The sequence below is a fragment of the Ovis aries genome, chromosome 7 (genome assembly GCF_016772045.2).
Source record: "Ovis aries strain OAR_USU_Benz2616 breed Rambouillet chromosome 7, ARS-UI_Ramb_v3.0, whole genome shotgun sequence".
Taxonomy (NCBI): Eukaryota; Metazoa; Chordata; class Mammalia; order Artiodactyla; family Bovidae; genus Ovis; species Ovis aries.
In genome coordinates, this window is record NC_056060.1 from 97,341,409 (window position 1) to 97,413,497 (window position 72,089).

Sequence of the window (72,089 nt, forward strand, 5' to 3'; positions counted from 1 at the left end):
CTGTCATCTCAAGAGTCTATGAGCCTAAAATTCAAAGAGTCTTGCCGATGAAAGATGATAATAAAACAACATCGGAGCCAACACAATTCAGATATCCACAGATCGACCTGATCCGGATGAAATCACTTAAATGTGTAAGATGGGTAAACTGTTTACGAATTCAGGGTCACACATGATTTATTCCCCCCGCCACGGCTCCATGGTGGTCTCTCTCGCTATTCACCAAACACCAAGTGCTACTGCATGTCAAGGACCAGTGTAGCCATTCGATGTGAAGTCAATGCTGTATTCATTTTTACATAAATAAACAAAGGCTCAGCGAGAACAACACAAAAGCTGTGCAAATCGTAAGGAGCCAGCAAGCCATTCAAGTCCAAATAAATTTCCTTTAAAAGCCTATTTATTGCATATCCTTTAAAATTTTCTTTAGTAAAGAAGACCTGCTGAAGTCAGTCTCTCGGGTTTACTTTTTAAACCTAAAATGTCCTATAAGTGCCCGTGTTGTTTGCAGATTTTCTGGGTCAACAATTCTAGGTCAAACAGCTGGTTTTTTTTTTTTTTTTCTTAAAACTGTAATGCATCAGTATTCTTCTGGTTTTCATCCTGCTGTTGAAGAGACTGTCATCAATGGGATTTTCTGTAGCTCTTCCTTTTTGTGTGATAGTCTTTGTTTTGAGTCTTCAGAAGTTTCACTATATTGTATAGGCATGAACTTCTGTTCTTTTCTTCCGTGGGATTAACATCATACTTCTGAGACATCAATGCTTCAATTATCACCTCATCCATGTTCCCAATTTTCCCATTCTGAAAATCTGACTTTAAGTATTGTAAACTTTCTCAAGATATCCTTCATGACTCTTAAACTCTTTTTCCTATCCTCTAGTCTTCCCGTGTTGAAGTCTGGATAGATTCTTTGGTCACTAGTATCTTCTTAATCTGTACATGACCTTCTTCTGTTAATGCGAGATGCCCAAGGCACAGTGAATCCAAACAAACGGAAACTTGGGAGTTTGGAGCAGAGAAAGGTTTGTTGCAGGGCCATGCGAGAAGGCAAGTGGCTCATGTTCCAAAAGCCCTGAGCTCTCTGAAGGGTTTTGGCAAAGCACCTTTAACAGCCAGGTGAGCGAGGGGCGTCACGGGCTCTGCGATCCGCTTGTGCACGTCTCTGACCAGCTGGCGAGGCAGTAGCAGGGCGGTGTTACAGGGGTTCATGTTATCAGTCCTTATGCTCCTGGAGGCCTGATGCTATGTGCTCTTGGCCATCAAGTAGTTAGCATCTTCCATTCATTGGAGAGTGTATTAGAGAGGGGGAGGTTTATTACATCTGCAAAGCAACTCAGGAAATGTGCATCAAATACTATTATCTAGGTACTCTAGAAAGGAGATAAAGCAGAGGATACAAGGGAAGATTCCAGGGGGTCCTGCTGGGTTACAATTCTCCATTCACTGAGTTTTCCACTCAACAGTTTTATTTATTTTTTAATATAAATTTACTTATTTTAATTGGAGGTTAATTACTTTACAATATTGTATTGGTTTTGCCATACATCAACAAGAATCTGCCTCTCAAACCTCCTTTGTAATTTTTAAAAGATTTTTGGTACTTTATTACTTTATATGTATTCAACTTAAATATATGTATTTGGATTTTAAAATGCTATGATTTTACAGATCTCATGTACAATTATTTCCTATATTTGAAGATTTTGAAACTTGAAATACTATTATTTTTTATTTTTTTTACTTCTATTGATTATAACTGACAGCAGCTTGTTTCCTTATGTGTTTGGCAAATTTTTATAATAGGTTCATAACTTATTGAACTTAAATTATGAAGGTATGTAGGGTTCATTGGGGATGCTCTTCTCCAAGAATGGTGATACTTTCTTCTGCCAAAGGTGAAATAATGTTTATTGACCTAGACCACATTAACTCCTCAAGTCAAGTCAAGTGAAGTCGCTCAGTCATGTCTGACTCTCTGCAACCCCATGGACTGTAGCCTGCCAGGCTCCACTTTCCATGGGATTCTCCAGGCAAGAATACTGGAGTGGGTTGCCATTTCCTTCTCCAGGGGATCTTCCCAATCCAGGGATCGAACCCAGATTTCCCACATTGTAGGCAGATGCTTTTACCGTCTGAGCCCCCAGGGAGTCTCCACCTCAATTTAATCTGGATGTATCAGCGCTTTAGCTGCTCTCATATCTGCAACACTCATTCGCTCCTGGTCACCAAGGTGATGTCTCTCTGCCCCACAGCCCAGGGCGTTCATTTGCTGTCTTCTCCTCTTAGAAGTGCTTTCGCCTTTCTTGTTCTTAGACTCACCTTCCTGAGACATTGTTGACTCTCTCACCCTCCATATTTGGTCAGCTGCCAAAATTTTATCACTATTTCCTTCTCAGTCGGTTTTTTTGTCTTTTCCTCCATAGAATCTGTGTTCCCCTTGCTATCCATATTGTCTTTCATAATACTCTGAATATTCTCAATGGATAAATCTTTTACTTAATTTTCTTAAGCCACTTATCACTCCTTTATCATCCCTGACACAGCACTAACAAATCATACTCTCCAAAGCACTTGTTTGTGAATTTATTGCTTAAAAATGAAATATTGCTAGCTTCAGCCGATTCTTATTGGAGTACAGCCTCACTGTTTCATTTACATGTTTTCTGTGACTGCTTTCACATTACAACAGAGCTGAGTTGTTACAATAAACATTGCATGGTCCTCAAATCTTAAAATATTTATTGTACTTTAGGAAAAGATTTTCTGGTTACAGAAAAACATCTATTTCTGCTTTATTGATTATGTCAAAGCCTTTGACTGTGTGGATCACAAGAAACTGTGGAAGATTCTGAACGAGATGGGAATACTAGACCACCTGACTTGCCTCCTGAGAAATCTGTATGCAGGTCAGGAAGCAATAGTTAGAACTGGATATGGAACAACAGACTGGTTCCAAATAGGAAAAGGAGTATGTCAAGGCTGTATATTGTCACCTTGTTTGTTTAACTTATATGAAGAGTACATCATGAGAAACACTGGGCTGGAAGAAGCACAAGCTGGAATCAAGATTGCCAGGAGAAATATCAGTAACCTCCGATATGCAGATGACACCAGCCTTATGGCAGAAAGTGAAGAGGAACTAAAAAGCCTCTTGATGAAAGTGAAAGTGGAGAGTGAAAAGTTAGCTTAAAGCTCAACATTCAGAAAACAAAGATCATGGCATCCAGTCCCACCACTTCATGGGAATTAGGCAGAGGAACAGTGGCAGATTTTATTTGGGGGGTCTCCAAAATCACTACAGATGGTGATTGCAGTCACGAAACTGAAAGATGCTTACTCCTCACCAAGAAAGTTATGACTGACCTAGACAGCATATTAAAAAGTAGAGACATTACTTTACCAACAAAGGTCCATCTAGTCAAAGCTATGGTTTTTCCATTGGTCATGTATGGATGTGAGAGTTGGACTGTGAAGAAAACTGAGTGCTGAAGAATTGATGCTTTTGAACTGTGGTGTTGGAGAAGACTCTTGAGAGTCCCTTGGACTGCAAGGAGATCCAACCAGTCCATCCTTAAGGAAATCAGCCCTGAATGTTCATTGGAAGGACTGGTGCTTAAGCTGAAACTCCAATACTTTGGCCACCTGATGCAAAGAGCTGACTCTTTGGAAAAGATCCTGGTGCTGGGAAAGATTGAAGGTGGGAGGAGAAGGGGATGACAGAGGATGAGATTGTTGGATGGCATCACTGACTCAATGGACATGAGTTTGGGTAAATTCTAGGAGTTGGTGATGGATAGGGAGGCCTGGTGTGCTGCAGTCCATGGGGTCACAAAGAGTCGGACACAACTGAGTGACTGAAATGAACTGAACTGAACTACAGAATGAAGCCCAAATACTTATCTTATTAATCAAGGATCCCAAGTACTTTTTCATTTTTCTCTCTCAACATTCTCCTAAAAGACCCAACAGCTTAGTAAAAAGCTTGTTTTAACTAAGCACATATGCTTTCTCACCCATGTTTTATCCTATCCATTTATCTAATATTCATATGTCCTCAAGGGCCCCATTTACCTACATTCCCTCCCGCAATGGTTTCTCCCAAGCATCTAAGCCCATCGCTTTATTATCTGAAGTTCACAAATTATTATCTCAGAGTATTCGTCTATACTGGTACTTTCTTTCTGATGCACTGGCCCCATTTCTCCAACAAGATGCCAAGTTATAACCTCATACCCTTTGAATGTTCAGCACCTAGGACAGTGCCTCAAACTTGGCAAAGTGGCTAGAAGAGGCAGAATTGGATTTAAAGTTATCTCTATCATATACTGGTTTGAACAAGATTCTTAGTCTAACTTCTTACTCTGTAAAATATGTATTACAAAAAAGTCACATTGCTTTGCTTCTTCCCCTCTCATCACATTACCTTTACTCATTCAGTGCCTGTCATCCCAGGTAGTAAGTTCAGTGAAGGAGGCTCCACAATGGACTTATTCACTGAAGTATCCTCAACTCTCCACGCAGAACCTGGAAACATTTGTTCAGCCCACCTTAAGAGGTTTACAACAAAAATCTGCCCTCATCAATTTTTTTTTCCCCTTTCGCTTTCCTTATATTATGTAATAGAAACTGAGTGACCATGGTGACTTCATACTGATTAGGATGCCCAGAAACACTGATACACAATTGATTTGTTAAGAAACAAGTTAATACAAATAAAAGGCAAAGAAAGTTGGATGCATTACATTTGTAATGTACTTACTTCAGAGTCTACAGAAGAGAAAGTAATCTTGTTTATAAAGGAAATCTTTTTAAAGTGTCCTAACTCTGGAAGTCAAGACTACATATTTGTCATCAAAACTAACTAGATTTTCATTAATTCTTAAAATATAAGGGGAAAAAAGGTGTTTATAAACCCAAAGTGATGCCTACGGCTTTCCAATCAAGTTTCCTTGGACTATGTCCCTGTAGTCATTTTTTTCTCATGCTCTATTCTTTTTTTTTTTCCCCCCCTTTGTGATGTATTCTTAAATAACAGAAAAAAAATGAGAAGGTATTCCACTTTTGCTTTATCTTTGTTCCTAGCAGACATTTGAGTACCAGATGCAAGTTATAAAATTAAGTGTGAAGGCATCTATGCTCACCAATATACAACAATAACAAAAAAACAAGCTATTCTAAAACAGAAATTAAGAAAGCAATCCCATTTACAATAGCATCATAAAGAATAAAATACTTTGGAATCAATTTAACTAAGGAGTTGAAAAATCTATGTGAGACTGATGAAATAAGACACAAATAACATAAACCTACCTTATGCTTATGGATAAGAAGAATTAATGTTGCTAAAATGCCCATACTGTCCAAAGCATTCTATAGACTCAATGAAATCTCTATCAAAGTTTCAATAGTATTTTTCACTGAAATTAAAAAAATAATAATCCTAGAATTCATATGAAACCACAAAAATTGTGAAAAGCCAAAATAATCTTGAGAAAGAAGAACAAGACTGACACTTTCTGGTTTCAAATTACGTTACAAATGTATAGTTATAAAAAACAGTATGTACACATTAAAAAACAGACCCATGGAATAAAATAGAAAGCCCAGTAACAAACCTATACATATGCTAACTGACATTCAACAAGGGTGCCAGTACTACAGAATGGGCAAAAGATAGTCTCCTCAGCAAACAATGTTGAGAAAATTGGATATTCACATGTGAAATAATGAACTTGGATCTTTATCTTACACAATACACAAAAGTCAACTCAAAAAGGATCACAGACCTAAACATAAGGCCTTAAATTGTTGCTGGCTAAAATCTTGGGTTTCCCTGCCCACCGAAGATGAAAAAAAAATATGGAGACAGAGTTTGGAGGAAATGGAAAAGCAATTTAAGTCACAGTCAGCGGAAAGGGGAACACTACTGTGTTCGTGCCTCAAGAACCGCACCCCATTCACGAGGAGTCTAGGGGCCTAGACAAGGTGAGGGCTCACGGTCAGGAGTCGGTGATGAGGAGCAAAGGTGTTAGGATCTCGCTTTCATCTGCTTGCATTGCTGCAAGGACAGTCACAGACTGGCGTCAGTGACCCAGTAATTGAGCCTGGCAGTTTGTTGGCTCTGCAGCCTTCTTTCTAATATTAAAGAGAAGACCTATAAAGGAGAGAGTATTGCAAGGGTAAACACAAGATATTTAGAATAGGTTCAAAGCAATACAGGAGTAAAGTATAACTCCTGCAGAGCTAGGGGGCAGAAAAGCAAACTTAGTTACAGACACTCAGAGTTAGGGGGAGTTAAAGCAAAACAAAACTAGAATATTCAGGCCTGTTCTCTTTTCTTCTTTGTTCTCGGGAAAGAGAAAGAAAGAAAAAAAATTCCTCCCTTTTCCCCCCTTTTCATTGCAGCAGAACCATAAAATCCCTAGAACAGAACAGCAAAAAATTTTCTTGACATTAGTCTTGTCAAAATTTGTTCAATATTACACCAAATGCACAGGTAATAAAAACACAGTCAAGTGGGACTATATCAAACTAAAAGTTTCTGCACAGCAAAGGAAACAATCAATCAGATGAAAAAACTAGGTATGGAATAGTAGAAAATATTTGCAAGCCATATATCTGGTAAGAGATTAATACGTGAAAAACTAATACAACTCAATAGCAAAAATAAGTAAATTAATATAACCCAATTTTTAAATGGGCAGATACCTGAATTAAAATTTTTCCAAGGAATATACACAAATGGTCAACAAATATAAGAAAATGTGTTCAACATCACTACACATCGGAGAAAAGCAAATTAAAACCACAGTGAGATATCAATTTATACCTGTTAGGAGGGCTATTATTTAAAGTAAATAACACAAACAAAAAATAAACAGTGATGTCAAGGATGTGGAGAACAGAAAACACTGATATGTTGTTGGTGGAAATGTAAATTGGTACCTGAAAAATCAATAACCTCAGATATGCAGATGATACCACCCTTATGGCAGAAAATGAAGAGGAACTAAAGAGCCTCTTGATGGAAGTGAAAAAGGCAAGTGAAAAAGCTGGCTTAAAACTCAACATTCAAAAGACTAAGGTCATGACATCTGGTCCCATCACTTCATGGCAAATAGATGGGGAAACAATGGAAACAGTGACAGACTTTATTTTCTTGGGCTCCAAAATCACTGCAGATGGTGACTACAGCCATTAAATTAAAACACACTTGCTCCTTGGAAGAAAAGCTATGACCAACCTAGACAGCATGTGTCTCAGCATAAAAGGCAGAGACATTATTTAGACAACAAATCTCTGAATAGTCAAGGCTATGGTTTTACCAGTAGTCATTTATGAATGTGAGAGTTGGACCATTCTTAGGCTGAGCCCCGAAGAATCGATGCTTTTGAACTGTGGTGTTGGAGAAGACTCTTGAGAGTCCCTTGGACAGCAAGGAGATCCAACCAGTTCTTGCTAAAGGAAATCAGTTCTAAATATTCATTGGAAGGACTGATGCTGAAGCTGAAGCTCCAATACTTTGGCCACCTGATGGGGAGAGCTGACTCATTGGAAAAGACCCTGATGCTGGGAAAGACTGAAAGTAAGAGAAGAAGGGGACAACAGAGGATGAGATGGTTGGATGGCATCACCATCAGTGGACATCTCCGGGAGTTGGTGATGGATGGGGAAGCCTGGCATGCTGTAGTCCATAGGGTCACAAAGAGTCAACAGGATTGAGCAAATGAATTGAACTGAACTGACACCCACTTTGGAAAACAAGGGTTCTTCCAAGATTTTTTAATGGATCTACTATGTGATCCAATAATTCCACCTCTGGGTATTTTTTCAAAGGAATTAAAGTCAAGATCTTGAAAAGATTCTTGTACTCCTACATCTGCTGAAGCAATTTTCACAGTAACCAAGATAAGGAAGCACCCCAAATGCCCATCCACAGATGAATAAATAAATAAAAGCTGGTATATACATACAATGGAATATTATTCAGTCTTACTAAAGAAGGGAATCCTACCATTTGCAACATATGGATGAACCTGGAGGATGTTAAGCTAAATTAAACAAGCAGCACAGAAAGACAAATACTGCATAATCTCACTAACCTGTGGAATCTAAAACTGTCTAACTCATAGAGGCAGCAAGTAAAGTTACTAGTCGCCGAGGAGAGGAGTGAACGGGAAATACTGATCAAGTACAAATTTTCAGTTCAGTTCAGTTCAGTCCCTCAGTCGTGTCCAACTCTTTGCGACCCCATGAACCACAGCCCACCAGGCCTCCTTGTCCATCACCAACTCCCAGAGTCCACCCAAACTCATGTAAATTGAGTCGGTGATGCCATCCAACCATCACATCCTCTGTCGTCCTCTTCTCCTCCTGCCCTCAATCTTCCCCAGCATCAGAGTCTTTTCAAATGAGTCAGCTCTTCGCATCAGGTGGCCAAAGTATTGGAGTTTCAGCTTCAGCAACAGTCCTTCCAATGAACACCCAGGACTGGTCTCCTTTAGGATGGACTGGTTGGATCTCCTTGCAGTCCAAGGGACTCTCAAGAGTCTTCTCCAACACCACACTTCAAAAGCATCAATTCTTCAGTGCTCAGCTTTCTTTATAGTCCAACTCTCACATCCATACCTGACTACTGGAAAAGCCTTGAACTTTCAGTTACACAAGGTGAATAATTTCTGAAACTCTAATCTATAGCATGTTGATTATAGGTAACAACACTGTACTCTATATTTGAAATTTGCCAAGAGGGTAGATGCTGAGTGCTCTTACCACACACACACAAAAGTTATTATGTGAGGTGATGGATATTTTAATTAACTTGTTTGTAGTGATTATTTCTGGCTTCCCTGGTAGCCCAGCTGGTAAAGAATTTGCCTGCAATGTGGGAGACCTGTGTTCGATCCTTGGGTTGGGAAGATCCCCTGGAAAACAGAATGGCTACTCACTCCAGGACTGTGGGCTGGAGAATTCCATGGACTACAGTCCATGGGGTCACAGAGTCAGACACGACTGACCGACTTTCATATACATATGTCAAATCATGAGGTTACACACCTTAAATATAGAAAAGCAAGCAAAGAAACAAGTAAATAATAGACAGGACTTTAGAAGTGGCTGCTTAAGAGGTTCAAGTTAACATTAAAGAAATATTATACCAGAGGTCAAAAACCAAAGACTTCTTCCTGATCTGAAAACCTAATGAGCAGTTACATAACAATGGGTTAAGTCATTTAATATCTCTGATTTCTTCACCTAAAAATGCCAAGTGGATTGTTTTGTATGATCTCTGATGTTTCTTCTGAAAGTACATTAATTGCTTAGTCCTGTCAGACTCTTTGCAACCCCCTGGACTGTAGCCTGCCAGGCTCCTTTGTCCAAGGGATTCACCAGGCAAGAATAATGGAATGGGTTGCCATTTCCTTTTCTAGGGGATCACACACTAGGGTCTCCTGTATTGCAGGCAGATTCTTTACTAATATTTCTTCTGGCACCAGACAAATCCATGAGTCTTTACAAACGCCCTAGGCAATTTAGATTCAAGAGTCATATTAGCCTTATTTTTCTTTCAAAACACTGTACCTCTTTTTTCCTTCACCAAGAAGTCAGGGAACATTTTTCAGTAGAGAAAATCCAAAAGTGCAAAGGTTTGCTTCCAGACAGATTTATTGAAGATGGAGAATCCCAAATACACAGTGGCATCAAGAAAATCAATGCAAGACAATTCTAAGAGTTTTAAGAAGCAATCTTTTCCTCCTGTATTTAGGTAGGAGGAATTTGTGGAAAAAAAAAAATCTGTTCTAGTAACTTTGAGCAATGAAGTAAATTCCCCTTCAGGTTATTTTTTTTCCTAATTTTATATATGTTTTTACATTCAACCAATCTCCTACAGTCATTTTATCCAATGATAAATTCTTTCCCTCTTTTGTCTCATTTCAAATTCCCAAAATTTCATTGCACTGGGGCCACAGTTGCCTTTTTCATCCCTCTTCCTGATTTGAAGCTTTGGTGGCAGTTCTTGTGCGTTAAAGTAAACCAAGGAGAATTATTCATAACTGCCTATAGCTGCCTCCCTCCTCCCCTTTCCCCCCTCTTCACATGATGATATTGGAGCTGGGACAGAGAGGAAGTCAGGTGAAGCAGAAAATAATTTATTATACTTTATAATTCCTCACGGAACATTTTATCTCAGCTTTCCTCCCACACACATTGTATCCACACCACTGCCCTGTGGGTCACTTCAGGCACCTGGAGCCGAGTCAGACAAAACATATATTACCCATAAATTATCTCCATAAACCATGTGAATCAGATAGCACAAAGGCAGAGCGCACATCCAATGGAAAGGCTCAGCCCTGTGATTAATGAATTGGAGAAACCAGAGGAAATCAAGTGAACAATATTAATGAACCTCTGACCCACCCCTAAGATGTGTGAAGAAGGAGTGTGCAGGCTATGAAAGAAAGCGTGAAGCAAGATGTGTACAGGAAGAGAAGGCATTGAAGAATCCAAGACTCAGCAAGGTACAGACAATTAGAAGCAAAATTAATTGCATCTTTGAAGCTATAAATTATAAAGGTTCTAACCCAAATATCCACACATTATCAAGTACAACTTGATAATGAAAACCAGACAAACAACAATAATTCAAAATTCAATTGATTGTTGCCTCTATCAGCTGGCACAGGAAGTCCAATGCATGCAAAGCTCCCTCTGTCTATAGACCCAGACATGTCAGTATTCCAGAGGATATTTTAAGTGTTTTCACAAATAAATCTATGCCAAGATTGACTAGGTTACTGCTTCATCACGTCCAGTCATGATCCTCTTGTCTCACCTGCTACTTGTCTGCCCCACCACTTCCGCCAGTAGCCATCATCACCCCACCAGTTACCACTACCCTCTAGCATTCTTCCACACCACCCAACAGGACTTGGCATTTTCCTGCCAATGACTGTCACTGGTCCCGGGGCTTGCAGTCTCCTGAAGTTGTGTATCCATCACTGATTCATTGGTTCATTCAACTAATGTTTGGACCTACTGTGTCCCAACTGTGATCCTGGTACTTGGAATACAGTGGCAAACGAGTCAGATTGCTCTTAAATTTAGGTAAGGTAAGCAGACTGAAAGAGATGGGAATACCAGTCCGCCTGACCTGCCTTTTGAGAAATCTATCTATATGCAGATCAGGAAGCAGCAGCTAGAACTGGACATGGAACAACAGACTGGTTCCAGATAGGAAAAGGAGTATGTCAAGGCTGTATATTGTCACCCTGCTTATTTAACTTCTATGCAGAGTACATCATGAGAAATACCGGGCTGGAAGACGCACAAGCTGGAATCAAGATTGGCCTTGAGAAGTATCAATAACATCAGATATGCAGATGACACCACCTTTATGACAAAAAGTGAAAAGGAACTAAAAAGCCTGTTGATGAAAGTGAAAGTGGAGAGTGAAAAAGTTGGCTTAAAGCTCAACATTCAGAAAACGAAGATCATGGCATCTGATCCCATCACTTCATGGGAAATAAATGGGAAACAGTGGAAACAGTGTCAGACTTTATTTTGGGGGGTTCCAAAATCACTGCAGATGGTGACTGCAGCCATGAAATTAAAAGACACTTACTCCTTGAAAGGAAAGTTATGACCAACCTAGATAGCATATTCAAAAGCAGAGACATTACTTTGCCAACAAAGGTCCATCTAGTCAAGGCTATGGTTTTACCAGTGGTCATGTATGGATGTGAGAGTTGGACTGTAAAGAAAGCTGAGTGCCAAAGAATTGATGCTTTTGAAGTGTGGTGTTGGAGAAGACTCTTGAGAGTCCCTTGGACTGCAAGGAGATTCAACCAGTCCATTCTAAAGGAGATCAGTCCTGGGTGTTCTTTGGAAGGACTGATGCTAAAGCTGAAATTCTAATACTTCGGCCACCTCACGCGAAGAGTTGACTCATTGGAAAAGATCCTGATGCTGGGAGGGATTAGGGGCAGAAGGAGAAGGGGACGACAGAGTATGAGCTGGCTGGATGGCATCGCCAACTCGATGCCCATGAGTTTGGTTAAACTTTGGGAGCTGGTGATGGACCCGGAGGCCTGGCGTGCTGCGATTCATGGGGTTGCACAGAGTCGGACTGAGTGACTGAACTAACTGAACTGACTGAAGCAGACTTTAAAAGTAAACAAAAACTAAACAAGATAATTTGAGCAATAGTGAAGTCTGATAAAGTAAAATATGATAATGTGATGTCCTTACATGGCTGAGCATGGCAACATAGAAAGAACTTGGGTCCTGACACCAAGGAACACTGAACCAGCCCTCCCTCTGTGACCTCCTTCCTTTGAGGTTCAACACGACTCTTTCCACTTTAGTCCCTGCGTCCCTTCTCATCAGCACAAAATACAACAGAGGGAGTTAAAGGACGGGGCCGTCACCTTTAAAGACACATCCTCAAAGTTGCGTGTATCACTCATCCTTTTATTCTACTGTAAATATCACTTATCCTTATAGTCTATGTACAAAATTTAATTACTTGACCACACACAACTCAGTAGTTATACGAGTAAAGTGCAATGTAGTCTGTATTCTAGTAGGTCACATGCCTAACCAAGAATTTGAAGTTCAAGTACTCCAGAGGAAATGGGTTAATAGATTGGAACAAACAGCCCTGTGATAGTTCCATAGGCAAATTTATTATTCACCTTTGACAAATGAGGAAACTGCAAGAGGGAGAGAAATGACTTGCTAATATGTGGTAGAGCCAGGACTTGCACCTAAGAAATCCAAGTCTCTCTGGTGTATTGAGATAAATACATTAAAATAAATGAAATAAAGAAAGCAAAGGGAAGAGGCTAAGTGCATTAGTAAAAAGGAGAGGGATACCAGTGATAACCTCCATAATTTGAACAGCTTTAATTTAGAAGAAATATGTTAAGAAAGAAAAGTCTAATTCCTGGGAGTGAAAGTTTCTTACCTTTCTTCTTTGAAGACTCACCTGCCTCATGAGGGAGACCACAGATGTGGACAAGACCAATTCTGACAGTAAAGACAGGATGCAATCTTCAAAGTCACTTGGGGACAGAAAGAGAGTGGTATGTGGGCAGTGGCAATTTAGTGCCACTAATTAACCAATGCGTCTCAGCATTAAAAATAAGAAAACTAACTCTTGGCTGGCCCATGAGCTACGAGGATCTCACCCACATTCTTGATGTACTAAACAGCAAACAGAGGAGCAAATGGACGTAAGCAGGCAGGAGTTTGCCTTCAAAAACACTCACCCAGCAATAATTCTAAATGCTCACAACCATTAATAATGTTTCCAAATTATGTAAATATTTTGTGGAAATAGAGGGCTCAGGAAGCTACTGATTCGGGAGTGTTTATGTTTTCGTCCTTTGATCATTGCAAGGCTTGGCATTTTCAAGAATGCAAGCTCATCAAGATGTTAAATGAAGGATACTGGACTGCGTCTCCCACAGGTCCAGGGTGAGGCGGGGGAGGTAAGTGCGGGGAACATAGGTTCAGCGAGGTGGTTTGAGAACAAAGGCTCTGGGGACAAGGCACACGAAAGGCAGTCACGATATAACCTCTCATTTCTTTAGTCACTGCACAAGTCTTGCTTATAGCTACAAAATTAAGCAAGTGTTTTCAGTGATTTCTTCTGGAAGCTAACAAGTGCCTGATGGCTGAGCTGATGGGACCCAAATAACGGTCAAGAATCCAAGGGAGCCCTGAATAAGTGAACTCAGGAATTCACCCAGATTCACAGGAAGTCATGGTCTTGTAACTTTTGCATAATTTTCAACCAAAGGTTTCTAAACCTCTGAGGAATAAAATACCCAAGTGACTTGTAGATTGCATCAGAAAGCAAAGCACAAGATCTATACTGATAAAGGACTCAGGCACTCTGACATTTGGGCACAGGGTGAGAGAGTTAAACAAGTAGCTGCTAGACACTGCATTAAAAATGAAGAGAAGCTGCAAGAAGAAGAAGGTTAAGAAGGAAGGAAGCTAAAGTTGTCTACCACGAATATGCCAAGCTGTGTGCATCCTATATTTTCTCTCATTTAATTCTCACAACTGCTCTGAACCAGGTTGCATCCTAATGAAGAAACGTTGAAACTGAAACTCAGAGAAGATAAGCTTCTTTCCAAGGGGCACCTTGCTTTGAAGGGAGGCACTGCATAAAGAAGAGTATATTTTGGTTTCTGACTCAAGGTTCCAACAGAGCCTTGGGAACTCTCACCCTCCAAAGCCCATGGCCAACACCAGAGGTGAGACATTCATTTCAGACGGCCAAGTCTCCACAATGGTGTGGTAAATCAGAACAATAGCATCCAGGTCACTCATAAATCCTCCTGCTTCCAGCCAACTCAAGAAAATCCAATCTTCTGGCACTAAAAATTTGAAGAAGTGTTCAAGCTCAATTAAGACTTACCAGATTGGCTTGCCCTGGTTCTTTTGAAAAGGAATAAAATGTCGAGGTAAACTAAAGTGCTTAGAGCTGTGGCAGCGTTGTGGCATCAAATCGTCCTTGGAGTTCTTTGAGAATACACAAGTCCAGACCTTCCCTTCTTGAAATTCTGATTCATTAGGTTTGAGATCAGACCCAGATAATATGCCTTTATAAAAGCTTCTCGTGGGATGCCTCATACATTTCATTGTGAGTCTAATCTTTGCGACCCTATGGACTGTAGCCTATCAGGCTCCTCTGTCCATGGGATTTCCCAGGCAAGAGTGCTGGAGTGGATTGCCATTTCCTTCTCCAGGGGGTCTTTCCCTACCCAGGAATCGAACCTGGGTCTCCCGCATTGCAGGCAGATGCTTTACCATCTGAGCCACGAGGGAAGTCCCAGTGAAAGCAACACATTTGAGCCCTACTGCATTAACACAAACTAAGGGGCAGGAAGAGGCATCCAAATTAATGGGGAATCTGTCTAAAATATTAATAATGATAATAAATTGGGATTGATCAGAATGGGGGCTAGAACATACAATTTCCTCTCCAACTACCAATAGACCAAAGAAAGCTTTGAGAATAACCTCTCTGTATGTGTTAACTCCCAGATAAGTGTGTGCATGCTCAGTCATTTCGGTCATGTTCAACTTTGCGACCCCATGGACTGTAGCCTGCCAGACTCCTCTGTCTACGGGATTCTCCAGGCAAGAATACTGGAGTGGGTTGCCATGCCCTCCTCCAGGGGATCTTCCCAACCACCAAGGTACTGAACTTGTGTTTCTTATGTCTCCTGCACTGGCAGATGGATTCCTTCCCACTAGGGCCACCTGGGAAGCAGAGAAGTAGATGCTGATGTTCCTTTTATGACTGTCAGAAGAGACAACGTTGGCAAATGCAGCTTCCTCCCTTGCTCATGGCTGCTGCTCCTGTTGGTAGATCAGACAGTGACTACTTCATCTGTGGTTCTTCACTCGGAGAAGCCCCTGGAGTTTATGGCTGCACAAAGACACCCCCTCCCCAAACTTGTAGTCAATGACGCTTCATGATCAACTGGCTGACTCTCCACTCACGTTGCCCAGCTCCATTTATGCATGCCCTCAAACAGGAAAGCCACCAAATTATCACACACTTCTTACACGGTGATTTGGTGCCAAACCTTCCACATGGATATTCCAAGACTCTATCAGAACATATAAGGGAAACATCAACAGAAAAAAGTTATCATTATCATGATCATTAAACCGATTGTTATGGAACAGTGGGCAATTTAGGTGCTTTATTACCTTGTTTAATCATCACAGCCTATGAAGTAAGGCGATGTGCAGAAAGGAGCAGGTGCCAGCTTTGCCAGGGAGGTGGTGTGTGTCAGTCACCCAGCTGTGGCTGACTCTTTGCCTCCCCATGGACTGCCAGCCACCAGGCTCCTCTGTCCATGGAATTCTCCAGACAAAAATACTGGAGTGGGTTTGCCATTCCCTTCTCCAAGAGCTCTTCCCAACCCAGGGGTCAAACCTCAGTCTCTTGCCCTGCAGACAGATTCTTTGTCATCTGAGTCAACAGGGAGGTGGAGAGACCCTAATCTTATTCCAGGGGATGGGGGAAGCTGAGGCTTTCCTTAAAAACCCCGGCTTATTTGCCTTTATTCATTAGTGGCACCAACTTCATGCCAAAGTGTCACTTTATGACTGGGGAATTGAGCCTTCTCTCCCCATTTGTCATTTCATTTCATCCTGCATTTTGCATGAGATATTACTGTCTAAGAATCCAACTATAGTACCTTTAAAGAATTCTCAGACGTCATTAGCATGTAAGTAAAGGACTATCCTATAATCCTGCATCTTCGTTCAGTCAACAATTTCTGGTTAGAGAGTAAGGAGAAGCACCTTCTCAGAGCTTTCCCTTGATTATTGTAAATGTAAATTATTCATGATGGAGTAAATAATCTTAAACACACTTAGCACAGCCGTGGAAATGACAAATGCACCAGGTACACTCCGTAAGACGATTTTTCTACACACTCCCAGTAAGCTCTGAGAATTTGCTACTTCAGAAGCTCTTATAGAGGAGAAACCACAGGAGGCTAAAGATCATACAATAAAAGAGCCAGCTGGTTCTCCTTTGAGGCAATGGATACATTTCCAATATTTGCTCTACCCTGTGTCTATCAATGTATGATGTGGAGGAAAGCCCAGCTTGTCATATCGGAGGAGAAACTGAGCCACGGACAGTTCACTTCAAGGATGCCTGCCTTCTGTACAAATCTAGATGCCTGCGCTCTCTATGCTCCACCCCATCCTTAGGAGAACTTGCATCTTCAGGATAGACATCAAGAAGAAAGAAAGATGAGGAAGAGGAGGGTTGCAGTTGTTAAGTCATTCAGTTATGGCTGACTCTTTGTGACCTCATGGACTGCAGGCTTCCCGGTCCTTCACTGTCTCCTGGCGTCTGCTCAAGCTCATGTCCATAGTTGATGATGGCATCCAACCACCTCATCCTCTGTTGCTCCCTTCTCCTCCTGCCCTCAATCTTTCCCTGCATCAGGGTCTTTTGCAAGAGAAGGGTGGATGGGGGAAAAGAAAGAGATGGAAGGGAATAAAAAGAGAAGGAGGAGGAGAAAGAAGAAGGGAGATGAACAGACTTTTTCAAGTGCTCGTCACTGAAACCCAGACAGCCTCTCTTCAGTTTGGATCATTATCTGGGAATATACAATTATTTAGTTAAAAACTGTTGGGCAAACTATGGAGGAAAGCAAATGACTCTATACTTTAAGTGTTAAGAAAGACGACTGTTGTAGGGGAAGTTGACAGTATCAACAAGTCAAAGCATTTTTCTGACAATACATTGAAGGGCCAATTACTCCCTGATATGACACTACCGATTTGAACTTGTCAGTTTGATGGCAAGACATTTTTTCACAGTTTGCATTTTTGCTTTCTTGACAGATGAAATCTGGTCCCAGAGTTTCTGTAAACAAGGGAACACATGATCTGAGCGCCGTCTCCCTCCCAGTAATGCAACACTTGTTTGATTGCTTTTTTTTTCTTCTTATTTTAAAGGATGAGCTTTCTGAAAGAACATCCTTCAAAAATGACTGACTATATACACTGAAAAGAGTTGTTAACAACTGGACATTTTTCTTACAGGGGATGAAATAAAACATAAACATCACATAACTAGGCTTGCCATTTTTACTTTCTAACTACATCTTTTCAGCTTCGATATACGTGAAAGGGGAGTTGAAAGTTTGGCGAATATTGTATTTTAGTTACATAAACATATACATAGATGCATATATGTGTTTCTATACAGGCATATTTTATATAAATGTATATATGTATGTATGCATATATGTATGTATACGTGTGTGTATATACATGTATGCCTGAATATGTCTGTGTGTGAGAAGTAATAAATAAATAATAATAAAGTAATAAATAAGTATTTATTATTTAGAGTGTCTTTTAAAGGAGAAATATATCTGTTTAGGGAATCAGAATTATGGTCCTCCCCATCTTTATTGATTTTTAATCTCATATATATTATAAATACTGTTGTTGTTCAGTCGCTCAGTTGTGTACAAATCTTTGGAGCCCCACGAACTGTAGCCCACCAGGCTCCTCTGTCCAGGGGATTTCCCAGGAACCCACTGGAGTGGGTTGCCATTTCCTTCTCCAGGGGATCTCCTCGACCCAGGGATCGAGGCTGCCTCTCCTGCTTGGCAGATGATGGTTTCTGTGTATAGAAAGAGATCGGTTGTGAGGAATTGGCTCATGCAATTGTGGAGGCTGACAAGACCCAAGATCCACAGGTTGAGGCAGCAACCGGGAGACCCAGAAGGACCAATGACGTGGTTCCAATCTAAGTCTGAAAGTCGAAGAACCAGAGGACCCAACCGTATACACTTTCAGCCCAAAGCCTGGCAGCCTGCAAAGTCATGATGTTCCAGTTCAGTCACCCTTTACCCTTTCTCCCTCTCTCTCTCTCTCTCTCTCTCTCACACACACACACACAAACACACCACCTAGCAAAGGTAGCTCTTTTTCTTTGCATGCTTTTTAGCACCAACTACATTAGCTACTTTACTGAACCCTCTTTATTCATGATCTTGTTTAGTCCTCATAGCAACTGTGATTTAGGAGCTTATTTGCCGGGGTCCAGCCCAGGTGGATCCAGGGTGATTCAAAGGTGGGGACGGAGTCGGCGTCCTGGAAAAAACTTATTTAATTACAGATATAGAGGGAGATTAGAAACAGATAGTGTAGTAGGAGAATTAGTGGAGAAAAGAGGCTGAATAACTGGTTTACATAGGATATCGATCACCACCTACGTAGGCCACGGGCGTCTTTCCATTTTCCCAAAGGAGAGGAGGCACTGAGGCCTCCCCAGTCCAATCTCAAAAACCCAGGCAAAATTAGCAGGCTTGGTGAGTACCCACATTTCAGATGGGAATTCAGCCAGGAAAGTGGGGAGCAAGAAAGAAATGACACGGGGGAATCAGTCTTTCCAGAAACTGATCTGATCTCTTTATTTTCCAGGTTTGTTTATATACCTTTTTGTTATACATAGGGATGAATACAGAGTCACATGGGGGTCAGCAGACCTGACCCTTGTCACAATCAGGTGCTTCATATAAAATTATACAAAGGTCTTATGAGTTTCATCATCTTTTGGCCATGAGGTCTGCTGACATTTTATGGCTCTTTCTGGTCAGTTAACCAGAAAACTTATTTTTCCAGGGGTGATTTTTTCTTAAATCAATCAGGCGCCACCCTCCAAATAAAGTTGCATTCCTATAGGGTGAGGGTGTAGTGAGTTACAATCAAGAAAGGAATTTACTTAACCTAAGGTTTAACATGATTAATCTTAAAGGTTAATACTTATTTTTCTTATATGCTCGTTATATTCATTATAAGGGCAGGAATATGGAGATTTAGCAGCAAATATTGGCTTAACAAATTTAAACCCTTCACCAATGTTCCCCTTAAGATCTATTTTGTTTTAAGATAGAGATAAAGTTACATTTTTGCATAGCAAGGACACAGTGATTTATAGTGATTTATAACAAAGTACAGTGATCTATAACAAAAGAGAAGATTCATTAACTCAAAAAGTCTAGTATTGCTAACATCAAAAACTACTATATTTCCTTTTCTATATTTCAAATACATTGATTAATATATTCCCAGGTGCCTAAGGATATGGAGGCCTGATGGCAATCATTGACTCATCAATGAAAAAAGCCCTATGCTAATACTCCAAACTCTCTGCGCTGTTTATGGCTGAGAGGCTGTCACACAAGCTAGTCGGTCAGCAGAGAGGTTTGACCTGAGACATCCTTGTCACACCCAGGGCAGGGAATTAGCAGTAATTATTGGAAGAACAAATGAAAAAACCCTTCACCAATATAATTCCTAATCAACCTACTAATACTATACTAATGATCTTCTAACTTCTCAAAAGAGTCTGTATTTAGAAAGTTTTAAAACATCCCGTGCCTCTCACAGTTGGGAGGCTGTAAACAATCACATGCGGCCGGAGGAGCCTGATCAGGCAGGCCAGAGAACCTTCAGAGTTCGTAAGTTGAAACACTCTTGTCACGCCCAGGAATTTTTATTAACTGGAGCAGCAAGTTAACTCCTTCTCTGAGAGAACTGGTTATGGGGGAGAGCCCCCCGTAAAGTACTCTGGTTTGGGGGTAGATGCTGGGGAACAGAGGGTTTCCTGAGGCTTGATCACACCTTCGCGTATGCCAAGCTTCCTTCCTCATGACCTTTGCCATGGGTGGAGCTCCTCACGCTGGCTCCCAACACTTATTATTCCCTCTTTGGGCTTTCTTGGGGGCTAAAATGGTAAAGAATTGCCTGCAATTCAGAAGAGCTGGGTTCAATCCCTAGATTGGGAAGACCCCCTGGGGAAGGGTATGGATACCCACTCCAGTATTCTTGCCTGGAGAATCCCATGGACAGAGGAGGCTGGTGGGCTACAGTTCATGGGGTCACAAAGAGTCAGACATGACTGAGCAACTAACACCATTCCCTCTTTAAAAATGAAGAAATTGCGGTCCAGGAGGTTCATCTGAGGTCACAAGTGGTAAATTCAGAAACAGCACCCAGTCACACTTTCTCCAGAATGCTTTTCCCAGGAAGTCAATTCATTGATTAACTTCACTCCATGCAAGTTTATTGAACACTTAGTTCAGTTGCTCAGTCATGTCCAACTCTTTGGAACCCCATGAACCACAGCACACCAGGCCTCCCTGTCCATCACCAACTCCCAGAGTTTACTCAAACTCATGTGCATTGAGTCAGTGATGCCATCCAGCCATCTCATCCTCTGTCGTCCCCTTCTCCTCCCGCCTTCAGTCTTTTCCAGTATCTGTGCTGGGAAAGAGCATTCACTATGCTGCCATTTGAGGTCCAGTGTTGGGTGTGCAGTGGAGAATGGAAGAAGTAATGCCCTGACCATCACAGAGCTTACACTGAACTACATGCATCTTTACAGCAGCAGTCCCCATCTGTTTAAGCGCCAGTTTCCTGGAACACTATTTTTCCACAGACAGGGGGAGGAGAGGATGGTTTGGGGAAGATTCAAGAGCATTACATTTAATGTACCCCTACGAGAATCCCTGCAGGCTCAGATCGTAGAGAATCTGCCTGTAGTGCAGGAGACCCGGGTTCAACCCCTGGGTTGGGAAGATCCCCTGGAAAAGGGAATGGCAGCTAAGGATCTGTGTGGCCCTCTACAAGTTAAAAACTATTCTGGGGCAAAAGAGAGAATCTTACTCTTTTTATGTATACAGCACAGATGTTGCTGGTGCAGGAGGGCCGAGAGGAGCTACTCCATGTTCAAGGTCAGCAGGGGCGGCAGTGAGGAGATATCCCTCATCCAAGGTAAGCAGCAGTGGCTGTGCTTTGCTGGAGCAGCTGTGAAGAGATAACCCCACGTCCAAGGTAAGAGAAACCCAAGTAAGATGGTAGGTGTTGCAAGAGGGCATCAGAGGGCAGACACACTGAAACCATAATCACAGAAAACAAGTCAGTCTAATCACACAGCCTTGACTAACTCAATGAAACTAAGCCATGCCCTGTTGGGCCACCCCAGATGGGTGGGTCATGGTAGAGAGGTCTGACAGAATGTGGTCCACTGGAGAAGGGAATGGCAAACCACTTCAGTATTCTTGCCTTGAGAACCCCATGAACAGTATGAAAAGGCAAAATGATAGGATGCCAAAAGAGGAACTCCCCAGGTTGTTAGGTGCCCAATATGCTACTGGAGATCAGTGGAGAAATAACTCCAGAAAAAAAGAAGGGATGGTGCCAAAGCAAAAACAATACCCAGCTGTGGATGTGACTAGTGATAGAAGCAAGATCTGATGCTGTAAAGAGCAATATTGCATAGGAACCTGGAATGTTAGGTTCATGAATCAAGGCAAATTGGAAGTAGTCAAACAGGAGATGGCAAGAGTGAACATCGACGTTCTAGGAATCAGCGAACTAAAATGGACTGGAATGGGTGAATTTAACTCAGATGACCATTATATATCTACTACTGCAGGCAGGAATCCCTCAGAAGAAATGGAGTAGCCATCATGGTCAACAAAAGAGTCCAAAATGCAGTACTTGGATGCAATCTCAAAAACGACAGAATGATCTCTGTTCGTCTCCAAGGCAAACCATTCAATATCACAGTAATCCAAGTCTATGCCCCAACCAGTAATGCTGAAGAAGCTGAAGTTGAATGGTTCTATGAAGACCTACAAGACCTTGTAGAACTAACACCCAAAAAAGGTGTCCTTTTCATTATAGGGGGCTGGAATGCAAAAGTAGGAAGTCAAGAAACACCTGGAGTAACAGGCAAATTTGGCCTTGGAATATGGAATGAAGCAGGACAAAGGTTAATAGAGTTTTGCCAAGAGAACTCGCTGATCATAGCAAACACCTCCTTCCAACAACACAAGAGAAGACTCTACACGTGGACATCATGAGATGGTCGACACTGAAATCAGATTGATTATATTCTTTGTAGCCAAAGATGGAGAAGCTCTATACAGTCAGCAAAAACAAGACCGGGAGCTGACTGTGGCTCAGATCATGAACTCTTTATTACAAAATTCAGACTGAAATTGAAGAAAGTAGGGAAAACCGCTAGACCATTCAGGTATGACCTAAATCAAATCCCTTATGATTCTACAGTGGAAGTGAGAAACAGATTTAAGGGCCTACATCTGATAGATAGAGTGCCTGATGAACTATGGACAGAGGTTCCTGACATTGTACAGGAGACAGGGATCAAGACCAACCCCAAGGCAAAGAAATGCCTAAAAGCAAAATGGCTGCCTGGGAGGCCTTACAAATAGCTGTGAAAAGAAGAGACATGAAAAACAAAGGAGAAAAGGAAAGATATAAGTGTCTGCATGCAGAGTTCTAGAGAATAGCAAGAAGAGATAAGAAAGCCTTCTTCAGCAATCAATGCAAAGAAATAGAGGAAAACAACAGAATGGGAAAGACTAGAGATCTCTTCAAGCAAATTAGAGATACTAAGGGAACATTTCATGCAAAGATGGGCTTGATAAAGGACAGAAATGGTCTGGACCTACAGAAGCAGAAGATATTAAGAAGAGGTGGCAAGAATACACAGAAGAACTGTACAAAAAGAGCTTCATGACCCAGATAATCACGATGGTGTGATCACTCACCTAGAGCCAGACATCCTGGAATGTGAAGGCAACTGGGCTTTAAAAAGCATCACTATGAACAAAGCTAGTGGAGGTGATGGAATTCCAGTTGAACTATTTCAAATCCTGAAAGATGATGCTGTGAAAGTGCTGCACTCAATATGCCAGCAAATTTGGAAAACTCAGCAGTGGCCACAGGACTGGAAAAGGTCAGCTTTCATTCCAAACCCAAAGAAAGGCAATGCCAAAGAATGCTCAAACTACCGCACAATTGCACTCATCTCACACGCTAGTAAAGTAATGCTCAAAATTCTCCAAGCCAGGCTTCAGCAATAAGTGAACCGTGAACTTCCAGATGTTCAAGCTGGTTTTCGAAAAGGCAGAGGAACCAGAGATCAAATTGCCAACATGTGCTGGATCATGGAAAAAGCAAGAGAGTTCCAGAAAAACATCTATTTCTGCTTTATTGACTATGCCAAAGCCTTTGATTGTGTGGATCACAATAAACTGTGGAAAATTCTGAAAGAGATGGGAATACCAGACCACCTGACCTGCCTCTTGAGAAATCTGTATGCAGGTCAGGAAGCAACAGTTAGAACTGGACAACAGACTGGTTCCAAATAAGAAAAGGAGTACGTCAAGGCTGTATATTGTCACCCTGCTTATTTAACTTATATGCAGAGTACATCATGAGAAATGCTGGACTGGAAGAAGCACAAGCTGGAATCAAGATTGCAATGAGAAATAACAATAACCTCAGATATGCAGATGACACCACCCCTATGGCAGAAAGTGAAAAGGAACTAAACAGCCTCTTGATGAAAGTGAAAGGGGAGAGTGAAAAAGTTGGCTTAAAGCTCAACATTCAGAAAACTAAGATCATGGCATCTGGTCACATCACTTCATGGCAAATAGATGGGGAAACAGTGGAAACAGTGTCAGACTTTATTTTGGGGGGCTCCAAAATCACTGCAGATGGTGATTGCAGCCATGAACTTTAAAGATGCTTTCTCCTTGGAAGGAAAGTTATGACCAACCTAGAGAGTGTATTCAAAAGCAGAGACATTACTTTGCCAACAAAGGTGCATCTAGTCAGGGCTATGGTTTTTCCTGTGGTCATGTATGGATGTGAGAGTTGGACTGTGAAGAAAGCTGAGCATCGAAGAATTGATGCTTTTGAACTGTGGTGTTGGAGAAGACTCTTGAGAGTCCCTTGGACTGCAAGGAGATTCAACCAGTCCATTCTGAAGGAGATCAGCCCTGGATGCTGTTTGGAAGGACTGATGCCAAAGCTGAAACTCCAGTACTTTGGCCACCTCATGTGAAGAGTTGACTCATTGGAAAAGACTCTGATGCTGGGAGGGATTGGGGGCAGGAGGAGAAGGGAACGACAGAGGATGAGATGGCTGGATGGCATCACCGACTCGATGGACATGAGTTTGAGTGAACTTCGGGAGCTGGTGATGGACAGGGAGGCCTGGCTTGCTGCATTTCATGGGGTCGCAGAGTTGGACACGACTGAGCGAATGAACTGAACTGAACAGATATTGCACAGTACATAAACAGATGGATAGCATATTTATGGAGACAGGTGATTAGGAAAAAATGTCAACAAAACTCCTTAGAGGATGATAATGAAAAGCAGGTTGAGAAATGCTGCTCTAATATGACATGCATCTACTAAGCAAATAATTACACAAATAAATATGATGACAAACTGTCTCATATACTATTAAGCAAAAGGAAAACGTATCATAAAAGTGAATTTCTTCAAAAAGAGTGATCTCATATTCAGAAGGTCAGAGAAATCATTTCTGTGTAAACGACACTTAAGCTGAAAACTGAAGAGTTTCCCAGGGTAACAGCAACGCGTGTGAAAGGCTTTGGAGGTGCGGATTAGTCAGAGTTCTCCAGAGTAACAAAGCTAATAAGATTAACAGGATGTGTGTGTGTGTGTGTGTGTGTGTGTGTGTGTGTGTGTGTGTGTGTGTGTGTAGACAGAGAGAGAGAGAACAAAGATTCTAAGGAACTGGATCACTGAATTGTGAAGCCAAAATTTTTCAGGCATGCCAGCAGGCAACAGACCCAGGGAAGAGTCAGTGTTGCAGCTCAGACCTGAAGGCAGTGTTGGCAGAACTCTTTCTTGCTTAAGGGAATTCACACTTTGGTCTCTTTAAGGCCTTCTACTGGTTGAATGGAGAAGACTGTTGAGAGTCCCTTGGACTGCAAGGAGATCCAACCAGTCCATTCTGAAGGAGATCAGCCTGGGATTTCTTTGGAGGGAATGATGCTAAAGCTGAAACTCCAGTACTTTGGCCACCTGATGCGAAGAGTTGACTCATTGGAAAAGACTCTGATGCTGGGAGGGATTGGGGGCAGGAGGAGAAGGGGACGACCGAGGATGAGATGGCTGGATGGCATCACTGACTCGATGGATGTGAGTCTGAGTGAACTCCGGGAGTTGGTGATGGACAGGGAGGCCTGGCGTGCTGCGATTCATGGGGTCAGAGAGTCGGACACGACTGAGCGACTGAACTGAACTGAACTGAACTGATTGAATGAGGCCCACTCACACGATGAAGTGTAACCGCTTTTACTCAAAGTCCACTGATTGATACCTTAATCTCATCAAAATCTATCCGATGCAGAATAATACTTGACATAATATCTAGGCACCGTAATCCAGCCAAGTGGGCGCATAAAGTAATCATTACACTCTGTCTCAGTATTTTGAAGGATGGAAAGAAAGCAGTTTGGTTGAAGGAGGAGCTAGGAGGGGCATGGTGCAGGATGAAGCCTCAAAGGCAGCAGCAGCAGACTGAGAGGTCTCTGCAGTCGTCATGAGGGTCGGAACCAGAGCCTACATGTGATGGAAAACCGCTGGAGGCTTCCATGGAAGGGGGTGAGCTGATGTACTTTGTCGTCACTGTAACTTAGAACCACTGATGGGACAGATGAATGGAGAAAGAAGTTGTGGTACATATACAGATGAGGGAATATTACTCAGCCATAAAATGGAATGAATTTGAATCAGCTGAAGTGAGGTAGGTAAACGTAGAGCCTGTTACACAGAGTGAAATAAGTCAGAAACCAAACACCCGAGTAGCATCAGTTCAGTTCAGTTCAGTTCAGTCGTTCAGTCGTGTCCGACTCTTTGCGACCCCATGGACTGCAGCACGCCAGGCCTCCCTGTCCATCACCAACTCCCAGAGTTCACTCAAACTCATGTCCATCAAGTCGGTGCTGCCATCCAGCCATCTCATCCTCTGTTGTCCCGTTCTCCTTCTGTGCCCAATCCCTCCCAGCATCAGAGTCTTTTCCAGTGAGTCAACTCTTCACATGAGGTGGCCAAAGTATTGGAGTTTCAGCCTCAGCATCAGTCCTTCCAATGAACACCCAAGACTGATCTCCTTTAGAATGGACTGGTTGAATCTCCTTGCAGTCCAAGGGACTCTCAAGAGTCTCCTCCAACACCATAGTTCAAAAGCATCAATTCTTTGGCACTCAGCTTTCTTCATAGTCCAACTCTAACATCCATACATGACCACTGGAAAAACCATAGCCTTGACCAGGCGGACCTTTGTTGGCAAAGTAATGTCTCTGCTTTTGAATATGCTATCCAGGTTGGTCATAACTTTCCTTCCAAGGAGTATGTGTCTTTTAATTTCATGGCTGCAGTCACCATCTGCAGTGATTTTGGAGCCCCAAAAAAATAAAGTCTGACACTGTTTCCACTGTTTCCCATCTATTTGCCATGAAGTGATGTGACCAGATGCCATCATCTTCGTTTTCTGAATGTTGAGCTTTAAGCCAACTTTTTCACTCTCCCCTTTCACTTTCATCAAGAGGCTGTTTAGTTCCTTTTCACTTTCTGCCATAAGGGTGGTGGTGTCATCTGGATATCTGAGATTATTGATATTTCTCCCAGAAAACTTGATTTCAGCTCCAGCCCAGTGTTTCTCATAATCCCTTAAATAACCCTATATGCCATGTTACTATTTACTTTATATATCACATCTAATAATTGTCTGCTTCCCTAAACGAAAACAAAGCAGCAGTTTAAATACAAAAAAAAAAAAAAAAAAGCAGCACTGATGCTAAGTAATGATAGCAGATGTGAGAGAGCAGGCTGGGCCTCCAGGACAGACTTTGTGATGATTTGGACTAGAATAATAGACTTGTGGGGAGAAATGCTTGGGTCCCATATACACTTAGGTAAAGACTCACTGGGAGTCGTTGATAGATCTGGTGTGTAAGTTTGAGAGGGAGAATCAAAAGTTTATCCTCATATTCCTGGAGTTCTTCAAGAATTCTTGCACCATCACTGTCTCAGTGAAGCTCTCCCTGATTCCACCCACTCCTGGTCATGCAGCTCTGGCAAAACTAACTTGCAGTCTTTTGCACGTTTTTCCCTGTCTGCCTTCTCCACTGGCTCATTACTGCCTCAACTTATTTACCTTTGTATAACTGATTAGCACTGACCCAGGTTCTCATTAACTGCCAAATGAATGTGTGGCCATGGAAAGCAGACAGAATTAGGAGTCCTAATTCCATCTTTAACCTTTACCAGGGCCTAGCAATCATCTAACATTCACCTTGCCGTCACTGAGCTTCAGTCCCTTCCTTCTTTGGAAAAGTTAATTCCTGCTCTGGGTAACTTTCTGTGGCCACTGTATCACATAAAATAATACATGTGAAATGTACAGAAAGTACTGCTGTGTAGAAAAAAAATTGATATTTCATCATTTTAAAAATAAGCCAACAACAGTATGGATACATAATAGTCTTTCATTTCAACTTATTACATGGATAAGACATTAATTTAATGCTTTATAAAGAGCATTCTCTACTACGTATAAAAGCCATTGAGAAAAATAAGGATCAGAGTAACTGGGATTTTTCAAAGTGATAAAATGCACATAAATATAAAAAGGGTGAAAGCAGCAAATATGGTCTAATATTTCTGTTCATTAAGAACTATTCTGTTTCTGTTAAAATCAGGAGAGAAGCTCTAAAAATACTTAAGTAGAAGACAATTTTTTTCATATATATATATATATGTTGATCTTATATACATAGTGTTCAAGAGGTATTCTGTCTTTTTGATTTCAGTTACATATCACAATGTGATCAAAAATAGATCTATTTCTATTTTGAAATTTGAAAGATAAACCATATAATTTTCAAAAAGAAACAGGTCAATACCAGAGTTTAGACTCATAGTTTACTAATTCTCTGTTCCCAAATCTGACCATGAACATTATTATAAAATTTGAAAAGCACAGTTGTGTCTAGGTTGCCCTATTTAAAAGTTAGACCACAAAAATAAATGACACAAAAATTGAGAATTGGAGATGAAATGTAAGAATATTTTATTTCTTTGTATCTCTGCTCTTACTGAGTCATGTCCGACTCTTTGCGACCCCATAGACTGTAACCTACTAGGCTTCTCCGTCCATGGGATTCTCCAGGCAAGAATACTGGAGTGGATTGCCATTCCCTTCTCCAGGGGATCTTCCCGACCCAGGGATCGAACCCAGGTCTCCCACATTGGAGGCAGACGCTTTAACCTCTGAGCCACCAGGGAAGCTCTTATTGAGTAGTAAGAATTATCTAAAGGGAATATTTCTACAAGTGTTCTTGCTGAACAAGGCGTATCTTCTGGGTAACGTCTCTCTATATATATACTCATGATATGGGTGTGTAACCTACTATTGATTTAGCATTCACTGACTTCCCTGGTGGCTCAGATGGTAAAGCGTCTGCCTACAATGCGGGAGACCCAGGTTCAATCCCTGGGTCGGGAAGATCTCCTGGAGAAGCAAATGGCAACCCACTCCAGTATTCTTGCCTGGAAAATCCCATGGACAGAGGAGCCTGGTAAACTGCAGTCCATGGGGTCGCAAAGAGTCAGACACAACTGAGCAACTTCAACCTTCACTTAAATGTAAGTTAAAAAGTACTCTATATTGTTATAGACAAAAGAAAATCCAAAAGTAATCATCAAAGAAGACTATCTGCTCTACTCCCTAGAAATAATATATTGTCTATAAAATGCATAGATGTTATAAATCTGAAACTTGAGATGATTCTGTCTCTTCAAAGCTTCCTGTAAACTGACTGTATTAAATTCCTACTTATATTTCTCAGCACTCACGCATGCGCATACGCAGATGCACAGACAAATGTTCTATAAACAGGGGAAAGAAAAGTGAAAGCGGAAGGCGCTCAGTCGTGTCTGACTCTCTGCGACCCCATGGACTAAACAGCCCATGGAATTCTCCAGGCCAGAATACCGGAGTCAGTAGCTTTTCCCTTCTCTAGGAGATCGTCCCAACCCAGGTATCGAACCGGGGTCTCAACCCTTGTAGGCAGATTCTTTACTAACTGAGCTATCAGGGAAACTCCATAAATGAAAGAATCACCTAAATAATCACATAAGAAAGATATTTTAAAGCCCTCAGGATGTGTACTATCATCATATGTTTGTGATTTTTATATAATAGATTTAAATTCACCAAAAAAGCAAGATACCTCCATGATCTGTCTTCAGAAGCATTCTTAGAATTTAAAACTTTCCTAAACATAAAATGATTTACAGATCTCTTTGTTGCATGATTCTATTATCAGTCAAATCAGTCATACAGTCTATTGGGTCATTCCATTGGATGACTTGAATGATATTTTTCAAAGGCCAACTATCTAACCGAAGAAAGCAGGTGTGTGTGTGTGTGTGTGTGTGTGTGTGTGTGTGTTAGCTGCTCAGTCGTGTCCTACTCTTTGGACCCCACCAAGCTCCTCTGTCCGTGGGATTCTCTAGCCAGGATACTGAAGTGGGTTGCCATTCCCTTCTCCAGGGGATCTTCTCGACCCAGGGATCAAACCTCCATCTCTGACATCTCCTGCGTTGGCAGGTGAGTTCTTTACCACTAGCACCACCTGGGAAGCCTGTATTATACATATGTTGTTCAGTCACTCAGTCATGTCCAACTCATTGCGACTCCATGGACTGCAGCATGCAAGGCTTCCCTGTCCTTCAACATCTCCCAGAGCTTGCACAAAGTCATGTCCATCGAGTCAGTGATGCCATCCAGCCATCCCATCCTCTGTCGTCCCCTTCTCCTCCTGCCTTCAGTCTTTTCAAATCAGGGTCTTCTCAAATGAGTCAGTTCTTAGCATCAGGTAGCCACAGTATTGGAGCTTCAGCTTCAGCATCAGTCCTTCCAACGAATATTCAGGACCGATTTCCTTTAGGATGGACTGGTTGGATCGTCTTGCAGTCCAAGGGACTCTCAAGAGTCTTCTCCAACACCACACTTCAAAAGCATCAATTCTTCGGTGCTCAGCTTTCTTCACAGTCCAGCTCTCACATCCATACATGACCACAGGAAAAACCATAGCCTTGACTAGACAGACTTTTGTTGGCAAAGTGATGTCTCTGCTTTTGAATATGCTGCCTATGTTTGTCATAACTTTTCTTCCAAGGGGCAAGTGCCTTTTACTTTCATGGCTGCAGTCACCATCTGCAGGGATTTTGGAGCCCCCAAAATAAAGTCTCTCACTGTTTCACTGTTTCTCCATCTATTTGCCATGAAGTGATGTGACCGGATTCTATGATCTTAGTTTTCTGAATGTTGAGCTTTAAGCCAACTCTTTCACTCTCCTCTTTCACTTTCATCAAGAGGCTTTTAGTTCCTCTTCACTTTCTGCCATAAGGGTGGTGTCATCTGCATATCTGAGGTGATTGATATTTCTCCCAGCAATCTTGATTCCAGCTTGTGCTTCATCCAGCCCGCCATTTCATTTATTCATACAAGTTAAATAAGCAGGGTGACAATGTACTGTCGTGATGTACTCCTTGCCCAATTTTGAACCAGTCCTTTGTTTCATGTCCAGTTTTAAATGTTGCTTCTTTAAGTGCATACAGGTTTCACAGGAGGCAGGTAAGGTGGTCTGGTATTCCCATCACTTCAAGAATTTTTCACAGCTTGTTGTGATCTATACACTCAAAGGAGTTAGTGTAGTCTTTGAGACAGAAGTAGATGTTTTTCTGAAATTCTTTTGCTTTTTCAATGATCAAACAGATGTTAGCAATTTGATCTCTGGCACCTCTGCCTTTTCTAAATCCAGTTTGAATATCTGGAAGTTCTCAGTTCACATACTTGAAGAAGATTAAGCATACATTGGAGAATTTTGAGCATTACTTTGCTAGCATGTGAGATGAGTACAATTATGCAGTAGCTTGAGCATTCTTTGGCATTGCCTTTCTTAGGGACTGGAATGAACACTTACCTTTTCCAGTCCTGTGGCCACTGCTGGGTTTTCCAAATTTGCTGGTGTATTGAATGCAGCACTTTCACAGCATCATCTTCCAGGATTTGAAATTGGTCAGCTGGAATTCCATCACCTCCACTAGCTTTGTTCATAGAGATGCTTCCTAAGGTCCACTTGACTTCGCACTCCAGGATGTCTGGCTCTAGGTGAGTGATCACACCATCGTGGTTATCTGGGTCATGAAGATCTTTTTGTATAGTTCTTCTGTGGAGTCTTGCCACCTTTTCTTAATACCTTCTGCTTCTGTTAGATCCATACCATTCCTGTCATTTATTGGGCCCATCCACACATATATATTATATATTGTATAATACTCTGATCAATCTAAAATAAATTTTTAAAAATTTAAAATGTTTTGTGAATAGGATGCTTGAGCAGTTTCTTATCGACTACCATTTCATTTCACATCTGGAAGATGTGTCTTCTGTTTCTCTTTTTTGGAATCACTGTGCTGAATAAGTTTGGAGGTAGTAACTGATTAAAGAAAAACTAGAATGCCATTATCAACTTTAGGATTTACTTCCAATTTTATCTTATGAAACCAGAATCAAACTTCTATTGAGCAATAAAATTAATTAATCCTTCTGTATTTTCTTAAGCACAGTTATAACACTAACACAGAACAAAATTTTTCTGATTATTTCTTGCAGCACATTTTCAAAATTATAATAGATGTTGTGTTCTTTTTTCATTTTATTTTTTAATTAAATTTTTTTATTTTACTTTACAATACTGTATTGGTTTTGTTGTGTTCTTTTTTAAAGTCATAGGACTACCTAGCAAATTAAAAATCTTGTGCATTTCTTTTTGTCAAAAGAGTAAAGTCACTATCGCTAATATTCGGTTTGCAAATATTATTTTACTTAGCAATTTGGAAAGCCGGTCAACAAAAGACAAACAAAAATTAATTGCAAGCACATTTTATTGTCTTGTGCTTTGCAGATACTGTTCTTAACAAATTGAATGTTTGTGGCAACTTTGTGTGAAGCAAGATCACTGGCACTGTTTTTCTAACAGTATTTGTTCCCTTCATACTTCTGTGCCACATTTTGATAATTCTTATAATAATTCAACCTTTTTCAATATTATTATATTTGTTATAATGACTTATGATCAGTAATCTTTGATGTCACTATTGCAAACATATTTAACTCACTGAAGGGTGGGATGATGGTTAGACACTTTCAGCAATAAAAAAATTTAATTAAGGGATATACATTGTTATTTTAGGTATCGTGCTACTGTACACTTAGCAGGCTATAATATACACATGAGTTTAAAATGCGTTGGGAAACCAAAAATACCGTGTGACTCGCGTTATCATAGTATTTGCTTTATTGTGATGACTTGGAGCTGACAGACTTTCTTTCCTTGGGCTCCAAAATCACTGCAGACGGTGACTGCAGCCATGAAATTGAAAAACACTTGCTCCTTGAAAGAAAAGCTATGACAAACCTAGACAGCATATTAACAAGCAAAGATATTACTTTGCCAGCAAAGGTCTGTATAGTCAAAGCTATGGCTTTTCCAGTAGTCATGTATAAATGTGAAAGTTGGACTATAAAGAAAGCTGAGCACCGAAGAATTGATGCTTTTGAACTGTGGTGTTGGAGAAGACTCTTGAGAGTTCCTTGGACTGCAAGACGATCCAACCAGTCAATCCTAAAGGAAATCAGTCCTGAATATTCATTGGAAAGGTTGATGCTAAAGCTCCAATATTTTGGCCACCTGATGCTAAGAACTGACTCATTTAAAAAGACCTTGATGCTGGGAAAGATTGAAGGCAGGAGGAGAAGGGGACAACAGAGGATGAGATGGTTGGATGGCATCACCGATTCAATGGACATAAGTTTAAGCAAGCTCCAGGGATTGGTGATGGACAGGGAAGCCTGGCGTGCTGCAGTCCATAGGGTTGCAAAGAGTCAGACATGATTGAGCAACCGAACTGAACTGAACTGGAACTGAACCTTCCCAGTGTCGTAGGTCTGAATGTGCATGGCGTTGAAGTCCTATTCTATAAGACAGTAAAGCCAGTGAGTCCTGTTGCGGTGTAGGTTTGTCTCTCATTCTGTGTGAACTTTGCAACCAGCCAATTAATCCCAAACCACAACTCAAAAGTGAAGTGTGAAAACTAAAATGGGGAGTTGTCTGACTCTGCAAACAGGTAAAAATATACATTGTGTATGTTTTAAATATATTACATACGTATTTGTATTTGCGTTAATATACACACAGAGAGAGAAACACTTTCTGGGTATAGTTTTACTCATCCATTCATTTCCTAAATAGCTATGGAGTGTTTGTTAAATGTCACCACATATGCCAGTAAGTTATTGCTGCAAAGTGTAAACCATAAAAATGTAATCATTAAAATCATAGCCATTGACTATTACAGTGTGAGTGTCTCTAGATCACTGGGAGGTCTATTGCCGTAGGCAGGGTCTGTGGGCTGGCCCTGGGTCTGCGGGCTGGTCCTGGGTCTGTGGGCTGGTCCTGGGTCTGTGGGCTGGTCCCCTCCTTTGTGCACCTGTAGAGAAGCCGATGGCTCAGGACACCAACAAAGGAACAAGGTGGACAGGGCTGCACCACGATCCCGAGGGGCTGATGCTCAGAACAGGCAGCCATCCCCTCTGCTTCACTCCAGGGGCTGAAGCAAATGACATGGTGTTGGGAAACAGATTCCACCTCTCTAGTGAGAGGAACTACAAAATCAGGAGACTCAGGGTATGGACGCAGAGGCCCATCAAGAATTAAGGTCCTGGATGCCATCAGCTACACCTGCTAGAGGCAGGAATTCTCTCAGTTGTAGAAGTCCTCGGCAGGGATCGAAAAAAGCATAACGATAACCTGGAGGGAACAATACTTTAAAAATCTTCATTACAACAGTATTGGGACTTTCCTGGTGGTCAAGTGGCTGACTCCCCGCTCCCAGGGCAGAGGGCCCAGGTTCGATCCCCAGTCGGAGAACTAGATCCGACGTCCCATAACTAAGGGTTCGTGTGCTGCAACGAAAATCAAATATCCTGCGTGCCTCAACTAAGACTAAGTTGCAAATACATCAAGGAGAATAAACGTTAAAAAGAGCATTTATTTAACAAATAAAAGTATCAAAAGACATGGTTCCGGATCCAACCCAGCTGGCAAATCGTCCTGTGTTTACCGGTGGGAAGAGTCTCTCTTGGGGTAGGACACTGGGAGAGAAAGGGAGGAATCCTTCGTTCCCCTTTCATGCCTGATCCGTGAGTTGCAGAGCAGTGCAGAAAAGTGGGGTGCTTGGAAACAGGCAAAGCTTGCGTTCAGGGGCATCTGCCCCACCTCCTACTCATTGTTTGCACCCATTTAGGATGATAGAAGTACTTCCTGACCTTCTGTCATGATTTTTCTCTACATTTGAAAAGCAAAAAAACAAAAACCTGATCCCACACAGAGAATTCTCATAGACTGACCACAAAGATCTTTATCCATTTTAGGAACTTGACAGCTGATACAACAGAATGTAAATCCACATTCTTCTAGGATGAAACCCACCATACTTCAATCCTCCTTCCTCGCCTTCTGCTTAGGCTGAGCTCCTCTTGAGGGAAGCCGCTGGGGACCACCAGTCCCTGACTTCCCTTACGGGCAAAAGACGCCCCCCAGGATACCGCCTTCAGCTCCTGCCATAAAGCTTTGCTGTGTGCCACTTGACTTCAGATGAGCCATGAACCATTACTACATCCTCAAGAAGCGGAAGGACTTGGGCTGTTGGGCGGGGCACCCGCTGAAGTCCTAGAAGAAACAGCACACGTGGTCGTAGCGGATTCAGGGCTGTTAGTATCTTGGAAAACAGCTGTCACTTTGTGTTCAGGGAGTGATTCCAGAATATGAAGGCTGAATGTTACGGTATTGAAGTCAGAGGTTGTCAAAAAAAGAAAAAAAAAAGATAAGCAAGTTAGTTTCTGATCAGAGTGAAAATAACTTATAATAAATTGATACAACTCTTCTGGGTAGAAGTTTTTAATTGGCGATTCAACGTTCAGTTGTGAGTCTGCCAAAAATGGATTTTTTGTTTGGTATTTCTTTGCATTTTTCCAGCCTTTTGTGTTTGGTGTGTGTTTTAATATCTAAATTTAAAGATGCACGTGACATCCACTTACAGTGGAAAAGGCTTACCAGCTGGCCCTCTTAGCTATCAAATGCAAATATGAAAATTCAGCACAGCACACTTCTGATATTATAATTGGCGAGTGTGGAAAATGAATTCTGACTGAAGTTATCTGTAGTTCCAACAGAAGTTGATGAAGTATTTAATAGACTTTTAATACAGTTTCTGAGGCCCAAATCACAAAAAAAAAGCAGCTTGCCATGCAAACCATTCCCTAACTCTCCATTGGCAGGGCAAGGCTTCCAAGAAAAAGATTCACTGTGTTTTCTTCAGTGGAGTTGAGTTCATTTATAGTTCCAAGGAGAGGATCTTGCAGCTAACAGCTTTTGCTAATAGTTCCTCAGTAGAGAGACAGGGCTCAATAGATAGAGCCAAAAGGAATCTCGTAAAGGCAGGCAAGATGTTAAGAAGTGGTACAGAAAGCCCTTTAATGGCAGAAATGTGGATTAAGTAAATCCTCTGCATTCTGCTAGAGAAAAAGGAGCAAGGCACACTTTAATTAGGGCCCTAGGCTTCCCTGGAGGTCCAGTGGTGAAGCGTCCACCTTGCAATCCAAGAGACACCAGTTCGATCCCTGGTCCGGGAAGATCCCCCATGCTGCGGAACAAGTAAGCCCGTCTGCCGCTACTACTGAACCCACGCTCTCGAGTCCGCATGCCTAGAACCTATGCTCTGCAGCAGAAGAAGCCGCCGCAGTGAGAAACCCGAGAACTGCAAGGAACAGTAGAGAAAGCCTGGATGCACCAGAAAGACCCACCTCGGCCAAAAAGCCAAATAAATCACTGCAAGGAATAGTAGAGAAAGCCCGGATGCACCAGCAAAGACCCACCTCAGCCAAAACACCAAATAAATCACTGCAAGGAATAGTAGAGAAAGCCCGGATGCACCAGCAAAGACCCACCTCAGCCAAAACACCAAATAAAGCTCTGCAAGGAACAGTAGAGAAAGCCCGGATGCATCAGAAAAACCCACCTCGGCCAAAAAGCCAAATAAATCTTTTTAAAAAAAATGTGTGCCCTAGAATTCGGATGTGAGAAAATGCAGGGAAAAAATAAATTTTCTCTACTAAAGGGTTGTTCCCATTGCAGTTGGTTTGACTATAAGTTCATATAATCTCAAGACTGTATTTTATGCTGCTGATTAATAGAATAACGTCCCTCTACCCTCAAAGGTGTTCATGTCCTAATCTCTGAACTTGTGAATCTGTTGCCTGAAATGGCAGAAGGACTTAGCAGATGAGACTAGGGTTAAGTACCTTGAGATGGGAGATGATCCTGGGTTATCTGAGTGAGCCTAACCTAATCATACTTGTATCAGAGCACTCACATTCAGACCAGGAAATTGGCAGGCTGGAGATTTGTGATGAGGGGAAAATGGTCAGAGAGGTGCTGTGGTGCTGGCCGTGAAGACTGCTTCGGTGCGCTAGGGCTGCCATGACAAAATACCCCAGACCGAGTGGCTGAAACAACCAAATTTTCTTCTCAAGTTCTGGAGGCCGGAAGTCCAAGATAAAGGGGTCAGCTGCTTTCTCACGAGGCCTCCCTTCGTGGCTTGCTGGTAGCCCCTCCTCCCTGTGTCCTCACACGCCTGTCTCTGTGGCAAGACGTCACCCTGATATCTTATAAGGGCTTCAGATGGTAAACAACCTGCCTGCAATGCAAGATCCCCAAGTTCAGTTGCCAGGCCGGAAAGATCCCCTGGAGAAGGGAATGGCAACCCACGCCAGTATTCTCGCCCAGAGAATTCCATGGACAGAGGAGCCTGGCGGTCTACAGTCGCAAAGGGTAAGACATGATTGAGCAAACCAACACTTTCACTCACACTTTCTTCTAAAGACCCCAGTCGTGGACACTGAGATGTCTTGCAGGCAGTGAGTGAAGATCCATTGTGCAGTGCGTCTTCCCATTGGTTTTCACACCTGTATCAGTTTGGGAAAACGCTTTTTGATTCTTCTAGATGTTTGTAGCTCGACTGGCTTCTCACATGAAACATTAACAAAATCCTTGGTGTTTCTGAAGAGTGCTTCCACACATGCATTCATCTCCCGTTTCTATTTTCTGGCTGGATTTCATTTGTTAAGCAATTCAAGACCTGTTTAATGTCTTTGCAGGTATTCCCATCTGCAGCAATTCTAACTCCTGGTTCAATTTGTTAACTGAAGAGCCAGCAGAAAGATTGGGAAAGGCCCAAACCAGATTAAATAATTTCTTTGGTTATTTTTCTTACCAGTACATCACTAGCCATTCCATTTTGAAATATTAACCTCATATTAATATGCTTAATTACATCACTAGCTGTACTTTTAAAGCTAAAATTGTGTTTTTAATATGCTACTGCTGTCCAATAATAGAAACTTTATAGGAAACAAGGACAAGTGAAGGCTTCTCAAGTACAAATTCTTATCTGCATATGTTGTCAGAATCCAGCTGATGAAATTTGTCCCCCTACTCCATACCCTTTAAAAATAACTTTTTCCCCTCAAATGTGTACCCACGCACTCTCCTTCCTGATTTGTCAGAGTGATGGACTGCAGATTATAAAATTAATGGATGCCTCCCTTTTTCCATTCTCTCACCAGATGAACTGGGCAAACACGACAGTTTTGAGAAATTGATCTATTTTATTGTTCAGATAAAAGGGGGATCTTCTTGTCAAAAATTTTTTTTGCAACAGAAATTCCTTCCAGGATGAGATCATTGTGTGTATTTATCTTAATCAGTCCTCTTCCTTAGTAGGCAAATTTGATAGTGTATTAAACACAATGACAGGACTCCCTAGCTCATAATGTGTCCTTTTACTCCAAAGTGCGTGGGAAAATAAAGATCCAGAATATATGGTACCTTGGGGATCGTAGACCAAGCACTCCAGCAGACTCCAAGCTCCCTCATTTTATTCAGAGCTCTCCTTGCACGCAACACACAATGGACTCTGTCCCTCTGCTTAGAAACAGGCTTAAGGTTTTCCTTTACCCCAGAGTTAATCTTTCTAACCTTCAAATGATTTCAAATGAGTCCATGATTTGAGTCAAATGATTTCAAGAAAGAGAGAGAGAGAGCGAGGACAGAAGGATGAAAGGAGAGCAGAGGAGGGGAAAAACACTCTTTTTTAGCTTCTACCCCAAACCTCTTGGCTTTATGGCTGCCTTATTCAGATAGATTTTATTCTCAGGTGTTACCAATAGCAAATATAATAGCATCTCTGCAGCACAAGTTTCTCTTTTAATAGAGATAGCAGTCAAAGGCCAACAGGGTCACCAGAGTACACCCGTGAGGGTGGCAGACCTTAGGGAAATGCCAGGGACTGAGGTTCTTCCAACCCCAGCCTCTGTTGCTAGGTGAGCACTGGAGCAAGTACAGAAACATAAATACTGACTTTTATAGAAAAGACCCAATTTTTTTTTTTTTACATCTGTTTTCAAATTTTCTGTATGCCAGGGGATAGCTGAGTTGGCAAAGAATCCGCCTGCAATTCAGGAGTCTCCAATCCGATTCCTGGGTTGGGAAGATCCCCTGGAGAAGGGAAAGGCTACCCATTCCAGTATTCTGGCCTGGAGAATTCCATGAACTGTAGAGTCCGTGGGGTCGCAAAGAGTCGGACACAACTGAGTGATTGAACTGAACTGAACCCACAATATCTGTGATAATCTCCTACCAGATTATAAATTTCATGGGAATGAGGATTATATTCTTGAGTGAACAGGTCCAAGATAGAGCAGGAATGAAGACTGTGAATTAATGCACTGCTAATGCACTTTAGTACCGAACTTGACATCTAATAAGAACTGAATAAATATTTGATTAACTGAACAGATTTAAGAAGTCCCTTAACAGAGGTCTATGCAGGACACCATGAGAGAAGAAAATAAAGGAAGAGTACCTTTGCATGGGAGGGTCAGAGAGGTCTTTAGCACAGAGATAATACATTGACAGCAACTATTAGGCTCTTATTAAATCTATTTGTCTTCATTAAGTGAATTTATTATTCTTTCACCTTTGTTGCCAGGTGGAATGACTCAGCTACATGCCCGGCCTACTGAGGTCACAGTCAGAATTTACTATTCTTCTCTCCTTCACTAGGCTCACACAATTGGAACATATCTCTTTATCTAAAAATAACTCAATAGTGACAAGCAAGACAGCAAAGCCACCTCCTATCTGTGTTCCAGATACTAAGGTCTTGAAACCCTTACAGCGTTAAAAGAAGGTCAACCAGTAAGTCTGTGATATTCTTTTTGTTGTTATTTTTCATCGTGGATTTTTCTTTTGCAGTAGTTTTTATTTTTATGTATTTTTGGCCATGCCCTGCAGCAGGTGGGATCCTAGTTCCTCAACCAGGGATCAAACCCAAGCCCCCTGCAGTGGAAGTCCCAACCGCTGGACCATCAGAGAATTTCCTGTGATATTCTTACTATTTCCTAAATACCTGTCTTACTACCTCTGAGTAGTAATATCTTTGATCTGAGAGCAGAGATTCTTCATTTCTTGCCTCCAGCTTCTCCATTTTCTCACAGATTGATATGAATAAAGAATGCCACTCCACCTCAGCCTTGCATTTTCCTCCTGAATGATACCAGGATTGGGTAATCAAATCAATTTATTGTTAATCTGGAGGAATTTTCTTTCCAATGGGACTTGTCAGACACATTTATGTCCTTTGAAATCACTGTAATTGACCCAGTAGAGGTAAAATGTGGAGCAGCACCTGTCTGCTCAGGCAATCAATGGCAAAACAGGAGGTGCTGAGAGCAGAAATCCTGGCCCCTCATCCCTCCTGAGCACTTAGGCTGTGATGGATAGGAGGAGAGTCCCAGGAGACTTCCCAGCTCCAGCGTCAGCTAATGAATGCATCCCCATGAAGCAGCAAATGGATAGCCATTCAGGATGAAAGACAGCAGCTCATAAAAGGAACCAAAGCCATGACCGCTGGTCGCAGCTGCGCACTGCGCTGGCAGCTAGCACTGACTGCCGTCCAAGGGAAGGAGGACATTCTGGACCTTCCAGCCATCCCAGGGTAGTAACTGATACTATTTGATGCAGACGAAGTGCTTGGTCAACCCACAGGATCATGAGAAATAAGATCCTCTTGTTATTCGAAGCCCATATGCTTGGGGGTAGTCTGTTACACAGCAGGAGGTGCTGGGAAAATTGATAACCTCTGAGAAAAATGGGAGAGGCCCTGAGGACCATGAGGGACGGATACCAGGGTAGTAAGTGGTCCTGAGAGTTGCCTTGGTTTCCAAAGACTGTCCTTTTCTACTTTGGAGGTTTGTTTAGCCTCCAAGTAAACCCCTCTTTTTTGCTCTAGATGGCTTATCTCACTTGCAACAACTAATTCACCAAATCAGGAAGAAATAGGGCTCAGACCAAAAAGCTCAGCTCTGGATACTGGGTATAAGCCCGGGACTTTGAGGGTGAAGCAGGGTCTACTCCAGGAGGATCCTAGGTCCTGAGTAAAAGTCAAAAGAAGGGTTAAGAAAGAAGCGCACAGAGGCACCAGGAAAGGCCGGCAGACAACACCCAGCCTAACAAGCAGGGGTGCTCAGATATCCCGGCCAGAGTGCTAGGAGGGCCTGGAAGCAGGGAGGAGGCTGTGTCTGGAGGCGCGGTGGCCCTGTGTCCCTGAAGATGGCAGACAAGGACGGACACTGCCCCTGCCCACCACGCGGAGGCTGCTGGAGGGAGGACAAGAGGCCGAGAACGGCAATGCAGCCTCTGTCCGTCAGCGCCAAACCCACACCTGCCTTACCCTCAGCCTCAGCTCTCTGTGGGGCTTTCCACGTCCACAAGGAGCTTGAACGGTGAGCACGCAATGAGAGACAGGAAACGAAAGGAAAATGGAAGAAGGGAGGCTTCCCAGAGTCACCCTGGTGCAAAGGCCACCTGATGCAAAGAGCTGACTCCTTGGAAAAGACCCTGATGCTGGGGAAAGATTGAAGGCGGGAAAAGGGGAGGACAGAGGATGAGACGGTTGGATGGCATCACCGACTCGATGGACATGAGTTTGAGCAAGTTCTGGGAGCTGGTGATGGACAGGGAAACCAGGCTTGCTGAAATGAACTGAGTCACCCTTCTCAGCCTCAGCTTTCTCTATGTCTGTGTATTATAACTCAGTTTGAAGGTGAGAGCAGCTTAGAGTCTAAGTACAGTAGGTAAGGGGGCTTCGCAGGTGGCGCTAATGGTAAAGAATCTGCCTGCCAGTGCAGGAGACTCGAGAGACCTGGGTTCAGTCCCTGTATTGGGAAGATCCTCTGAAGTAAGAAATTGCAAACCACTCCAGTATTCTTGCCTGGAAAATTCCACGGACAGAGGAGCCTGGCGGGCTACAGTCCATGGGGTCACAAAGAGTCAGACGTGACTGACAGAGCACACCCACGTAAGAAGCAGCAGAAGACAGTCTGAGCAGGCGCGGGTCTAACCAAAGCATAGGCTTGCAGCCTTACTCCGCCCGTCTGGTTGTTATTAGCAGGGCAGAGCAACTTGGGAGGAAGTCGAAATCTACATAAGTTGATGGGGCAGTTGACAGATAAAGAGAACTCTAACTCAGAGCCAGAACTGGAGGGTAAGGCTGGTAGTAATCAGGATGGGTTGGGTTGTACCACGATAACAAACTTAGAAAGCCCTTGACTTAGAGTGGAAAAGTTTCTTTCTTACTCACAGTCTCTCTGTCACAGTTATCAGTGGACCTCAGCTCACCACAGTCACTCAAAAACTTAAGCCTTGTTTAGCTGCACCCTGTGTTAGAAGCTCTGCCTGGCAGTGGTACTCCAGGTTGCCTCCATTGCTCTGGTCAAGATAAATCACACGGCCGTACACACATCAGGAAGGTGGGCTACGTGATCCTCCCAAGAGCAGGGACTTCAACATGCGTGAAGAACCAAAGCCTGCCACGGGGCCCAGGCTGTGAAAGGACCAGGGTGGGACTCCAGACGTCTGCAGGCTCAGGTGCTCAGAATCTCACCAAGGGAGGGATTTGAGCACAAAGAGAGGCCAGACATGCTTCTCTGAGACTGTGCAATTAGGCTCACAGAGGACTGGTGAAAGCAGGCTCCTGAAGCCAGTAATAAAAATAGATAATAGCAATGATAGCAACTGTCATCCACTGAATCTCCCTTTTGGGGGCCAGAACCTTTCTATCTCTGAGATCTATCTTATCCTCCATCATACGCCATGCATGCATCATTCTATCCTCAAGAATTAAATGGGTCTAGTGCTTCTACATGGAGAAGGAAATGGCAACCCATTCCAGTGCTCTTGCCTGGAGAATCCCATGGACAGAGGGGCCCGGTGGGGCTGCGGTCTATGGGGTTGCAAAGAGTCGGACACGACCAAGCAACTAACACGCACACAGTGCTTCTACTATACTATAGAGGAAGACTGGGTCCAGAAAGATTCTATCACTTGATCACGGTCAAGTGCAGAAACTGGCAGAGCCAGGATCTGAACGTAGCTCTAGTTGCCTCCAAAACCCAAGATATTTGTTCTCTGCCCACAGTCCTATCCTGCCTCTCTCGGCACAAATGCGCAGTAGGGTCAGCAATGAGAAACACACCATCTGACCTGCCAAGCCAGTGGCCAAATCTACAGAGATGTTCACACGAGTGGCTTGAGTGTACTGTGAGCCCACAGTATTGTGGAGGGTGGAAGGAGGAGGGCGGGGTGGGGGGTACAGGGGAGCAAGTTTCTTCTTCCAGATTAAACCCCACTGCCTGTTATCCACAGCTCTCCTGATGGTTCCATAGTAAAGAATCTGCCTGCCAATGCAGGAGACGTGGGTTCGAGCCCTGGGTCGAGAAGATCCCCTGGAGGAGGAAATGGCAACCCACAGGATTCTTGCCAGGAAAATCCCATGGACAGAGGAGCCTGGGGGGCTACAGTCCACGGGGTCACAAAGAGTCGGACACAACTTGGTAGCTAAACAACAATGTGTTCCTTCCACATCTATCAAGACCCCAGTGCAGCAGAAAGCAGCAGCTCAAGAGTTATTTGTTGCAAGTCAGGGTCAAGCTTTTCTCTTCCATGCCTTCCAGTGAGCCTTTTAACAAACACAAATCCCCAAGTCAAACTGCACTGCTGAGGAGCAGCTGTGAGGCGTTCTGCCGCACAGAGTGCCGTCTCCACTGACTTCACAGATGAGGGGCTTTCACTTCGTTAGAGATTTACTCTGAGCATCGCTTCTGCTGAGCTGCACACCCATAATGAAGCCGGTCGGTGTTCTCCATCTCTCCTCCATGTCCCCATGTACTTGTTCACTTAATGTAAGCCTCAAGCCTGGTAGAGTTCAAATTAAAATGCTGTTTGTCATTGAGCATTAAAAATACATCCAACTATGAGACACAGTAGTTAAATTGGAATTTAATACCAGATGTTCCCCAGCTAAAGAAATAAGGCATCTCGGGGCATACAGACCACCTTGGTAGATGCCCCAGGCCTCCTCAGAGCACATCTGAGTTGTGTGCTTTTTACTGGATGATATAGGTCAAATAGTTGGAAGAAGATTTTGGTCATCTCTGGAGGCTTATCTCTCTGAGAAATCAAGAGAGTCAGAAAATGCATCATCTCACTGAATGATCCAAAGATCTTCAGCAACATTAAGCAATCGCATATCAAGTTCCCAGTGGGTTCCAGGCTTTCCGCTCAGCAACAGGAAAATAAAGGTAAATGAGACATCATGCCTGCTCGCAGAGACTCTGTCTGGAGGGGGCTACAGACACGAACGCTGTGCCACAGGAACAATGCAAGGTGCCAGGGAAACACTGTGGAAACACCAAAGTGTGGGGATTTACCTTTTCTTCCACGAAATTCATAAGCCAAATTAACACGACTGCTTTCAAATAAAGCAGGGTGGGGTTTTGATTACCTGTATGATTGCAAATAACCAGATAGCTGCTCTCAATGAATGAGGAATAACCTGATTGTTGTGACAGTTGTGTTGCTGTATTGGATGTGCTTTCTATTTTATTTATTGATGGATATTTATTTATTTGGCCGCACAGGGTCTTAGCTACAGCACATGGGATCAAACCCGGGCCCCCTGCATTGGGAGTGCGGAGTCTCAACCACTGGACCCCCAGGAAGTCCTGGGTGTGCTTTTTGTCGTTGTCATCCAGGTGCTCAGTCGTGTCTGACTCTTTGCAGCCCCATGATCTACAGTGTGCCAAGCTTCCCTGTCCTTCTCTGCCTCCAGGAGTTTCATGGGTGTGCTTTCTCGATGCTGCTAAATATTTGTCTCAAAATTCAGTCAGTTCAGTTGCTCAGTCATGTTTGACTCTTTGCCACCCCATGAATTGCAGCACATCAGGCCTCCCTGCCCACCACCAACTCCCGGAGTTCGCCCAAACTCATGTAAATCCAGTCAGTGATGCCATCCAGCCATCTCATTCTCTATCATCCTCTTCTCCTCCTGCCCCCAATCCCTCCCAGCATCAGTCTTTTTTCCAATGAGTCAACTCCCCATCAGGTGGCCAAAGTATTGGAGTTTCAGCTTCAGCATCAGTCTCTCCAATGAACACCCAGGACTGGTCTCCTTTAGGATGGACTGGTTGGATCTCCTTGCAGTCCAAGGGACTCTCAAGAGTCTTCTCCAACACCACAGTTCAAAAGCATCAATTCTTTGGCGTTCATCTTTCTTCACAGTCCAACTCTCATATCCATACATGACCACTGGAAAAACCATAGCCTTGACTAGACGGACCTTTGTTGACAAAGTGATATCTCTGCTTTTTAATATGCTATCTAGGTTGATCATAACTTTCCTTCCAAGGAGTCAGCGTCTTTTAATTTCATGGCTGCAATCACCATCTGCAGTGATTTTGTCTCAAAATTATTCAACTAAAATATCAGTTTCAGCTTGGATACACAGAGAGATGAAAAATAGCATCCAAACTTCTAACAAAAGACAAACTGCAAATTGCTGAATTTTCCGGGACTCACCAGAAAGTTTAGACTATGGAGAAAGAAAATAGACAATGTGACCTCTGGGAAGACAATGGTACCTGGAGGGAGAAACAGGAACCAAGGGTTTCTTTCCTTGGGGCAGAGGCTGCTGGACATCATATAAGCTAGTACAAAGAAGTGAGCTTCCCAGGTGGGGCTAGTGGTGAAGAACTCACGGGTCCATGCAGTAAATGTGATAGATGCGGGTTCAAACTCTGGGTCAGGAAGATGCCCTGCAGAGGACATGGCAGCCCAGTCCCGTGGACAGAGGGCCCAGAAGAGCCACAGTCCATGGGGTTGCAAAGAGTCGGACATGATTGAAGTGACTGAGCACACAGATGAAGAAGCAGCAAAAATATTTTAATTAGTTGTTAAAGTATAACAAATCACAATTAATTAATTGCACGAGTGTGAGAGTATGCCGCCTTCAGGAGCCACAGATATAAGAGGATTCACGCTCTCGTGCACACTGTCTGTCCACAACCCCACAGATGTTCAGAGGGAGACTGGGAGAATCCTGAGAATGTTTCTCAGATACGAATGTTCTGGGAAGTGGAACAGCAGCCACTACTGAGATTTTACCTGGACCCATCTCTACCATCGTCCCTAAATAACACAGGGAAGGGTAACTAACAAAGTCTGTTACCTTAGGATGCTGGTGGAAGGAAGAAGTCCACAAAGCCCAACGCTGGGGGGTGGGGCAGAATGCTTGCGGGTCCACGCACAAAAGCTGGAGCAGATGCAGGATCACAGAACTGAGAGCCAGGAGTGAGGGGTCTGCTTAGCACTGAGGCTTCCTGGGAGTCTCAGAGAATTCCTCTACACCCCCAACTCTGCCACCTAGAGCTAGCTGTCTCAAGCGAAAGTTACAGGAGCGTAGAACTGACAGAGGTATAAGAGATGTAATCTCTTCAGGGCAAAGCACAGAGGAAAACCCAAACCCAAGAGAAAGTGGAAATTGAGAAAATGACCTCTGTTAAACCAACCCACACCCCTAACACAAGATATTGTTAAAGGAAGTTGATGCCTGCGGTAAACTCGGGGTAACTATGGCAACAACAAGCCGCAAGCACAGCTTAACTCCTAACCAGACTAATTTACTCTTGCCACAACTTTAAAACCTAAGCACAAAAGGCATGTTTATTTCTAAACATAAAAAATATTTTTTTTACTAACTACTCTCCTAGATAAGATGTCTGGGTTTTACCACACATACTAAAAGGCGAGAGAAAAGACACTGCAAAGCAATAAAGCAATCATTGGAACCAGATTTTGGTATGAAAAAACATACTGGAACTATTGGACAGAGCATTTGAATAACTTATTAAGGTATTAAAGATACTAATGTAAAAAGGCAACATGTAAGTTCAGAGGGCTCGCTTCAGCAGAGTTGGTACTTCTAATAAAGAACCTAAAGTAAATGCTTTCGAAAAAAAAAATTGTAAATGGAGAGTAATTTCTATGGGTTTTAGTAGACTGAACATGGCCAAGGTAAGAAGTGATAAACTTGGAGCTAGAAATTATCCAAGCCGAAATGCAAAGGGAAAACGAGTGGAAATAAAAACAGTTCTCGTGAACTGTAGGAAAATATCAAATGGTCCAAGATATATATGACTTAAATCACAGAAGAAGACATTTTGATGGATATTAAGTATTTTGCCAAGATTTTTCCAAAATTAAGAACAGACATCAAACTCCAAATCCAAGAAGCTCAGAGAACACCATGTAGAATTAAAAAAAAAAAAATCTAACCAAGACATATCTTATTTGAACTGCTGTAAACCAAAAACATAAGGGCATCCAAAGAGCAGAGGTATATTACTGGATGGAAGAACAAAAGTTACAGGAATCTTCTCATCAGGAATCATATGAACAGAGGGACAATGGGTGATATCTTTAAAGTTCTGAAAGAAAAAGGTACTGTCAACATAAATTGTACACTCACTGAAAATACCTTTTATTAAAAACCCAAAGGAAAGATTTCCCTTGTGGTCCGGTGGTTGAGAGTCTGCCTGCCAGTGGCGGGGGACATGGATTTGATCCCGGCCCAGGAGGATTTCACACGCCTCAGGGGGCTGAGCCCATGTGCCACGGTTATGGAGACTAGGTTCTAGAGCCTTCAAGCTGTAACTACGGAAGTCCTCGCACCGAGAGCCTGTGCTTCACGCTGGAAGAAGCCACCTCAGTGAGAACCCCGGCACTCCGCTGCAGAGTAGCCCTGGGTCACTGCGGAGAAAGTCCGCGCTCGCAAGGAAGACCCAGCACAGCCAACAGACCAATTAATTAAACATACACACACGAAGGAGGGTTTTCTTAGGTAAACTAAAGCCGAGGGAAGTTATTGCCAATAGACATTTTCTTTAAAAAAAAAAAATAGTAAGGAAAGTTCTTCAGACAGAAGGAATGTGTCAGTCAGAAACTTGAATCTACAAAAAGTAATTAATAATGTTGGAAGTGGAAAAAAATGAAGGTAAAAATGAAAGAGCTTTTATCCCTATTTGTAGTTGTTCTAAAGGACGACTGTCTAAGTGGGTTCTTTACCATGCGTGCCTCCTGGGTCAGCCTCCACTGTTATCCTGACAGCACTGATATAACCACATGAGCCCTTAAACTCAGGCTGGAAGCGGAAGCTGGAGACACCTGAAGCAGGAAAACTCCAGGTAGCATTTCTTCTCTGGAGATGAACGGGACTTGTGGGATGGAGTGCTGGTGGTCTTAAACAGTCAAAGACAGCCAGCTATGGAGCAGGGAGGGACCTCAGATCCACAACCACAGAAAACTTCATCCCACCAGTTTCTGAATGAACTTGGAATCAGGTTCTTCCTCAGTGCCTCCAAGGGGGAGCCCAACCCAGGCAGGACTTGGAGCGTGAAACCCCAAGAATAAAAATGCCCATCAAGCCCACCCAGATTTCTGACTACAGAACTGTGAGATGAAACACGGGTGCAGTTTTAAGTTACTCTACTTGCGGTAATGTTTCACAGAGTGATAGAAAAATAATGCTTGGCCAATAATTGCAAGCAAACGAGAAATACACTTAAACCGAAATGGAGAAATTTTCCAGAAAATTATCTCAGGTAGGGGGAAATCTGAGCCATAGGGAACATTGCTCCAGCAAGCTAGAAATAACAAAAATTGTGGTCACCTTAGCTTTACAAAAGGTGGGAGAGAATCACCAGACATAGTTGGGGGGGGGCGGGAAACAAGAAGGTGACCATTTTAAGTATTCAGGGCAAATATTTTCATGCAAAATTCCCTCCAAGAAGACAAGAAAAATTCTCAGATAGCAATTTCTGATGAATTTTCTGAATAAATTTCAAGAGAAATTTACTCAATTGAAATAGTGACAAGATTTGGCTCCTGAAAGACGTGACTAGCAAAATTCAAAATGCTTTGGGAGCCATGAACAATACATTGTATGATGTAGCAAACCAAATGTCTGATTTACAAAATCAACTCAAGAAAATAAAGATAAAGAAAAAATAAGGAAAAACCAAGAGAATGATGAAGGACCCATCCCAGAGACCTAAAACATATAAAACCACAATTCCAGAAGAAGGGAACAAAGTAAATACGGGCTATGCCATAAACAACAAATATTAGACTATTTGTTTTGTAAAAGAAGAACATTCAGATTGAAAGAGTTCACTTGAATCCGGGCAAAATCAAAGAAAATGTGCATATGTAACTGTACACAAGTTCATTTTTTTTTAATTTATAAGAAAAAAAATACTTTAGAAATAGGAAAACAGGGGAAAAGAGGGTGGGAGACGAAGCAGACAAAATAGTTGCTGACAAAGACAAAAATGCTCTGACATCAAAACTGCAGTAACACTGGATGTCCTCATGTTTGAGTTCAAAAACTGGTGATCCAGGTTATATTCAGTCAGAAAATCTAGTGAAAATATTCCAAGTGTTTTTTAAAGTTAAAAAGTCTTACTACAACAAGCCTAAATGTTCTGTGACATTCCCTGGCAAAATGGGGACTTAAAATTTTTAGAGAGCCATCTATAAGTTATACATAACTCTCTTCATAATTGTGTCAATGGTCAACCATGTTTTCAACCATCCAAAGAGAATGCATTTATTCACACAAGAAACTGTGGGCACAGTTAACAAAACCCTGGATTTGGAGCCATAATGCTGACTTGAGTCCAAACCCGGCCTTCTTCCTGCCTGCCAGGTGTGTGATTTCCGGAAAATGACTTTTTGTGTTTGGGGACTTTGGTTTCTTCTGCTATGACATGGGCATAGGAATGTGTGTTCTGGGGTCCACGTCACGCTCCCAGCACTTCTTATTAGGATGCATGAAGACCAAAAAACTGATGACATACGCAAAAATATAACAAGAGGTTAGAGTTTTTGAAATTTGGGGGTTAATCACCAAAAAAAAAAAAAAAACCCAAAACAGATAATAAAAGGAGCCACAAGATACTCTACTAAATACTGGTACTTCCTGCCTCAAGTTCTTAACAACTTATTAAAAGTCCACGTATATTCATGGAAAAGATTGTTATCTTTAGAAGCACGGGTGTAGAACATTCTAGACTTCACTTGTTCCTCTGTTTTCCTTTTCACCTATACCACCAAACAGTATTATATTATTCAGAGTAGGCATCTTCACAATAGACAACCCCAGATCTCAGGGGCTTAACGAATAAGCTGACTTTTCTCCTAAGTTCCATTGTGGGTAGAGCTGAAGGGGTCAGTCTCCCCAGTGCAGTCACTTGGGGGACCATTCTTTCCATCTAGTACCTTTCCACGAGTCCCTGGGGACCTCATGGTTCTCCACTGGACCCCCTGATTCTGCGATTTCAGAGAAGGAAGATGTAAAACATGGAACAACGTGCAGGATCTTTTATGGGCCAGGTTTGGAGGAAGTACATCCTCTCTGCCTACATCTCAGTGGTCAGAACACAACCATACAGGCACATATAGTTGCAAGAGAGGCTGAGAACCATCAGCTATCATTTTACCCAGAAGGAGGAGGGGATGATCTTGGGAAAATTTTAGTCAGTCTGTGCCTCACTTATCCATCTTCTGGAATTCAACTAAATCCCTCCTTATTATTCAACTGCTCCAGGCAGTTGGGGAATGTCTTCCAAATTTCTACAGAACTTGTTTTTCCATCCTTTCTTTTACATATCCCACAAATATTCTTATATATTGCCACTAAAGCATATGTGTTTGATTGTCCATCAGGAAGTATGATCACTTGTAAGACAATAGTCATACTATTCAATGTGTTGTGTTTTTTTAACTCTGTAAAGTCAAGATTGATTTTATGCTTGTGATAAGCATATTAACATGTTTTCCAATGAGTCAGTTCTACCCATCAGGTGATGAAATAATTGGTTTCAGCTTCAGCTTCAGTCCTTCCAATGAATATTCAGGACTACTTTCCTTTAGGATGGACTGGTTTGACATACTTAGAGTCCAAGGGACTCTCAAGTGTCTTCTGCAACATCACAGTTCAAGAGCATCAATTCTTCAGCATTCAGTTATCTTCATAATACAACTCTAACATCCACACACGACTGCTGAAAAAAACATACTTTTGGCTAGACAGACCTTTGTTGGCAAAGTAATGTCTCTGTGTTTTAAAATGCTATCTAGGTTGGTCACAGCTTTTCTTCCAAGAAGCAATTGTCTTTAGTCACGTTCTGCAGTGATCTTGGAGCCCAAAAAAATAAAGTCTGTCACTGCTTCCATTGTTTCCCCACCTATTTGCAATGAAGTGGTGGGACCAGATGCCATGATCTTCAGTTATTTGAATGTTGAGTTTTAGGCCAGCATTTTCACTCTCCTCTTTCACTTTCCTCAAGAGGCTCTTTAGTTCTTCTTTGCTTTCTGCCATAAGGGTAGTGTCATCTGCATATCTGAGGTTACTGATATTTCTTCTGGCAATCTTGATTCCAGCTTGTGCTTCATCCAGCCCAGCATTTCACATGATGTACTCTGCATATAAGTTCAATAAGCAGGGTGACAATATACAGCCTTGATGGACTCCTTTCCCGATTTGGAACCAGTCTGTTGTTCCATGTCCAGTACTAACTGTTGTTTCCTGACCTGCATACAAATTTCACAGGAGGCAGGTCAGGTGGTCTGGTATTTCCATCTCTTTAATAATTTTCTACAGTTTGTTGTGATCCACAAAGTCAAAGGATTCGGTGTAGTCAATAAAGCAGAAGTAGATGTTTTTCTGGAACTTTCTTGCTTTCTCAATGATCCAACAGATGTTGGCAATTTGATCTCTGGTTCCTCTGCCTTTTCTAAATCCAGCTTGAACATCTGGAAGTTCATGGTTCATGTACTGTTGAAGCCTAGCTTGAAGAATTTTGAGCATTACTTTACTAGCATGTGAGATGAGTGCAATTATGTGGTGGTTTAACATTCTTTAGCATTGCCTTTCTTTGGATTGGAATGAAAACTGACCTTTTCCAGTCCTGTGGCCACTGCTGAGTTTTCCAAATTTGCTGGCATATTGAGTGCAGCACTTTCACAGCATCATCGTTCAGGATTTGAAATCACTCAGCTGGAATTCCATCACCTCCACTAGCTTGTTCATAGTGATGCTTTCTAAGGCCCGCTTGACTTCACATTCCAGGATGTCTGGCTCTAGGTGAGTAATCACACCATCGTGGTTATCTGGGTCATGAAGATTTTTTTTTGTACTGTTCTTCTGTGTATTTTTGCTACCTCTTCTTAATATCTTCTGCTTCTGTTAGGTCCATACCATTCCTGTCCTTTATTGTGCCCATCTTTGCATGAAATATTCCCTTGGTATCTCTCATTTTCTTGAAGACATCTCTAGTCTTTCCCATTGTATCACTTTCCTCCATTTCTCTGTATTGATCCCTGAGGAACTGACCACTCTCAGTTCTGGTAGTCATCTTGAAATTGGTCTTCAGTGGCCTGACCCTCATCATCATGACTGTTTTAGGTGCAGTTAGTCTTCAGCAATAAGTGCCACTTTTCACTGTCTTTTAAATTAACAGAACACTTAAGGACCTTCATTTTACAGCATTCCAACCAAATAAGTGCCTGAATTAAAGTATGTGATGTAGACCAGCAAAACTTTCAAAATTAATCTTTAATGGTGGATCAACTGATAAAGAATCCGCCTGCAATGCGAGAGATCTGGGCTCGATCCCTGGGTTGGGAAGATCACCCTGGAGAAGGGAAAGGCTACTCACTCCAGTTTTCTGGCCTGGAGAATTCCATGGACTGTATAGTCCTTGGGATCCCAAAGAGTCGAAAGTGACTGAGCGACTTCCACTTTCACTTTTAATAAAGGAAAGAACTTTCAGCAGTGCGTTGAAATGCTTTCCATTATTTGGTTACTTTGATGAAAGATGGAGTGAGAACCCACACACCCCTGTAAACTCTCAAAGCAACAAGGAAATTGAGTTGCTTTTACTGTTAACTTCCTATTATGCTTTTCTATTTCCACTTAATCATGACATCTTTTCTTAAATGAATAGGGAGGGAAGTAAAAATATAAAGAGAAAGAAAATCTCCACCCCTGTCTTTCCTCAGAAACAGGGTATAAGAGCTTTAAATTTGCATTGTAATTACTTATAAAAGGAAATTTAATTCATTTTCCTCTCATAACTCATCTTTCAGATATAATTAAAATGACCCAGGGAAGCATGTTAAAAATAGCAGAGTCGATTTGTACAGAGTATATCCTAGACTTGTCAGCGTTCACTTCTTAAGAATTCTGGTTTTCTGAGAAGCAGAAATATCCTTATCACTCTCTTCTCAACAAGCACGGTTTTAGTTGGCTTCATTTTCCTAAAGTGAAAGTGAAAGTGAAGTCACTCAGTTGTGTCCGACTCTTGGCGACCCCATGGACTCCAGGCTCCTTCATCCATGGGATTTTCCAGGCAAGAGTACTGGAGTGGGTGCCATTTCCTAAAGTAATCTGGTCAAAAAGCCTACCATGTATGTGATGGAGGTTTTTGTCCCTCCAAGCAGGCAAAGCCTGGAATTACCATTCCACGGGCAGAAAGAATGCTGAGACTCTCAACCGTCCCCACACACTTGTCAGTTGCCCTTGAGATGCTTGAATTCTATAGGCATGTATTTCCTGCTTCCTGGAGAATTGCAAGCCCCCTTTGGAAATTTGACCTGATCAGCCATTTGTACCCTGTCAATGAGTTCAACAGGTAATTTTTCAGAGCTGGTATTGGTCAAGTGAAAGTTGTGTAAGTGCTGAAATCCTGGGACCTGGAGAGAAGGGATAAGACAGTAAAAAAAAAAGAAGGGGGGCCTGGGGGAAAATATCTGAAGTAATGAATCCATATCCTGAGGGTGGGTGTGATTAAGAGGAAGCTGACACGTGGAGCAGACAGGTTGGTAAACCGCTGATTTCTCACAGGGTCCCCATGAACAGCATCACCTCAAAACTGTCCAGGAAGCTTCAGGAATCTCTGAAAATGCCGACGCCTTGTTCCAAGGCAGCAGACACAGTGGCAGTTCAGAGTTGCTACATGCACGTTGCTCAGAGAAGGCCCCCAAGTCCCTCTAGAGTTCTCCTGTGATTCCCCGGATGTTCCAGCAATTAACCGTGGTCCCCAGGAACGCCTGGTATACCGCTCATCACAGTAGTCTTTCAAAAGTAAACTCTCCGGGCGAAATGAAAAGCAGGAAACAAAGCGTTAAGAGATAATTCACCAAGTTCAGCCCAGGCCCCAGAAGAAAAGGCCTGACATCCTCTGGCGTCCTGTTCCTCATTGTACTGAAATACTTTGATTTTCATAAATTCGCCCTGTGGTTCTCCCATGTCTGCCCCTGTGACTCTTCTCTAAAATGTCTTTAACCCTTTTAGAAGAGGCTCATTTTCTCATTCATCAACCAACAAAACATATTCTACAACGTATTTAGCATATTAATACCCAATAAATTACTCATGATTGAATATTCAAAGAACAAAAATTCAAAGCTAAATAAGACCTTCTATTAGCAAATATTTATTGTAGGACTATGTGTCAGGCACAGTCTCTATCCCCAGACTTAGTTGTCAATGCCCTCCAACCAAAGACCACCAGGAACATAACCTGTAAACCTGGGCTTATCAACTTGTTGCCACAGGGAGCCCACACACGTGGAGAGCCGTGGAGTATCTGGTTAAAGTGAAAGTGAAGTCGCTCAGTTGTGTCCAACTCTTTATGACTACATGGACTGTAGTCTACTGGGCTCTTCTGTCCATGGGATTTTCTGGGCAAGGGTACTGGAGTGGGTTGCCATTTCCCTCTGCAGAGGATCTTCCCAACTCAGGGATTGAACCTAGGTCTCCCACATTACAGGCAGACTCTTTACCCTCTGAGCCACTAGGGAAGCTCTGGTTAAAGGGCATCTGGTTAAGGAGCATTAGAAAGACCTCATCATTGGGTCTGGGCTTGTGATAGCTTTAGGGGGGAGAGGAGGTCAAAGAATCAGGGCTTTTTTCTGCTTGGATGTTGTCAGAAAGTGGGGATAATTCTATTCTTCAGTATCTTAATAATTGTTTCTGGTATGTTGATAATTCTTATCTAGAAGATAGGAGAAGCAAAGCGAAGTTAAAGCTATATTTGGTTTAAAAAAAAAAAAGCAGGAGCCACTCATATTAGCCAAGATTGGGGAATGCTTGGTCTTTTTTGGACAAAGTCTTATTTGAACAAATTCTTATCTTTGTCTGACTGTAGACGTGACTGCACAGTGGCTTTGTTCCTGTCTCAGTCTATCACAGTCACAGTGACCTTGCCTGATGCTGGTGTTTGGTGAGGTTATATTCAGTCGGAGAAAAGCAGGACCAAACTGTGACTGACAGCTTAGCTCTTAACAATACCAAGGTCCAGCGAAGAGTCAGGCCACTTCCATAGCATTTGGCTGTCAGACTGAAAAAAGATGCCTTTGCTAGATGTTTCCATAGCCCCAGAGATGGATCTGTAATCCGTACTCATATCTCCCTTCGTAAGTGAAGACCTCAACTGCTCGGGGTACTGTTAGTGAATAGCCTTCAGCTGTCGGCCGCATTCAGGGATTGCCTCAGCCAAAGTGAGTGGCCTCACCCAAAGTCATGCCCGCTTCGTGGAGAGACCTTCACTAAATCACTGGTTACCATAGGGGTACGAAAGCCCTGCACTCTTGCCCCAACTCAGAACAGTCCTGAAGGATTATCCTGTCATCAGACCATGCCAGCAGGTTACCCGAGGTTTCCAATGAAAGTCTCAGTTCAGCTCAGTCAGTCGTGTCTGACTCTGTGACCCCATGGACTGCAGTATGCCCAGCTTCCCTGTCCATCACCAACTCCTACAGTCTACTCAAATTCATGTCCATCGAGTCGGTGATGCCATCCAACCATCTCATCCTCTGTCGTCCCCTTCTCCTCCTGCCTTCAATCTTTCCCAGCATCAGGGTCTTTTCCAATGTGTCAGTTCTTCGCATCAGGTTGCCAAAGTTTTGAAGCTTCAGCTCTATCACAAGCCTAATTCTCTCCCTATTGGTTCCCACTTCCATCCCATCTCATCCTCAGGTGCTAATCCCAAAAGTCCTCTCTAAGCCTCTTGCAAGCTGTCTCTCTCATAGTCAGCCTCCTGGTAAACCTAGCCTGCAATAGCATCTCATACACATCTTTATTACTAGTCTTATAATTCTAGGCAGTAGTCATCTGTTACTAGGTGCAAAATCCTTAGCACCTAACAGAGCATCTTATTCATGGTGGTCCCCAATATATTATAAATAAACGAAAGCCCTGGGGAAGCAATCAGAAAGGTGTGCATTTAGCATCATACCGTATGCAGAAGGATGATGGGAATGGACAGGCAAGAAAAGGGAAGACTTTGGAAAGCTCAGCACAGTAAGCAGAGTGTGTGATTAGTCACTCAGTCATGTCCGACTCTTTGCGACCCCATGGACTGTACCCCGCCAGGCTCCTCTGTCCATGGGGATCCTCCAGGCAAGAATACTGGAGAGGGTTGCTATGCCCTGCTCCAAGAAATCTTCCCAAATCAGGGATTGAACCCAGGTCTCCCTCATTGCAGGCAAATTCTTTGCTGTCTGAGCCACTAGGAAAGCCCAGTAAGCAGAATAATGACCCCTAAAAATGTCCATGGCATTCAGAACCTCTGAATATGTTAGTTTACATGGGAAGGCAGAAATAAGGTTGCAGATAGAATAAATTTGCTAATCAAGTGAGTTTAAAGTACAGAGATTATACTAGATTATTGGAGTTGATTCAGTGTAATCAGAAGGGTGTTTAAACTTGGAGGACAGAACAGAGCAGTCCAGAGAAAGGTATGTGGTGATAGAAGCGGAAGCAGACAGACGTCACATTTCTGGCTTTGAAGACAGAGAAACACCACTGGGAACCTCTAGGAAGTTTCGGTCGCCTAAATTAGGTAGCTTCTAGAAAATTTAAGAGGCAGGGACGTGGGTTCTCTCAGAAAGGAATGAAGCATTCATAAAGGATTTTAGTCCAATGAGACTTCCGTTGGCCTTCTGAGCTCTAGCATCACAAAAGAATACATTTTTGCTATTTTAAGCCACCAACTGTGTAGTAATTTGTTATGGCAGAAAGAGACAGCTAGAGGCTTCAGAATTTTTACAGACATGGGCTTAAGGGGCTGTGGTCAGATGGCAGGGACTCTCCAGAAACAAGGCTGGCAAACTCATTGTTCTCTCCAAGACTGTGTGTTCATTTGGGCCACCGTGGCACTGCTTCTAGACAAGCACACTTATGGTTAAGCCACGAATGCAGTTCACTTATAACATGGGAGGTTTGCATGGTGATAAGGCGAAGGCTGAAGTCCTTCTTCAAGCCACAGCTTAATGTCACCAGATTGTTTCATTGCTGGCCAAAGCAGGAGGGGGGTTGGATGGATTTTGTGTTGTATGAGAGCTTACATGTGTGTACATGCTCAGTCATGTCAGACTCTTTGAGACCCCATGGACCATAGCCCGCACAGCTTCTCTGTCCATGGGATTTCCCAGGCAAAAATACTGGAGTAGCTTGCCATTTCATCCTCCAGGGGACCTGTCCACAAGGGATCAAGCTCCAGCATCCCAGGAAGTCTTTTTTTTTTTTTTTTAATCACTGAGTCATCGGGAAGCCCTAAGAGCTTACATAGGAATAGTGTTTTGTTGTTTTGTTACAAAACATCTTCCCACCTGTGTGTGTCTGAAAGACAAAACTGGGACAAGAAGATAAAAAGTAAAATGTTGCAGATCACAAATCAATGCAAAAAATAACAATTTACCTCTTCCCCAAATGAGAGCTCGGTTTTGAAGGAGTATAGTACACATAAAGGAGAGCTGATATCTAGCTGAGAAAGGTGAAGGAGGGCGTGAGATAAAAAATGAAAAAAGTTTATCTTGAGATTTCTTCCAATTTTAATACTATATAATTGGAATTGTTTTTAAACTAAGACAATCCTAATATGCTTTTCAGACCTTACCTGTGATATCCTATGAAAAAAAGAAAACATTCATGCATTCCTAAAAGGCAAAAGGAGCACTTTCATAGGATTCCAAGGATGGTGACAGTTAGTTAAATAAAGCAAAGCTCATTTGTAACATTTTAATGTCTCCCCAAAGTGGTGTTTATCTTTAACTTTCACATCTAGTGTAAACACCAGAAGTCAAACGGTAATAAAGATCCCTTTAACTGAAACTGTCAGCAAACACTCACTCGCCATATAGTTTATTCACGGGGGCCCAGGTTTTTTCTCCTTTTAAATTAGCTGTCCTAGTTACTATTTGGTCTCACTGCAAATTATAAAATGAATAAAATGCAATTTATAGTGTCTGTAAATGTAAAGAGCATCTGGTCAACCCTGAAAGATTTTTTTTTTTTTTTTTTTTGGTGAGGCAACACAGTCTAGCGAAAGTGCAGGAGCATTTGTATTTAGAAACCCGGCTTTGACTCTCAGCGTTTTAGTGGTTGTGACCAAGGCAAGTCACATCCCCTTCCTCATCTCAGTTTTCTCATCTGGATAACGGGTTAAAGAAAGTCATTTGGACTCAGAGGGAGAGGGAGAGGGTGGGATGATTTGGGAGAATGACATTCTAACATGTATACTATCATGTAAGAATTGAATCGCCAGTCTATGTCTGACGCAGGATGCAGCATGCTTGGGGCTGGTGCATGGGGGTGACCCAGAGAGATGTTATGGGGAGGGAGGTGGGAGGGGGTTCATGTTTGGGAACGCATGTAAGAATTAAAGATTTTAAAATTTAAAAAATAAAAACTAAAAAAATAAATAAATAAATTTCAGACATTAAAAAAAAAAAAAAGAAAGTCATGCTCTTCTTCCTTCAGAGAGTCCAACGCCTCAAAGGACATCATGGGTGTAAGAGTGATTTAAATGGGAATGTGACTCCCGATAATGACCCATTGAGTTTCTGTCCTGCTTGTCAAGTATTCCTCTGTCATGCTCCTTAAGGCTAATAAGGCGAGAGCTTCCATCCCACGCTAATACTATTCCAAGCTCTGCGGATCGCCAGTGCTGAAAGATTGCAAAATGCGATGATAATGTTTCAGCTCTGTGGAGGGAGGGAGGCTGTGTCCCTGCTTCATCAGCTGCATGCTTGCCCATCAGATTCTGAATATCATGAATAGAAATGTGTGCACGGGAATGCGAAGAAACACTTCCCTATAAAATTGCTAATGAATTTAATCCTTTATGCTCTTTACCACTTACAAGATTTGCAGAGGGAATGGAGGGAAACAGGATTATTCTGGAGAATCTGAGAGCAGAGAGAGGGCCGGAAATGAGGTATCATTTGGTCGTTCATATATGGTACACAATTCATCCACAATGAATTGGAAAATAAGAACACCCTGTATTTTTTTAAGTCTTTATTGAATTTGTTATAATATTTCTTTTTTTGTTTTGTTTTGTTTTGTTTTTTTGCTGTTTCGGCCATGAGGCTTGTGTGATGTTAGTTCCTTGACCAGGGACAAAACCCACAACCTCTGCATTGGAAGGCAAAGTCAATGCACTGTACTGCCAGGGAAGTCCTCACAGACGAGTCTACAGCTCATTTGAAGGCCATCTCGATCTTGACCTTCCTCTCAACTCTTTCTAGAGATAATCACCATTCAACTTCATATACATTTAAGTCTAAGACACTTTCTTCTGTGTTTGCATACATACATCACGTTTAACTACTCACAGAAGTCATATTGTGGAGAGGCTTTTTTTAGGACATAAATAATATCACACTGAATGTCTCATTCAGAAATATAAGAATGTAGACTTCAAGTTCAGACTGCCAGATTCAAATACCTTGACTTCATACATGAGTGACCTTGGGAATCACGTAGCTTCTATAACTCATGTATTCATCTGTAAAGTGGGGACAATAACACAACTCAGCTCAGGAGATTTTGATGAGGGTTAAGTAAGCTCATTCACGTGATAAAGACAGTCCAGTGCCTCAGTTCAGTTCAGCTCAGTTCAGTCGCTCAGTCGTGTCCGACTCTTTGCGACCCCAAGAATCGCAGCATGCCAGGCCTCCCTGTGCATCACCAACTCCCGGAGTTCACCCAAACTCATGTGCATCAAGTCAGTGATGCCATCCAGCCATCTCATCTTCTGTTGTCCCCTTCTCCGCTTGCCCCCAATCCCTCCCAGCATCAGGGTCTTTTCCAATGAGTCAACTCTTTGCATCAGGTGGCCAAAGTATTGGAGTTTCAGCTTCAGTCCTTCCAATAAACACCCAGGACTGGTCTCCTTTAGAATAGACTGGTTGGATCTCCTTGCAGTCCAAGGGACTCTCAAGAGTCTTCTCCAAAACCACAGTTCAAAAGCATCAATTCTTCAGCACTCAGCTTTCCTTACAGTCCAAATCTCACATCCATACATGACCACTGGTAAAACCATAGCCTTGACTAGACGGACCTTTGTTGGCAAAGTAATGTCTTTACTTATTAATATGCTGTGTAGGTTGGTCATAACTTTCCTTCCAAGGAGTAAGCGTCTTTAAATTTCATGGCAGCAAGCACCATCTGCAGTGATTTTGGAGCCCAAAAAACATAAAGTCAGCCTCTGTTTCCCCATCTATTTCCCATGAAGTGACGGGACCAGATGCCATGATCTTAGTTTTCTGAATGTTGAGTTTTAAGCCAACTTTTTCACTCTCCTCTTTCACTTTCAACAAGAGGCTTTTAGTTCCTCTTCACTTTCTGCCATAAGGGTGGTGTCATCTGCATATCTGAGGTTATTGATATTTCTCCCAGCAATCTTGATTCCAGGTTGTGCTTCTTCTAGCCCAGCATTTCTCATGATGCACTCCTCATAGAAGTTAAATAAGCAAGGTGACAATATACAGCCTTGACGTACTCCTTTTCCTATTTGGAACCAGTCTGTTGTTCCATGTCCAGTTCAGTGCCTAGCAGATCACAAACATCCCATTAATGTTAGCAGCTAGTTTGCTGTTACTCTTGGACATGTGAGCATATATATTTCTTATTAAAGATTTGACAAGTCTCTGTTACTAGGATCTGTAGTGAGCACAGCAGATGTGTTGCAAATATGGCTTAACCATATTAAATTGTTCAGATAAAAGATTTCTTTTCACTAAAATAGGTTGTTGTAAAAAGAAACCTGGTACCTCTACATACTAACATTGAGTAAACATTAGCTTCAAAGATGCATTTCACATGTAAAATCAATGAATGCCAGTGGAAATGTCTTAGGTAAACTTGTGTGAAGAGCCTATAATGACAAAATCCGAATATAGTATCAGAAAAAAAATAAAAACCCACACCTGAATGGCAAGAGGTAGTCAGCATGAGAAGATCTGAGCAACAAATAAAGGGGATATCAAAACCAAGCAGGACCAGATGGGTCCTATAAAATTGAAAAGATACATGCACCCTAATGTCCATAGCAGCTTTATTTACAGTTGTGAAGATAGGGACGCCATCAGTGTCCATCAACAGATGAAAGTATAAAGATGCGGTATATGAACATAATGGAGTATTACTCGATGGGATGGTGGGATGGCATCACTGACTCGATGGACGTGAGTCTGAGTGACTCCAGGAGTTGGTGATGGACAGGGAGGCCTGGCGTGCTGCGATTCATGGGGTCGCAAAGAGTCGGACACAACTGAGCAACTGAACTGAACTGAACTGAACTGACTCAACCTTAAAAGAATGACATTTTGCCATTTGCAACACGGACGTATTTGGAGGACGCTATACTAAGTGAAACAAGTCAGATGGAGAAAGACAAATATGGTGTGATATCACTTCCATGTGAAAACTAAGACACACAAGGAACTATTGAATATAACCAAAAAGAAGCCGACTCACAGATAGAGGTAACAAACTAGTGGCTCCCAGTGGGGAGCGGGAAGTCAGGGGCAGTAGGAGACAGGAGCAGGGGATTAAGAGGTACGAGCTATTATGTATAAAATAAGCTACAAGATACAGTGTAGAACACAGAGTCTATAGCCAATATTATATAATAACTATAAATGGAGTATAATCTCTAAAAACTGTGAGTCACTACACTGTACACCTACAATTTATATGATATGCATCAACTACACTTCAGTTCAAAAAAAAAACAGTTACATAAGTTTATGTGATATTTCCATTGACTACATCAAAAAAATTAAAATTAAAAAACAAGGGAAAAAATTTCCAACAGTTGTACAGCAAATGCTCCTTGAATGTTGAATAAACAAAAAATATTATGAGAAAAAAATGATATGGAGTCATATACACAGACATAATATGACCTTAATTAGATTCCCAATCTATGTGCTTGGGAAAATGAATTAAAGAGCACAGACTAAGACATTCAAAATGGTTAATTCTAGTAGGGAGAGGTGCTGATTGCACACAATTTCTTTTCTCTGCTTTAAGAGTCTTCTGTGCTCTCCAAGTTCTCTTCAGTAAGCAGATATCGCTCTTATAAACAGAATAATACTAAGCAAATATAAGTTGAACTGTGAAGGTGGGAACTTGCCCACCTCTCAAGCACCTTCTTTGGGCCCATTTATTGCCTCACGGTTCCTTCTGTGTTAACACCATGTTCATTTCATGCCGGGCTTCCAGCCTGTAGCATCTCCAGGGCTGTATTCGGACTCCGCTGAGCCTCACTGTCTCCACGGTCCCAACCACTTACCTCCTGGCATCCCACCTCCCAGACCCTGCCTTGCAGCAGACCCCCAAGGGTGCGCCAAGCCCAGGAAGCCCTTTTCTCTTAGGCTTCTCCAGCCTGAAGGGTCAAGACTCCCCATCCTGAGTCTAACAAAACAGGAGAGGTTGCATTTGTAGGTATGAAGGAAGCATTGTTTTCCCAAACATCTCCCTAAGTTTTTACCTGAAGTAGAACAACCAGGATTCTGTCTTACCTATCATATTAAATTGCAAAATTCAATCTCATAAACTATCTTAGGGAGCACATCCAACATAGTCACAAAATGAAGGTTATTACATGTAAGGAAAGTAACCGAGCAACAAAGTCCCAACTCCGGGGGAAAAGATATGAAATTTCATACACTATTTATCCTGGGAGACTTTCTCACATTGTAGAGTTACCTTGCAGTCAACAGAAGAGTAAAAAGGATAAATTATTTTTCTAAAAGATTCATCAGTATCTTTCCAATGTCTTAGATTGAGTTAAAAATGCCATTTCAAGCCCACTAAAATTTATTCTGATGGAGCATATAGTTACCAATAGGTGTTTTTATTTTATATTTTCACACACGTGTAAGTGTCAACCAAGAAAGGCCGAGGTTCACAAAAACAAAAGTATTTAGGATCTTGGAATTGCAATTTAGGAGACACGTTTTCAGATAAAAGTGTTCTGGGGAATAGAAAAAGTCAAGGGCTTACAAAGGTAAAAGCTACAAGCTTGCTAAACTTATCTGGCAAGAATAATGATCCACCCCGATGCAGAAAAGGAGAGTGTTTGTCCTCAATAGGTAGGCTGCCGTGAGTTATTTTAGAGTAAGGGATTTGATAAGTACTTCGAGCTTCTGGAACATTGGGCAGATGGTCTAGATGGTCGAGGCAGCATTAAGACAATAAGTGGTCAAAGGTCATGAGAAATGGACGATTTCCCACCGAAGCAGTAAACAAAGAACATCCCGGTCAACACAGATCGCAGCGGTCCAGTGAGAACCCGGGAGCCCGGGAGACTCAGGAAGGAGAACGCCTGCCATCCAGCCGCCTTCCGAGGCAGGTGCTCCCCCGGAGAGCACTGAGGAGCTCCGGGTGTGGAGACAGGACACTCGCCTCAGACGAGCTGAGGTGCACGTCGAGGGAATGAGCTCACTGAGCCCAGACTCCTGCTTCTTACCAAACACACAAAGTGCTGAATTCCTCAGCCTGAGATATCTGGTTTTCCGTAATGAACAATGATCCTTTGGCGTTCAGACTGCCTGCCCTTTCTTGCAAGGCTTCTGTATAACCCGGCTCCTCTGCTCACCGCCTCAGAGTTCTCTCAGGGTTACCTGAGGCGCTGCTGCCCCTACCCGCCCAGGGTAGAAATTATGAAAGTCTGAGCAGAATAGAACGGAGCTCTCAACTCTTAGGTTGTGAATGTTTCATGGCATCCGGTCCCATCCCTTCATGGCAAATAGATGCGGAAACAGTGGAAACAGTGGCTGGCTTTATTTGGGGGAGGGTGCTCCAAAGTCACTGCAGACGGAGACTGCAGCCATGAACTTAAAAGGCACTTACTCCTTGGAAGGAAAGATATGACCAACTTAAATAGCATATCAAAAAACAGAGACATTATTTTGCCAACAAGGTCCATCTAGTCAAGTCTATGGTTTCTCCAGTAGTCATGCATGGATGTGAGAGTCGGACTATAATGAAAGCTGAGTGCATATAGAGAACAGTGTGGAGGTTCCTTAAAAACTGGAAATAGAACTGCCTTATGACCCAGCAATCCCACTGCTGGGCATACACACCAAGGAAACCGGAATTGAAAGAGACACGTGTACCCCAATGTTCATCGCAGCACTGTTTATAATAGCCAGGACATGGAAGCAACCTAGATGTCCATCAGCAGACGAATGGATAAGAAAGCTGTGGTACATATACACAATGGAGTATTACTCAGCCGTTAAAAATAATACATTTGAATCCGTTCTAATGAGGTGGCTGAAACTGGAGTCTATTATACAGAGTGAAGTAAAACAGAAAGAAAAACACCAATACAGTATACTAACAAGTATATGTGGAATTTAGAAAGATGGTAACGATAACCTTGTATGTGAGACAGCAAAAGAGACACAGATGTATAGAACAGTCTTTTGGACTCTGTGGGAGAGGGCAAGGGGGGGATGATTTGGGAGAATGGCATTGAAACACGTATAATATCATGTAAGAAACGAATCGCCAGTCCAGGTCCAATGCAGGATACAGGATGCTTGGGGCTGGTGCACTGGGATGACCCAGAGGGATGGTACGGGGAGGGAGGAGGGTGGGGGGTTCAGGATGGGGAACACGTGTATACCCATGGTGGATTCAAGTTGATGTATGGCAAAACCAATACAATATTATAAAGTAATTAGCCTCCAATTAAAATAAATAAATTTATATTTTTTAAAAAAGAAAGCTGAGTGAAGAAGAATTGCTGATTTTGAACTGTGGTGTTGGAGAAGACTCTTGAGAGTCCCTTGGACTGCAAGGAGATCCAACCAATCCATTCTGAAGGAGATCAGTCCTGGGTATTCATTGGAAGGGCTGATGTTGAAGCTGAAACTCCAATATTTTGGCCACCTGATGCAAAGAACTGACTCATTTGAAAAGACCCTGATGCTGGGAAAGATTGAGGGCAGGAGGAGAAGGGGACGACAGAGGATGAGATGGTTGGATGGCATCACTGACTCAATGGACATAATTTGAGTAAATTCCAGGAGCTGGTGATGGACAGGGAGGCCTGGTGGGCTGTGGTTCATGGGGTCGCAAAGAGTCGGACACGACTGAGTGACTGAACTGAACTGAACTGAGTCAGAGTCCATCCAGGCCGAGAAGCACGTGAGTCTCACGTTCTCAGTGGATGCCAAGCCCACTTTAGAGAGTTCTCTCAGCAACAGCAGCTCCATTCTGATCATCCTTCTGCCGTAGTGACAGTAGTTTTATGTTTTATTTCTGCCTTTAAAATATGGTCTTGCCTTTGGTATTTAAATTGCAAATTACAACCCAAAGACAAAAGGGAAATATTCGGCAGCACTGAGAGAAGCACCCCTTTAACACCTACATACTCACGAGGCACTGCGTTTGTCACTGATCTCAGCAACCGGAATGTTTTGACAGCAGACCTCTCATCACCGGACGACTGTATTGCCGGTCATTCCTGATCTGAGAGACTGTGCAAGAGAAATTCCTATTTTCTCCTCACTATTTCCTACATTAGCGGGCACAAAGTCTGCCAACCTCCCATCTCATACAACCCTTCCAGAATCAGATTTAAAAAAAAAAAAAAACTGAAATAAAAAGCTCACAGAAAATTCCAAAATAAATATGAGATAGTGATGAGAACACTTGAGTAGAGAGTAACAAATCTCTACACTCTGATGGCAGTCCAATGCCTTCAAAAGAGCCACCCACAGCTTGGACAGCCTGCTTTAGGATAATGTTTACAAATGATTTTATCCAGTTTTAATTGCCATGCATTCACAACAATCTATCAGCTTTTAACCAGTGAGACATCCTCACAGTCGGAGAGGACCCTCAAATCACCAGAGAACTCAAAGGGGCAAGCCAGAAAAATATCTTTCCCCCTGCTGGTCCCAGACATACTGTGGGAAGAAGCATCCCTGTATAATTCTTGGCCTCTCCACACTGTGCTAAACAGCAGACACCCCCAGGAGTTCCACCAAGTAGTTCTCCGGGAGTTGTTGGTGAACAAAAACATTCCTCCTACCATTCTAGGTTCTTCCAGCTGTTGAAGAGTTAAACTGACACAGAAGAGATTAATAGGGGCAAATCAGACAAAAATTTAATAACATGTACACTTGTGTCTACCAAAAAAGATACCCACAACCCAAAAGTTGAGTTACGTTTCATTCTGTGGACAAGCTGAGGACTTCATGCCTTGGAGGCAGCATCTCAAACAACCCTGAGAAAACTTCTTGAGGTGAGGGTTGGGTGCGGGGGAGGATATATAGGAGTTTTGTGAGTAAGGGCAAGTGGAAGGAACAGAAGATATCTGTTAACAAAAGAAAGCTAGATATCTCAGGCTAGGGAGTTTAATGCTTTTCTAGGCATGAGATGATGAAAGAGTCTAGGTGCATGAAATCATTCCTTTTGAAAGAGATCAGGACCCTATGGTCCTTGCCTCCCATGTCCTCAGCCTGTGGAACAACTTTTGCCAAAGAGCACGTTTAATCAGCAAACTGAGAAAATGCAGAAACAAAGGGAAAGAGTCCAGCAAGACTGAACAGTATCAGTTTAGTTTAGTCATTAAGCATAGTTAAGGAATTTAGTTTCTTCTCAAGAGCTGTAAATAACATTCTGAGCCATCTCCTGCGATCTGTCTTGTAGACACTGAAACCTCCACCAAGAGAAAGAAGCTAACCGCGTGATGCCCAGACTGTAGCCATGATATACGCTGCTGCAGTCCCAGGAACCGGCCTCTGATGGCTGCTGGATGGCAGGTATTCTTTATTTCCCTCCTGAGCTGCCTGAGGTCTCACCAGCTCACCTTAGATGATGGTTGCAGTTGCTGATGACTGTCCTGTTGTTTAATCACTAAGTCATGTCTGACTCATTTGCCACCCCAAGGACTGTCCATGGGAGTTCCCAGACAAGAATATCGGAGTGGATTGCCATTTCCTTCTCCAGAGGATATTCCAATTCCCAAACCTAACACACTTTTGTTTTCCTTTATGGCAGACCCATCTGTTGAGTTCAGCCCATTGACTTGATCTTTGTGGATGAACCATCAGAAAATGGGGCAACAAATCAGACTGAGATTAGCATGGACTGTATCCGCATGCAGGACTCAGACCTGAGCAACCCATGTGGGTGAGTGGCATGGGCTTCCCCTCTAAATCTGTGGGCCATGCTATCCACATCTTCCATGGCACATGAAAAAGCAGGTGACTCTGAATGGTCAAGGAGGGCATTGGAAAGAGAGTCGCTGTGGTCAGCAGAGAAATAATTAAGAGCCGTGGACTCTGAGTCTGCCTCAGCTCTGCATGACACATATGTTTCCGCTGGCGTGGGGGAGAGGGTTGGAAGTAATTCCTTGCGTTCTTTACCTGAGATGCTCCTCCCAGTGTTTCACAGCTGATGGAGACAGAACCAAAGTCAAGACCTTCAAGACCTTAAACTGGGATTGAACCTGCATCTCCTGCATTCCAGGCAGAATTATTACTGCTGAGCCACCAGAGAAGTCACCCTTTGTTTATTGATATGTCAGGAAATATTCCGTTTCTCACAAGGGAAAGACCCCCAGAAACAAATTTCTAAAAGGGATGAAGTGAGTGAAGTGAGCACTTCCCTGGTGGCTCAGACAGTAATGCGGGAGACCCAGGTTCGATCCCTGGGTTGGGAAGATCCCCTGGAGAAGGAAATGGCAACCCACTCCAGTACTCTTGCCTGGAAAATTCCATGGACTGAGGAGCCTGGTAGGCTACAGTCCATGGGGTCGCAAAGAGTCGGACACGACTGAGCGACTTCACTTTTTTTTTTTTTCACTAAAATGGATGAAGGCACCGCCTTAAACCACCTTCAGTTAAAAGCGAAAGTAGAAGTGGAGGAGGGAGGCCAGCTCTAGGAGGAGACCAAGAGAAGTACAGTCAACAAGCATGAGACTGTGTGGAGGAGTCTGCCTGGTCAGTAGACAAAGGATGCTGAAGCCATCAGCCTCTGTGACCATGTCCAGCTGTGCACCCCGAAGGGATTCAGGATGAAGGAAAGCAGAATCCTAGGCTTGTACAGAGTTGGGCTACAAACAAAGCTGAGTGTCAAAGAACTGATGCTTTCAGACTGTGGCACTTGGGAAGACTCTTGAGAGTCCCTTGGACAGCAAGGAGATCAAACCAGACAAGCCTAAAATAAATCAGCAAGAAATATTCACTGGAAGGACTGATGCTGAAGATGAAACTCCAATACTTTGGCCACCTGGTATGAAGAGCCTACTCACTGGAAAATACCCTGATGGTGTTTAGATTGAAGGCAGGAGGAGAAGGGGGCAACAGAGGACAGAGATGATTGAATGGCACCATTGACTCAATGGACATGAGTTTGAGCAAGCTCCAAGGGATAGCAAAGGACAGGGAAGCCTGGCATGCTGTAGTCCATGGGGTCACAAAGGGTCAGACACAATTTAATGACTAAACAACAAGTCAGCTAAGATGCATATAAAAGGACTGATTTTAATGAATCCAGATGCTTACATCTTCCTGTACATAGAAAAGTACTAAATTCATTGATATGAGATGTCTGGTTTTCTCTAACTTTATCTGTTGATGTTTGACTACTCCTATATATTTTGGCTACTCCCCTACCTCTTGGGAGCAGTTCTTCAGAGCAATCTGAGAAGCTGTCTTCTGGACTTGAAATCCTCAGAAATCCACCAAATGAAGCATAATTCTCAACTTTTAGGTTGCTCTTTTTCTTTTCCCAGGCAACAGTTGCTTGGCACATTTAAATCCTTGTCTTCTCCACGTATGAGAGTTTCTAGAGATAAGACCAACCAAAGTCTGCCTTCCTCTGCTTGTCATTTGCAAAATTGGATCCTGTCTTTGTAATCCTACATTTCCCCTGGGCTCCATTTTCCTCGAAGTCTACTCCTAAAACTGCACAACCTGAACATCCTCTGGACACTCCAGGAGAGTTTGAATATGCCTACTTTCTCTCATTCTCATCCAGCGAAACCTCTTATAACACAGATAAAATGGGACTGGCCTTGGCGTGGTGTGATACTCATGGAAGATGCAAGCTGAACATAAAAAAAGCATTAATAAGCAATTTAAACTTTTACTGAAGTCTTGAATGAAAAACATACTTTATGCTTTTGTGATATGTGTGTATATGCTGAGTCACTCAGTCATGTCTGACTCTTTGCAACCCCATGGACTGTAGCCCACCAAGCTCCTCTGTCCATGGGATTCTCCAGGCTAGAATGCTGGAGTGGATGGCCATGCCCTCCTCCAGGGGATCTTCCAAACCCAGGGATAGAACCTGGGTCTCCCACGTTGCAGGCGGATTCTTTACCGTCTGAGCCACCAGGGAAGCCCTGGCTACTGAATAAGTTTGTTGGCTATAAGAATGCATGCTCGCCTATCCCCTCTCCAGGGGATTTTTCTGACTCAGGAATCGAACCAGGGTCTCCTGCATTGCAAGCAGATTCTTTACCAGCTGAGCTACCAAGGAAGCCCCAGAAAGCAACTAATGACTCCAGAGGCACCACTGGGAAGCCTATGACCTAAGTCAAGTCCCTTAAGGTTATGACTGGCCTCAGGTACTATAAACTCTCAAGAACAAAACCAAGACACATCGATGGTTGCTATAAGGCCCTTACTTTTTCAAAGGGTCTATAGTTTTCTGCTAAATTTCTGTAAACCAGAAAAGTCAACTAAGCAATTTATCCTTTAAGCATCCTGGTTTGTTGGAGGTTTTTGAAGTAATGATGCTGACATCACTCTATGAAAATAGGTGTCCCTCCACAGTCATCGTCCACTTTTACAAAGAAACCCACTTGCCTGGCCAGAATCACCCCGTCTTCTGAGTCACTTCACTTGCATTAGTTACCGAGCATCCAATAGCTTGCGATATTAGGACTTCAAATAGAATGAGACCAGCTCCCTCCACCCCTCTAGACACTCAGAGAAGTCTCCACAAGCGCTACCTTCAAAGTCAGAAATAACACATCCTCATCAAAACAACCTTAATTCCCTGCAGCCTCCAGGGCCCAAGTCCATCCACTCCAGAATCTATCCTGGACTAGAACGAGTGGCCGTTTTGAAATCAAAGCATGAACTTCAGGCCTTGGCTTCTTTAAAAAGCATCAAGAGAACAAAGTTTGGAAGAAGAGCGGAAAGAAAGTGTCTGAAAGGGATGAGAAGCGTGTGTGAATTACTGAAAATGGACCCTTGAAAGATTCTCAGTTGTCACCTCAAGACAGTGTGCAGCATCTCCTAGTGTGAGGGTCATTCCGGCTCCATTTCTGAGTGGCGTGGTGCTGGCGTGCCCACTGCAGGCTGGAGGAGGCTGTCCTGCAACGCGGCTGCTCCAGGCCTGGGGGTATTCCATCAGTTCCGCTAAGTGAAAGTGGAAGTCACTCAGTCATGTGCGACTCTTTGTGACCCCATGGACTATACAGTCCATGGAATTCTCCTTTCCCTTCTCCAGGGGATCTTCCCAACCCAGGGATGGAACTCAGGTCTCCCGCACTGCAGGCGGATTCTTTACCAGCTGAGCCACGGGAGAAGCCCACTAAAGCACTTCCCTTTGTCCTTGTCTGAAAGGAGGGGTGACACTCTCCCACTCTGAGCACTAGGGGCACTTGTCTCCATTTCTGTACCTCAATTTCCTCACTGTCCTCTCAGGACAGAAAAACTACCAGCAAGTGTTCCTGAGAGGACTAACTATGGCCCTTAAAGTGCTGTGAAACTGATGATTAGTTCTATTATGTTTGGCCTCCGTTATTAACATCACCGCCATTCGCTTTCCTGGACAGAGCTTCTATTCCCAAGCTTGTGAGGAGTTTAAAGAAAGCTCCAGCTTCGTTTCTCTCTTTTGTAGGGTTTATTTAATTTTTTAATTTAAAAAAAAAACTAATTTAATTTTTTAATTAAAAAAACTAATTTAATTTTTTAATAATTTTTTTTTAAATGTAATACCATTTTAAAGGTCACTTTCCACTTACAGTTGGGGCTTCCCTGATGGCTCAGAGGTTAAAGCGTCTGCCTGCAATGTGGGAGACCTGGGTTTGATCCTTGGATCGGGAAGATCTCCAGGAGAAGGAAATGGCAACCCACTCCAGTATTCTTGCCTGGAAAATCCTATGGATGGAGGAGGCTGGCAGACTATCGTCCATGGGGTCACAGAGTCGGACACAACTGAATGACTTCACTCACTTCCATTTACAGTTACTATGAAATAAGGGTTACATTCCCCATGTTGTCCATTGCATCTCTGCACCTATCTTAAACCCAGTAGCTTGCACCTGCCATTCTTCCCCAGCGTTGCCCTTCCCCCAGTCCCCATCGGGAACCACTGAGTCTGCTTCATCCAGACAACAAGTAGCCTCCACTTCTCTGTCTCCCTCTCCTTCACCCTTTCTCTCCTGTTTTTCTCTTTCTTGTTAATGGACAGAGCTGAAACTCTTTTCTATTTCTTCAATGCTTTGATTCCCTAAAGACTGTCATCTTTACTCGTGAATTGCCCCATCTACCCTCCCAATATCAACACCCTGGGCAAATCCCTTGAAGGTGCCAGAGGAAGATGTCCTTGCAGGTCACGTAAAGTCCATCGCAGTACAACGGTCGAAGGAAGACAGCCAAGGTCTGAGGAACTCTAGTCACTGAGGACTTGGTTCAAATCCTCTCTCACCACGGATGACTGAAATGGACGCCAAG